Raw genomic sequence first — 72,089 nt, forward strand, 5'->3', positions numbered from 1 at the left:
CTCAAATAATCTCCTTTCAACACTGCCAATCATTGCAACAATATGAGAGATGATGACTGCAGACGGCTGTAGCCCTTTGCCTGCCACCTTCTCGACGAACTGGCGTAGATCCTCCAACCAGCAATTGGCTCTTGCCGCCCCAACAGAACTGAAGACTGGCTTTTGTTGCCTGTCTGCCAAGCTGGTTCTGGGCAAGTTGACTTTGCACACCACATGAAAAAATGGACGAGGATCCATGCACCGGCTAAAGCCACGTGGCCTAATGGAAACCTGATAGGAGACAGACTACAAGTCATTACTAATGTACATCCATTGTATCCACTTCATGTTAAGAGACACAAAACGCTTCTGCAAGCCTCTGTTTATCACCTTCTTATCCTTTTTACTACCTATGTGGGATGTCGCTGTTCTACACTAAAGGAGGTTGCATTGTTATTTGGTGAGTAGCGTCGTGGACCCGGCTGGCTAAGCATTGCTTTCCTCCAGAGTTCGATAGACCCCAAGTTAAGAGCTGTTGCCCTCTGTGTTCATGAGTGACCTGGCCTCAGAAAAGGGGAGGTCTGAGCAGATTTCTGGTATTGACACTTATAAGAGTCCCTGTGGGACAGCAGATTTAGCAAGGGTACTGACCTGACCCAATGAAACTGAACTCTGATGCAACCTGACATTAATATATACCCTTCTCCTAATAATGCTTGTTATAACATATATATGTGTATTATCTCTAATTGCCCATTATTATAGAGAGGTGTATACTCCATTCCAGAGTGACTATGCAGCAGTTCAACCACAGCCAGGGAGAGTTCCACAACTACATTCATTTTTAAAGTCTTAAACAATCATGATCCATTGGATATTCCAAAAATCATCTGTCATGGGTCTTACCCCCTTCTTTTGAGGGTGCTATGGTACACGGCTGTGGTTTAGGTAGTGCTGAAAGTTGTGTTGCGTCTCTGCTTTAGAACAATTAATAGAATTTGAGTTGCTACCCGAAGTCAGTGCAGGCTCCCCCGAGCTGTGGGAATGTTTACGGCTTTGGGCAAGAGTGTTCGCGCCACAGAATTCTGCAGCATTTGAAACCTGGTGATGTTCCTTAAAAGGCCCCCATCAGCAGGGCATTGCATACCCCATTCTAGTAAGTATAACAGCTTAGGCAACAATAATTGATTATCTGGCATTAGTGAATGTCGACCTTCCTTAAGGGATTGAGTTGAGAGTTAGAGGACCAAATGCACAGAGTGACATACTGTCTATAATAAAGCACTAATCTAAGAATCTCAGAGATTTTTACCCAGTGTCATGGAAAAGAATTTGGCTTTGGATGAACTCAGGCTATGTTGATTCTCCCTCTGATAACTCCCAAATTCTGGTTAAATGCATTTGCCTCTTTTTGACAGGCAACATTGGGTGCAGAGGTCAACAGGATGAACACTTGTGTGTCGTCTGCTTAGTTTTGAAAACGTACCCCCTTTTCGTCCAGAGTTGGTGTAAGGGCCAAATGTAATTATTACTCCTCACCAGATAGCACTAATCAATTAAAATGGCTTAGAGACTTCTCATCATCTGTAGTTGTCAGCACCTACCAATGTTTTTCCAAACTAGAATATGCTCAGTGAGTTACAATGATTAGTCCTAAAAAATACATATAAGCATGTGATGATTGGTAAGTAAAAGAACATTCTGATGTTAACATGAAATTGCACACCTGATCTTATACTAATTTATGGCATTAGGCATTTGGTGACTGCAGTGCCTCTATGAGAACATGGGTGCAGTCTAGAGTTTCGTCACTTGAATCCACTGATCACACCACAGTTTGGCACTGGATAAGGTGGGATGAGATAGAGCCCACATTCCCTAGCTTAATTTCTCTAAGTATCCAACTTCTTGCCAGGTGTGAAGTCCATAGAACTTTGCACTTTGTGAGCCATTTCTCTGAGAGTTGGTTCAGTTGAAGGAGCTGCTATTTAAGACCTGTAGTGACACAAGGAATGTGCCAAGTAATTTGTTTAACTCTAAGCTCAGTTATAAACTATCTGCTATGTCCAGGGCCCCTAGAATTATGTGGTAGGGGAGCACCAAATTATGCTGCGGTGCTGATTAAACTATGCAGCCTGAAAAAGCACATTACGCTGCATAATGTTCCACAACATGGGATACTATTACTTCATTATTTTGTACTTTTACAACTGGAAATACTGGGCAAAGATTTCCCCTCATTAGTACCTGTTTAACAACTAAATAAATACTGGGAAAGGGAACAAAAAGATGACCAGTAAACCTTTGCAAAGGGCTTTCCACTGCATGTGAATTCATGACATGGCATATTTAGTAACTTGATCTGTTTGAGCTAGAAACATCTATTTCTTTATTTACTTAAATCTGCTAATTATGCTGGAGATGATGGATTATGTGGCAAATCCATGGTTATGCAACAATAGGCACGGCATTGCATAGTTCCAGTGACCTGGCTATGACAAAACATCTCACAAATGTTTTTGACTCATGCAGTGCAAGTTGCGACCAACTCTCAATTAAAAAATCAACTGACAACACATAAAGCTAAGACCCTTTATGTGTACATATGCAATGCTGATTGCTTGACAGTAGAGCAGGATTCTTGTAGTGGTAAGAAATGACATTGAATATTTTCTGAGCTGTCACATGGTGTTAACTATAAAGGTCTCTAAATGTTATTGACTATAACGTTTTGTAGTTGTTTAATAACCACTAGGCCTCAATAGACTCTACATTTTCAGATATGAAAAAATTTGCCTTTCTGTTCTAAAAATTTCCTGACAACTACAAGTGGCGTGCCAAACCGAGGTTTTCAATTTTCTGGAGAAATTCGTGGTTGGACAACCTGCCTGCAGAGGCGGTTTCGCGGGAATGAAACCCTATTTCTACTTAATTTCCTAAAAACAAGTAGTTCTAAAATATGCTTTTCTACAAAATTAAAGCACAGTCTAGGGAATTCGACATTTCAAAACACCTCAAAAAGAGAATTCTTTGTTCTGAAAATTCCACAGGCTTGCAATTTAAGTTTCAGTAGAAATTATAGAAACATTTTAGGAATTTCTGTATTCTGTAAAATTATCCTTGAGAGAGGAAGTTGTTTTCCTGAATAAGAGACAGTTTAGTTTGAAATGTTCGTAAAAATGCTGAACTAAAATGGGCATTGCGATAAGGCGAAAAAACAACCACAGACACTCAAACCAACAATGACGTTGCCGGCTCCACTAATCTCAACTGGCAGCCAGTGCCACCGGACTGGTTTCAAAATTACTGACTATGCTACTTGTGCATGAGTAGAGGGCAGCCGCGGCCCGTGGAGGGAGTTCCGTGGGGTGGTAAGGCGGGGCGGGGGAGGGGCAGGGTGGGGGGTTCTAAAAACCGGAATATGGATAATTGCAGATAAGTAAACAATTAAATAAATAAAACAAATTTCGTAGCGCGCGCTGCATTGCCTTTTGCGATGAAGCGCGCGCTACGAAATTTGTTTTATTTATTTAATTGTTTACTGACCTGCAATTATCCATATTCCGGTTTTTAGAACCCCCCACCCTGCCCCTCCCCCGCCCGCCTTACCGCCCCACAGAACTCCCTCCACGGGCCGCGGCTGCACAGCACTGAGGTCAACGGGGGGCAGCCAGGCGTGGAAAAAAACAGGTAACTGTGTGGGGATGCACTCTCCCTTTTATCCTCATCTGGCCGCCCCTGCAACCGCCAAGGCTCCCCCCTTCACCCCTGCCAGCCTACCGGCCAATCACCTATCATGGGTGTCCCGCCCACGAAAATTCAAAACTGCGGCGGTGCCTGGCACCGGTCCGAAACGGCCTGCACCTGTCTTGGGGGTTCGCCATTGGTTAGCATAGTCCCCTGGGCCATTCAATGCACATCTTCTCTGCCATGCCCTTTAGCACTTGACTGTGCAGCCCTTGCCTGAATTTGCTGTGAGCTACTGCGAATAATGATTTTCTGTTTTCTCGATGCATTTTTGGAGACTTTCTTCTTGCTGATCATAGCTACTGCTATGATTATTTACTTTTACCAGTGTTAACCATTGCAACTGGAGCTGTAAGAGAACTCGGTTGAGTTTCCAGAGCTACTCTTTATGAGGAGTTTGACCTCTCATAGTTTCTAGCTTATTTGCTCCAAAGTTCTCTTACTCTTTTCCAAAATAACTTTTTATGGATTCTCACTAGGGTAGATTAGCTGTTTTGGATTAGAATAAGGGGCTAATTCCTTTACAGAACACAATGTGATTTTGTGTGCTGTCTGTAACCAATATTTTATTGATATTTCGGCAAGCAGACTTAGCTGACTAACTTGAATAAATAGACAAAAATACAGACTAATCTCTTAATGAGAAAATAAAGTTTTTTGAAACTAGATCAAACCTCTCATTATTGATATATAAATTGCTGTAAGTTAATGATTTATTTGAAAATGTATTTGGGTTGTGCTTCATTCTAAAATGGTATGAGAGATTCATCAACTTTGTGAGAAAATTGGTGTGTAAATAAAATAATCTTTTTAGTAAGTTTCAAAGTGGAACTGTCTATAAACTTTTTATAAATTGGACATGCTCGCAGTAGGTTTCAGGGATTATCAAATATCTGCCCTGTGTCATACATTATAGGTATATTTGATTTGAAGTGCAATTAAGGAGTCTTGCAAGAATCCTTTTAACATAAAGCAGAAGATATTGGATTCTTTGGAATAAATGGTCACACTTTTACTTTTCCTCTGATCCTTTTTCTCTTCCCCCTTAATATGAATGAGTATAATTGAAAATCTGTACAATATATGGAAACTAAACACTCTAATATACAGCTAGTAATTTGTTTTGCAATAACATATCAAAGATGTTTCAGGAAAGCATTTCAGAAGAAATAAGCTGGCAACAATTCCTTGTTTGAGCAGCTGTTGCAATGCTGCTAAATGACCTTCCCTTTAGAAAGTCTAGTATCATAGCCTGCAAGTGTTAGGACATCACAGTACAACTGTGATAAATTATCCCAATTGGAGATTTGGGGATTGTTTTAAGGAAGGGAATATGTTCACCATGACTGAAACGATGGAAGATTTGGAGCTTCCCCCAGCACACATCTTAACATTTGGTAGGCTCAAAAGTATAGTACACGAACATTGGAGTAGCAGAGGCACAGAACTTCTGAACCATGGTACTCCTCTTCAGAATGGGGGGGTCAATAGATCAATTATCTAGTTTTACAAATCACTCACAGCCATGATTACAACTGATATCGTAACCATAAATCCAGGTGGGAGACATATACTGGGAGGGCACTCAAGGACAAAGAACGGGAGGCAATAAAAAATTATACAAAGAGTCTCCAGAAATGCTTCCCTCCAATATATCTAGTTCAATTACTTACATGCCACATACCATACAACTAAACAGCTAAATTACATACTTGGAAACAACACACAATAGTGCTTGAGATGTGGAAGTATAGATGCAGACTTCTCACACTCAGTTTGCAAATGTGGGGCTTTAAAACGTTATTGGCAACTGTCAGAAATACATTTTAAAATGAATTAGAATGACAAATCTGCCTTGGGCTTTAAACATGACACACAGACAATGGGTGCTGAAAACAAAAACATGAGGCTTTGATGGTCGACCAGACGCTTTCCCTGTAATGAATTATGTTCTTTAAAAATGTTAAAACATGTGCAAATATAATTTATAGTTAATGTGACTGGTTTAGATTTTTTCTCAACTATAGAGTGTGTTTTTTTTAACTTGCAATAATAAACATGTGTGCAGCAATAATGTCAAGCTTGTATTAAATTAACACAACATTTAAAAGTGCAGAAAACTGTAACAGCTATTGGTTTAGCTTGCTCGAAGAGCTTCAACTTGACCTTGCAGATAACAGAAGATTGTGCCTTTTGTGTGAAATAAAGAGGCCTGCACGGAACCTTCCTAATATTGTGCTTGTTGCTGGTAGAATGTTGTCTTTTGAAACAGAGCCTTATTCATAACTGACTAAAAGTTTCATTTATTTGCCATAGAGAACAGAAAGCTCACGTATTTAAAACAAATATATTCTTTTATTTTTTTTCTAATGATTCAATGCTCAAATAGTACGTTTTCTTTACAGCTTACAGCCCATATATTTAGCTAAAATAACAGTTGCTTTATCAGATGGTTAGGAAATGAAGATATTTTAAACAGTTTCGAACTGTGAAAGAATGTGCCACGGCAAGGATTTATTCTCGCATGATTGATGACGTGGAGAGTTGCTGGATTTACATTGGAAGAAGATAAGAACAGACCACATGTTAAGTTATAGCTTATAAACATGTTGCTAGTTTAGGAGCTTCAGGCAGAGATCTGCAGAGAGAGGCGAGAGAGATTCCTTAGAGGAGAATGCTGGGAGACTTAAACGAAAATTTCAGATTCCTTTTGCACAGCAAAGATTCAGCTGGAGAGATTTAGTATGAAAAAGAGGGGAGGGGGAGCAGAAATGTCCCTCTGTGCCTTTGTTTTGACATTTATTAAAACTCAAGCTTTATGCTCTGACTAATTGGCTTTGCCAAGGCTTATTTGCTCTATGCTTTATTTTCTTTTTATCGGAAATTCTGCAATTATTAATTTATTGATTTTTAGCTTCATGCTAATCTCACTCTTGCCTTTATTTTTGAGCTGTTAACGGGTTTTGACTGACACCATTTAAAGCACATTACTTAGATAGGGATTCTTTCCTTCATGGAACGCGCAGTAGGCGTATTTTAATATATTCTGCACTAACTTTATTTTTCTGTTATCAATTCTGTAACTTGATTGATATTTTACTAATGCATAAAGAATAAGAATAATCTAACAACTCTAATTAGAAAATAAAACCCTTTAAAACTACTCACAATCTTTCATTTTTGACTAAAATATTTATTTGTATTTGATTACTTGCTTGTGTTTATGAAAGAGCTCTTTTGGTCAAAATATAGTGGCCAAGATTCAACACCCCAATAACAGATATTGCCATGGAAAAAGGGTGATGGTAATTTATGTTAATTTCACAGTATTTACTAAAGTGTCCAAAGAGAGATTTCTGCAAGATTTCTACCCTCAAAGAACACATAGTACAAAAACTGAATATGGTGGTCCGTAGAGACCTAAGCTAATTGCCAAATGTCTGCCTTTTGGGGTTATTTCTTAGAATCATAGCCAGCAGAGCCAGCAATAGATTTATAGACCTGGCCTTTATATTGGTCAAACAGTGCATAGACATGCATTGGAAATCAGTCGAACCGCCACTGTTAGACCTGGCACCATTGGCGTGAGTCTCCCTTCCTTTTTTTGCTGTGTCTCCTCTGTTTTTGCTGGTTATAGATGCTCTGGGCGCTGTGCCGCTGCCATTCAGTACCACAGCGCGAATGCTCCCTTTGTAAAGATGACATATGAATTGGTACATCCATGATTGGCTTATTTGGTTTACCTGTTAGTCCCTAGTAGCGTGGCCTGTGTGTGCCCAGGGCTGGTAAACCGAATGCTGCTGGTGGGCCTGCAGCACTGGTTTGTGCCACCCACAGAAGCAGCTTGTAAAGTGTGTCTCAGACCTGCCACTGCAGTGTCTGCGTGCAGTCCAGAACTGCCATCTTGGCTGTGAAGTGCACCCACTTCCCAGCCCCTAAACCTTCCCTTGGCATCCTGTAAGCCCCCCTTTTGATAGGGCGCATTGTATGTGTAAGGTAGGACATGCCCTGATGTATGTAACATGTCCTAGTAGTGAATTACACCCCATTTCGTTTTTCACTACTGTAAGGCTACCTGTTCTCCATAGGCCAGAATTGGAGGTCTGGGCTATTACATTCTATAGTCCTAACTGACCCACGGAACATGGTAGAAAAACAAATCTAGTATGCCTGAGCTCAGAATATTAAAATACATCTTTTAGTGAAGGTTATTTTTATATGCTGTGTTTGAAACTACCACTTTTAGAGTATAGGTACTTTCTTGCCTAAGCCTTCCAGTTTGCTCTGCTATGATGTGTATTGGCTGTCTGGTTTTGGAGGGACAGGGCAGGCTGAGTCAGACCTGGGTTGAATAGAGCGACCTGCCTAGGTGTGAGGGGAGGGGTAGCTCCTGCACTTGAATAGGGCTGTGCCTGGCAAGGTGAAAGCTGGCTCCACCTCCCACTGTGCGTCTGAGGCAGACCCCCTCTTTCTGAAAGGAAGGATGCAGCCTGATCAACAAAGTGCTCCAGGGCTGGGCAAAACTGGTTCTGGCTGGGTTCAGAGGCTTGGGACCCCTAAGAACAAAGACTTTGGGGGTATAAATATTTGTGCACAAACCCCTACAATTGGTATTGCTCCTGGATAACAAGAAGAACTTCTGTCCGTGTGGCTACAAGAATCTGCAGGAGAAGGACTGTCCTTGTGCTTGTGTGCTGTTCCTGGGACTGGCCTGCATCTGTTACTACTGGACTTCAAGAAGAGGAAAGGAACTTTGATTGGACTTTTTATTTCTTTTGCTACAGCAATCACCCAAGGGCTAGAAGAGAGCTAGCCTCCTGCTGGAGTCTCAGGCACATCAGACTCCACCATCAGCCTCCTGTTTCCTCCCAGTGAGGATTACTATCTGCAGGTGAGGCTCCTGTGTGTTCCAGGACCTCTATTTCTACTGTTGAGAAGAGAGCGCTGAAAATCGTCGCTAACCTCCGTTAGCGAGCCGCTGCAGCTGGTGAGCATGAGAAAAATCGCCGCTCCACTGTCGCCGAGCGCTCGCTAACCCCGAAGATCGTCGCAGCACCTGTCTGCGGGCCTGAATACGCCCGCTATCTGAAATCATCGCAACAGGATCATCGCAGCGCGGACGCCGAGCGTTCGCCATCTTCCCCGCATCGAATCCGGATCGTCGCTCCCTCGCGGAGCGCCATCTTTGTCAACGCAGCCAGATCGCACACGCAACAGGCTCGGTGCATCATCCTCCCTTCGCGGCAAGGATTTCATCGCATCACCGGCTGAGCGTGAGGAAGTTTGTCACTTTGTCCTGCCCGCAACCCAGCGCATCATCCTCCCTCGCGGTAAGGATTCAAACGCATCGCTGGTTAGCGTGAGGAAATTTCTCGCTACAACTCCTTAGCGACGTTTTTGTTGCTTTGCTCCAGGAACCAGATACTTTGTGAGTAAAAGGGTCGCAGAGACCACTGCATTGAACTAAACATCCTTTTGTGCACCTTGAACTATTTTTGCAGCATTTCTAAAGTAATTATATTTTTATCGTATTGTGGATTTTTACTGTTATTGGTCTTGTCGATATAAAAATACCTATTTTTCATAACTACTTGAGTGGTGTCCATTTGTAGTGTTCCTCATTATATTACTGTGTATGGTCATAAATGCTTAACACACTGCCTCTGAGATAAGCCTAGCTGCTCGTGCTACGTTACCACAGGGTTGAGCAGGGGTTGTCAAAGGGTGTAGGCTGCTTACTCTGACTTAGGAAGAAGGGTCCCTACTTGGACAGTGGCCAGCCATTGCCAACTAGAGACCCCCATTTCTAACATTGGTGGTCAGCGGTGAGGATCTGGACTTGCATTTATGATTGCATACAGTAATTATAGTGTACACTACTAGTGAGTGCAGACCATAACATAACCACGTACGTTTTTGAGATTTTTGATTCTATTTTTGATCGATATTGCCATTTATTATTACAATGGCCAAGCCCAGATCCAATGCCTCTGAGGATCTCTCCTGGGAAGAAGAGAAATTAGACACCTACAATGCCAAGCAGCTCAAATATTTTTGCAAACGCTTCACAGTCCCTATCACAGGTCTCACTAGAAGGGAATAGTATTACAAGGCGCTGAAGGCCTGGTTAGAAGCCAGGGATGCCCCAAAGAATGTAGAAGAGCCTGTGGAGGGGGGAGAGGATGCAGGAGAGCGGCAGGACGAAATTGTAGATTTGGTAGGGGATAAAGCAGTTTCCAGCCCGGGCACTAGTGTGTCCTCAAGGGGCCAGACTCCAGAAGAGATGGAGGACAGGGAAAGAGATAGGCGGCATAATATGGAGATGGCTAAGCTTAAATTGGATGGTCAGAGAGACCTAGAGAATAAGAAGTTGGAAGTTGAGATAATGAAGATGAAATTTGAACATGAGAGAATTTTTAGGGAGTTGGAGATTAAGGCCAAGAGTATTGAGATCTCCCCCTCTGGTGGCAGCATACCGGTAGTGCATAATGAGAGTAGAGTGTATATACCTAACGAGGTTATTAAGGATTTTCGTAAAAGTGAGGATATTGGGCAATGGTTTGCCGCTTATTAATTAGCTATGGTGTCCCACCGGGTCCCGGAGAAGGATTGGGGAGCGGTGTTGTGGGGACGCTTTGTGAGTGAGGGGAGGGATACCTTGTTGGACCTACCCCCAGAAAGTAGAATGATTTATGCCCACATGAAGGAAGCTTTGATTACCCGCTATGGTTTGACCCCTGAAATGTACAGGCAGAGATTTAGAACCTGCAAGAAGTTAGAGGGTACCACGTGGGTTGAGTATGTGTCTTTTTTTGGCAGAGCAATGGAGCGCTGGGTAAAAGGCAGCAAAGTAGAAACTTTTGAGCAACTGTATGACTTGATTGCATGGGAGCATTTTTCTAGTAACTGTTTTCCTGAGCTACGCCAGCATCTGATAGATAGCAAGCTAACTAACCCTAGGAAGCTTGCTGAGGAGGCGGACCGCTGGGTGAGCACCCGGGTCCGCAAGGGTCCAGTGGGAGACTTCGCCAAAGGTGGGCAGGGTCCCCAGCAGAGAGGTGGGGGACCGGGGTAAACCAAGGGAGTTCCACCGAGGGCCCCAAGATAATTCCCAAGGGAACCAGGCAGTGGTATCCCAGCCTCCCCCAGATAAGAAGCCAGTGCCTCCAACAGGTAATCCTGTTCCAAGGAGGCCCCCTACTTGTTTTAAGTGTGGCCGGGTGGGCCACAGATACTTTGACCCCCAGTGTCCCCAAAAGGATACTCCTGCACCACCCCGTGCACTGCCCCGCCAGCTTGCTAGTGTAGCCCTGGGGGAGGAGGAGATGGGTGCCCCCGGTGGGTGGGACCCCGTAGAGTTGACCCTTGTCTCACTAGGAGACTTTGAAATGGTTCCTAAGCCTGCACTGCCTGATAACACTAAAAAATACAGGCAGTGGGTAACCATCAATGGCCATAGAGTGGAGGCTCTGAGGGACACCGGAGCCAGTGTAACTGCTGTCAGCTCCCGGTTGGTGTCCAAAGAGCAGGTTGTGCCCCACGCATTCTACCCAGTAGTGTCTGCAGACAACACAGAGAGCCAATGTGAGGTGGCTCAGGTTCCCTTTGAGTGGGGGGGGGGTCTCAGGAACTCTTCAGGTGGCTGTGAGGCCCGCCATGCCTGTGGACTGTCTGTTGGGCAATGATTTAGAGAACTCACCGTGGGCTACAGTGGAGAGGAGAGCTCACTTGCAAATGTTGGGACTGCCTGAGTGGGCATGTGCTACCACTCGGTCCATGGCAGCCAAAGAGAGTATTGAGAAAGACCTGGAGCCTGAGAATATGGCCCAGGTCCCTGCCTTAGAGTGAGGGGGCAGGGGGAGCGGGAAACCGGCCCCCTTGGGTCCCACGGCCCAGGAGGGAGCAGATCCTGAGGGGGATGCCCTGGAGCCTACCGGGGAGCAGAGTACCGACCTGGGGGACCTGCCTGAGCTGACCCAGTGGCAGCAGGAAGGGGGGCCCACCAGGGAGGAGTTTTGTGAACAGCAGAGAACTTGCCCCTCTCTTGAGGGTATGCGGCAACAGGCTGCAGCCCAGGCAGCAGGTGATGTGTCCGGTTCACATCTGATTTATTGGGAGAACAGTCTCCCGTATAGCGAGCCTAAGGTTGCTGAACCGGGGTCAGCCCGTGTGCTGGTGGTACCCGAGTGCTTCAGAACCTTCCTACTGGGGTTGGCTCATGACATCCCATTGGCAGAACATCTGGGGCAGACTAAGACCTTTGAAAGGCTGGTCACCCACTTTTATTGGCCCCATATGCGCAAGAGTTCAGATACGTATTGTAGGACCTGTGAGACTTGCCAGGCAAGTGGGAAGAGTGGGGGGAAGATCAAAGCCCCACTCCAACCCTTCCCAGTTGTTAGCACCCCATTCGAGCGAGTGGGCATCGACATTGTGGGGCCTCTGGACCCCAAGACAGCCATGGGCAACAGGTACATCCTGGTCTTGGTGGACCATGCCACCCGGTACCCTGAAGCCATCCCGCTCAGGACAGTGACGGCCCCCGTGGTGGGACGTGCACTGATGGGGATCTTCTCCCGTGTGGGGTTCCCCAGAGAGGTGGTGAGCGACAGGGGGACCAACTTCATCTCCCAGTATATGAAGTCCCTGTGGAAGGAGTGTGGGGTGACTTACAAGTTCACCACTCCTTACCACCCCCAGGGTAACGGTCTGGTTGAGAGATTCAACCGGACCTTGAAGGGCATGATCATGGGCCTAGAAGAGCCCCTGAGGCGTAAGTGTGACGTCCTCTTGCCATGCCTGTTGTTTGCATACCGTGAAGTGCCACAGAAGTCCTTAGGGTTCAGTCCCTTTGAACTGCTCTATGGTCATCCGGTAAGAGGACCTCTGAGTTTGTTCAAGGAAGGCTGGGAGCAATCTCCCAGGAAACCTCCCCAGGATGTATTTAGCTACATCCTGGCCTTCAGGAACCAAACTCGGCGTTTCAGAAAAATTGCTGAGGCAAATCTGGAAGCCAGCCAGGAGGAGAGGAAACGTTGGCACGACCAGAATGCCACTCTGGTCGAATTTCAACCTGGTCAGAAGGTTTGGGTACTGGCCCCAGTGGAGCCTTGTGCGCTCCAAGATAAGTGGACCGGTCCCTTTGAGGTGGTGGAGCGCAAATGTCAAGTTACCTATTTGGTGGACTTTAAATCTCCCAGGAACCCCCTGCGGGTCCTGCATGTGAATCGCCTGAAGCCCCACTTTGAGAGGTCTGAAGTGGGCATGCTCCTTGCCACAGATGCAGGGATGGAGGAGGAAAGTGAGCCTCTTCCTGACCTCCTGTGTGCAGGAGAAAAGGATGGGTCAGTGGAGGGTGTGGTCCACTCCACCACACTGACCCCTGAGCAACAGTTAGATTGCCGCCAGCTGGTGGGGCAATTCCCTGATTTATTTTCCCTGGTGCCTGGTGTCACTGACTGGTGCGTCCATGAGGTGGACACCGGGGACAGTCCTCCTGTCAAGCACAAGGCTTACCGAGTGACTGACCGGGTAAGGGCCTACATCAAGGAGGAGGTCTCCAAAATGTTTGCTCTAGGGGTGATTGAGTCCTCTAGCAGCCCCTGGTCCAGCCCCGTGGTCTTGGTACCAAAAGCGGCAGCGCCTGGTGACACTCCAGAACTTAGGTTCTGTGTGGACTATCGAGGTCTCAATTCGGTCACGAGGAACGACGCGCACCCCATCCCCAGAGCTGATGAGCTCATAGATCGGTTAGGGGCTGCCCGGTACCTCAGCACGTTTGATCTAACGTCTGGGTACTGGCAGATCGCCTTAACTGATGGGGCAAAGGAGAGGTCAGCATTCTCCACCCCAGATGGGCACTACCAGTTCCGTGTGATGCCCTTTGGAATGAAGAATGCCCCTGCCACCTTCCAGAGGTTGGTCAATCAGGTGTTGGCTGGGCTGGAGGATTTCAGTGCCGCCTACCTGGATGACATTGCAGTATTCAGTTCCTCGTGGGAGGACCACTTACACCACCTCTGGGAAGTGTTGATGGTGCTGCGCAGAGCAGGCCTCACAATCAAGGCCAGTAAGTGCCAGATTGGGCAGGGTTCGGTGGTGTACTTAGGACACCAGGTAGGGAGTGGCCAGGTGGCACCTCTACAGCCCAAGATTGAAACCATCCTGGCGTGGGAGCCCCCAAGGACCCAGACCCAGGTGAGGGCCTTCTTAGGACTCACGGGTTATTACAGGAGGTTTGTCAAGGGGTATGGCAGCATCGTTGCCCCCTTGACTGAGCTGACTTCCAAGAAGCAGCCCAAGATTGTGAACTGGACTGACACCTGTCAGAAAGCTTTTGATGCCCTCAAAACTGCCATGTGTACAGCGCCCGTGCTCCTGGCGCCCAACTTTGCTAAGGAATTTATTGTCCAGACAGACGCTTCAGAGCATGGGGTGGGGGCTGTTCTGTCACAGATGAATGAGGAGGGACTAGACCAACCCGTAGCCTTCATCAGTAGGAGGTTACTTCCACGGGAACAGAAGTGGAGTGCAATTGAGCGTGAGGCATTTGCTGTGGTCTGGGCACTGAAGAAGCTGAGACCATACCTTTTTGGGACTCACTTCCGGGTTCAGACAGACCACAGGCCCCTCAGATGGTTGATGCAGATGAGGGGTGAGAATCCCAAGTTGTTAAGGTGGTCCATTTCCCTACAGGGTATGGACTTTACGGTGGAACATCGCCCTGGTACAGAACACGCCAATGCTGATGGTCTGTCCAGATTTTTCCGCCTTAGTGAAGAGAACTTCCAAGGGGATGGGTAGTTCTCCCCACATTTCAGCTGGAGGGGACGCGTGTTAGACCTGGCACCATTGGCGTGAGTCTCCCTTCCTTTTTTCGCTGTATCTCCTCTGTTTTTGCTGGTTATAGATGCTATGGGCGCAGTGCCGCTGCCATTCAGTGCCACAGCGCGAATGCTCCCTTTGTAAAGATGACATATGAATTGGTACATCCATGATTGGCTTATTTGGTTTACCTGTTAGTCCCTAGTAGCGTGGCCTGTGTGTGCCCAGGGCTGGTAAACCGAATGCTGCTGGTGGGCCTGCAGCACTGGTTTGTGCCACCCACAGAAGCAGCTTGTAAAGTGTGTCTCAGACCTGCCACTGCAGTGTCTGCGTGCAGTCCAGAACTGCCATCTTGGCTGTGAAGTGCACCCACTTCCCAGCCCCTAAACCTTCCCTTGGCATCCTGTAAGTCCCCCTTATGATAGGGCGCATTGTATGTGTAAGGTAGGACATGCCCTGATGTATGTAGCATGTCCCAGTAGTGAATTACACCCCATTTCGTTTTTCACTACTGTAAGGCTACCTGCTCTCCATAGGCCAGAATGGGAGGTCTGGGCTATTACATTCTATAGTCCTAACTGACCCACGGAACATGGTAGAAAAACGAATCTAGTATGCCTGAGCTCAGAATATTAAAATACATCTTTTAGTGAAGGTTATTTTTATATGCTGTGTTTGAAACTACCACTTTTAGAGTATAGGTACTTTCTTGCCTAAGTCTTCCAGTTTGCTCTGCTGTGATGTGTATTGGCTGTCTGGTTTTGGAGGGACAGGGAAGGCTGAGTCAGACCTGGGTTGAATAGAGCGACCTGCCTAGGTGTGAGGGGAGGGGTAGCTCCTGCACTTGAATAGGGCTGTGCCTGGCAAGGTGAAAGCTGGCTCCACCTCCCACTGTGCGTCTGAGGCAGACCCCCTCTTTCTGAAAGGAAGGATGCAGCCTGATCAACAAAGTGCTCCAGGGCTGGGCAAAACTGGTTCTGGCTGGGTTCAGAGGCTTGGGGCCCCTAAGAACAAAGACTTTGGGGGTATAAATATTTGTGCACAAACCCCTACAATTGGTATTGCTCCTGGATAACAAGAAGAACCTCTGTCCGTGTGGCTACAAGAATCTGCAGGAGAAGGACTGTCCTTGTGCTTGTGTGCTGTTCCTGGGACTGGCCTGCAGCTGTTACTACTGGACTTCAAGAAGAGGAAAGGAACTTTGATTGGACTTTTTATTTCTTTTGCTACAGCAATCACCCAAGGGCTAGAAGAGAGCTAGCCTCCTGCTGGAGTCTCAGGCACATCAGACTCCACCATCAGCCTCCTGTTTCCTCCCAGCGAGGATTACTATCTGCAGGTGAGGCTCCTGTGTGTTCCAGGACCTCTATTTCTACTGTTGAGAAGAGAGCGCTGAAAATCGTCGCTAACCTCCGTTAGCGAGCCGCTGCAGCTGGTGAGCGTGAGAAAAATCGCCGCTCCGCTGTCGCAGAGCGCTCGCTAACCCCGAAGATCGTCGCAGCACCTGTCTGCGGGCCTGAAAACGCCCGCTATCTGAAATCATCGCAACAGGATCATCGCAGCGCGGACGCCGAGCGTTCGCCATCTTCCCCGCATCGAATCCGGATCGTCGCTCCCTCGCGGAGCGCCATCTTTGTCAACGCAGCCAGATCGCACACGCAACAGGCTCGGTGCATCATCCTCCATTCGCGGCAAGGATTTAATCGCATCACCGGCTGAGCGTGAGGAAGTTTGTCGCTTTGTCCTGCCCGCAACCCAGCGCATCATCCTCCCTCGCGGTAAGGATTCAACGCATCGCTGGTTAGCGTGAGGAAATTTCTCGCTACAACTCCTTAGCGACGTTTTTGTTGCTTTGCTCCAGGAACCAGATACTTTGTGAGTAAAAGGGTCGCAGAGAACACTGCATTGAACTAAACATCCTTTTGTGCACCTTGAACTATTTTTGCAGCATTTCTAAAGTAATTATATTTTTATCGTATTGTGGATTTTTACTGTTATTGGTCTTGTGATTAAGTCGATATAAAAATGCCTATTTTTCATAACTACTTGAGTGGTGTCCATTTGTAGTGTTCCTCATTATATTACTGTGTATGGTCATAAATGCTTAACACACTGCCTCTGAGATAAGCCTAGCTGCTCGTGCTACGTTACCACAGGGTTGAGCAGGGGTTGGCAAAGGGTGTAGGCTGCTTACTCTGACTTAGGAAGAAGGGTCCCTACTTGGACAGTGGCCAGCCATTGCCAACTAGAGACCCCCATTTCTAACAGCCACCATTATCGAAAGTGGACAAATGACGTTAGTAAAAGGGCAATGAGTAAATATGTGCTATTAGAGCAAGAAGACTGAAAAGATATTAGGAAGTACCCCTGACCTGAGAATTAGAATGCAATATTGACCACCTTTTTGCATTCCCTTCCAGGACCCACATGACACAACAACATTGCAGAGAATACCTATGCACAAAAAGTAGCACCAATTGGAATGCATATGACAATTGGAAACAGAATATGAAACACAATGGAGGGAAGATGGATGAAATGGAACATGAGTATGTAGTAGTAGTTAAATCTTATTTTCTTGTTTAGTTACACTAATTGTTTGAAGCATTTTATTTGTAAGTATCAGTATCTGTTGACACTCACTCAAGACCCCCAACGCATGCAGTCAGTAAGTTTGAGGAAGATTCAACTGGACTTACAGGGGCCTTCATTATGATATACATTAATGTGAATCGTTTTGCAAACCATAGCAAGTACTGTGTTGTAACCAATAAAAACACAATAAACAGATTTTTTTAAACTGTGATAAATTATTACTGTTGAGTAGATAGTCTTTTTGTTCTCCCTGTAAGAAAATAAAATGTATTTTTATCTTGTAGTATAAATTATAGTAATCAAGTTAGACGGTAAGATGTGGTGGAGGGGTTGTAGTTGCAAGAGTGCATCTGAGGATTGGTTACAGAAACAGAACCATTTACAATGCAAATATGTAGGCCCTTCAGTAGACTAAAGTGGTGTAGGATGGAAGATGCACTGTGTTCACATACTTTGATGTTCCAGAATTTTTTATATTTACATAGATACCTAAAAAGTGGATACCAATGCATATTGCTTTAACAGAATATTTTTAGTGATTGTGGGGTTTTGCCTCTGTGTCCTTCTTCATTATAATGGCCTTTTCCGGCTTTAATGTAAGCAACAGTGCAACACTGTTATTTTTGAGTACTGCAATACAGCCTTACCACGTTTGCCAGTGCACCTTTATCCACCACTGGTTTAAGTGTCAATTTGCATAACATTTAAAGCATTTTGGATATGTGGACCAATTTGGATTGTTACAACATGGAAGTAGCTAAAGCAAAACTGATCAATTCCAGGAATACACATGTTCTAATGTTATGTGGAAGTTTAACAGAGACATAGGAGAGAGGCAGGAGATGTCCTGTGAGGAGCTTTAACAGCTTGTGGCCTGATTATGAGTATAGGTGTTGTTTAGCGCATCCGATAAATAACAATACCATGGGGAACTTAATTTATCGGGTGCAATGAATAATACATATTATGAGTATGTGGGAAAAAATCTGCATTTTACGGTAAATACCCGTATGATTTCACTCGTTAAATTTTGGCATGTTTCACCTGCCGGGTTTATTGTCAGTTAAGGCATTTAACGTTAATTACAGCTAAACTCGTAATTCTTACCCATTGGTAAAAACAGGTTTACTCATCGGTGGGAATTAACCAACCCAATTGTTATCAAGCCCTTGTCGCACTAAGGTTAAGGGAGTGAACATTAGCACCCAGCTTTTCTTATTTTTAGAAATGCACAGACTATATTTACATTGCTCATTCTTATATTTTGTTTCTACATAGAAACTGTTGGAATGTAGTTTAGTAGTAGGGCTAAGTATGTACCTACCACTAGTAATAATTCCAGATTCACAATATAATGCCCAGTCAAGGTCTCAATAAAGTATTCCCTTGCTCAACCCTTGGTAGCCGGCTGTGAACAGGCAGGCTTAACTTAGGAGACAGGTGTGTAAAGCATTTAAAAACACCAATACATTAAATGAGTAAAACATAACTCACAAAAAAAATCCAACACCAATTTATAGAAATAGGACATATTTCTATGATTACAATGACACCAAAATGACAAAACTCTAATGTAGGGAACCGGAGATATGAATTAAAGAATAAACATTTTCTAGTGCCTAAAAGCCAAACACACCACTTTGAGACATCTGGTCATGCTTGACCAACACAAAGTCAAAGTTTGTGGCCAACCATAATGGACTGTGGGTCAGATACAGTGAGTGGTAGGGCCCGGTCAAGTTTTACCTTCTGAATTAGTAACTTTTTTTGAGTTGTTTCCTCAGACTGTCGAGCAAGGCACCTCATCAGGCCAGTTTTCAAGTCAACAATGGCATCTTGGTTCAGCGTGCGGCCTCAGTTAAATCCTAGAAGTCTTGAGGTCCAGAGCTTTGAGCGGTATGAACCTGAAATCCAGGCCAGGATACGGTTTCACATCTGTGGCTTGACTCTCAAAGACAGGTCAGTCCACTTATGAAGCTTTTTTATCAAAAAATCTCCAAAGGTCTCTAAACTTCTGGAACTTCTTCTAGAAGGTACTTTTGGGGTTCCAAAGTGTCCACACCACCATCTAAGGTTCCAGAAACTCGGAGTTGCTCCTTGGAATGTTGGGACAATGTCTCACACAATACACATGGCGAAAGTCCAGCTAAATGTGGTCAGCTGCTTTCTTCCTGCTGGAGATGTTGCAGGTTTAGCTGTTTTAACCTGTTGCTTTCAGGGAGTCCCCTATTCCACTTTCCAAAGCAAGGCAAACTCCTTATGGGCTGCAGACCAAAGTGTGCAGCAGGTGCAGTCCTTAAGAGTGCAGTCCTCTTGGTGCAGGCGAGGGGTTTAGCAGGGCAGTCCTTCTTCTTCTAGTTTCAGGCAGGGATCTGAGTTGCTGTGCAGCTCTCCCATATTTATCCAGCATTCTTGAGTGACAAGCAGGGGGGCACCCCTGACCAATGGGGTACAGGGTGCCACCCAGATGTATGACAGCTTGTATGGCTCTATGCGGCATAGTCTTTCCCAGAAAGCACTGTTTGGCAAAATGGAGAAACTCTCTCCTGGAGGATAAAGTGTGGCTAAGTCAACCCACTGGCGTGGCTAACTTTAACTAACACTCCCTTTCCAGCCCCTCTGTTAATTCAAGTGTTGGGGCTCCTGTCTGGCTGGGGGTGCAGGAAGTAGGGGTGTGTCCTGTCCTAACTGTCTTTCCCTTTTTGAAGACCAGTTTGGCTACTTTACACCATCCCGCCTTTTGCTCTGCAGCTGCAGATCTCCTCCCACCAGATTTCCTTTGTCTATATACAGGCTACTTTGCACCTCATCAGAGCAATGTGACACAGCCTGTTAAAGGATGGCCAATCAGGAGAGGCTGTTAGAAGGCTGGATTTTGGCACATAAGAAAAGCAAGTTCTATAACTTCTTTTCTGTAATAGTTATAATAAATCTAACCCTGTTGTAGGATTTATCATAACTATTCTTTTAAGTCTGTGAATTATCATTTTAGCGCACTCCTGTCAATAGTTATACTTTATTCAAGTATTCCCATGTTAGCCTATAAAGCTAAAGTACCACCATGGGGAAAACAGAATTGGTAGTTTTTTCCCTCACCAGGGCATATAAAATATATTTTATAATGTCCCTGTTTTAATATTTTACCCTACCCTTCGGGCACCTGGGGCAGACCTATGGGGTGACTTATATGCAACAATAAGGTAGTTTAAGAATTTGGAAGTACCTCTAATTTCAAAGTCAATCTTGGACATAGTTTCATTTTAAATGCAGCTTGCAAAGCAGAACTGGCTTTATAATGACAGATGGCAACACAGCAGTGCACCATTAAGTGCATTAAATCTACTGAGCCTCTAAACCTTCATGCCCTACCACATACCAGGCGCTTACAGGTGGGTTGTCATACCAATTTTAATTACACCTAATTATCATATGCCTTTTACACAGAACACTGGCCCTGGGCCTATTTAGCAGAGGTCAGGGCACAATCAGAGTCAGTTACCACCAGTATCAGTTTTGAAAATGTATGTCATCAGAATGACTTTCTCACAGAAACCATTTATTAAGCCTTACCTGCAGATAGCTTTAACTGTCTTTTGTTTAATACCTATTGCCTAAAATACAATATGGTCAGTTCCTGGCTCATGATTGGATGCCTCTTTTGTATGGCTCAGTCCTCTGCTCCGTATTCAATTCTTTTCCTCCTTATGTTGCCTTTGTCCCACCTAAGGTGCATTTCAGTCTCACTGTATTGTGATTAGATCAGTTGGATTCTACTAATGACTTCAGGATTTTGCATTTCACATGGAAGTCCTTGCCACACACTCCTTCCCCTGCTCTCTTTATTTGAATATTAGCCCTCAATCTGGTGTCAGTTTGCCCTTGAAGCCCTCTTATTCGTTTTGCCACCAGATGTGTATCAGTAGGCATTCATTTGTGAATGAATGCATGCTCTGTTGGCATAATGAATACTTTTTCTTTTGTTTTAAAAAAACCATTCCAAAATCGCTGCCTGCCTGTGCTTGCATGGCAGATATCTTCAAACTTTTCTTACATTTAAATAGAGAGAGCATTCCAAAATTGCCACTATGTTTGCACCTTCTTAAAAGAAAACATTTTTCAAGCTGGCCACTGTTCATGCACACACACCATGGCCACCAGATTCATTATAGCGAACACAAGGCAAACAAGATGAAGGTGATTTTTCCCAGCTATAGCTTCCCTGGGTTGGGGAGTGTTAGACCTGGCATCTTTGGCGTGGTTACCCCTGACTTTTTGCCTCTACCTCCTGTGTTTTTGATGCTATGCTGGATTTCGTTTTTGCTGGTTTAGATGCTTTGGGCACTTTGCCACTGCTGATCAGTGTCAAAGTGCAAGTGCTCCCTTGGTAAATTGTTGTATTGATTGGTTATCCATGATTGGTATATTTGTTTCACCTGTTAGCCCCTAGTAAAGTGCACTGCGTGTGCCAGGGCTGGTGATTCAAATGCTACTAGTGGGCTGCAGCACTGATTGTGCCACCCACAGGAGTAGCGCTAAAAATGATGTCTTAGGCCTGCTTGCAGTGCCTATGTGCAGTCCAGGACTGCCATGTCGACCTGGCCAGTGCACCCACTGACCAGCCCTTATCCTTCCCTTTCTGTACATGTCAGGCATCCCTATGGTGGCCCTAGGTACCCCCCTGGGCTGGGTGCAGTGTATCTGAAAGGTAGGGCATGTACTGAGGTGTGTAACATGCCCTGGTAGTGAATTACAGCCATTTTTCGTTTTTCACTGCTGAGAGGCTATCTTGCCCATAGGATAGAATGGGGAAGGCTGTTTACATGCCTATCTTCCCATAAGGGCAAGATAGAAAATCCAAGTTTGGTATCTCTGTGTTCAGAATTTAATTATACATCTTTTTAGCAAGATGGTTTTTAAATTCACTGTGTGAGAATAGCACTTTTTAGAAAGTAGCTATTCTCCTGTTTAACCTTCCTGTGTGCCTGTGTGCTGGTTGGCTGACTGGTGTCATGTGATGGGCTAGGTGGCTCCAGGAGCCTGGATGAGTCAGCAGCAGGGTGAATAGGGAGATCTGCTTTAGATGGGTGGGAGGAGTAGTCCCTGGGTTTGAATAGGGCTGCCCCTGACAAACACAAAGCTGGCTCCACCCCCTGCTGGCCAGGCTGAGGACTCTGCCTCTGCTGGCACAAAGAAGGCTCCACCTCCTGCTGAGAGTCTAACGACCCTGCCCCTCACTCTGAAAGGAACCAGGTGCTCCAGAGCAGAGCACACCCAGGAACCGGTTTGAGCAGGGGAATCCCCCCACTGGAACAAAGAGAGACAAAGACTTGGAGGGGTATAAGAAGAGGACCCCAGACACCTAAAACTTTAGATCACTTTGGAACTAAGAAGAAACCTCTGCCAAGGAGAAAGCTGAAAAGGACTGAAGAGGAGAAGACTGCCTGCTTGCTGTTTTGCTTTGCTGCCAAGGAGAGGGGAAGGACTTTGCTGTGTCCCCTTCTTTTGATTCTGATCTCCAAGGGCCTGAGAAGAGCTGGCTCCCTGTTAAGAAGTCCCAGGAACAAAAGAACTTCACCACCAGCTCCCCTGGAACTCTGCTGAGAGAGTTCTGACCTGCCTTGGAGTGCTTGCCCAGTCTTGGGGCCTCAGGAGGTCGATTTGCTGTGTTTGGGAGCTGGGAAGCAGAAGCGTGAACAAGAGTGACTGGTACCCAACGCATCATCCGATTGCGTGTCGCAAGATGAGAGTGCGAGGAAAATTTCATCGCGGCACCAACGCAACACGCAGGGTCCCCGCATCGCCGAGTGCGTCGAGCATCGTCCCGAAGCGTGAAGATTCCGGCCATTGCGAGGGTTGTCACAGAACCAGTTTGCGAGCCGCACCACTGCCAGTGCGTGAAAAGTCTCCAGTCATCGGGTGCGTCGACGCAGAGTCCCGTTCCGTGGCGCATCGAGAGTTGCGGCGCCGGAAGGCAACGCTGCGCCACGCATCGCACCACATCGAAGAGTGTCGCATCGAACCTGTGCGTGAAGCTTCCCCCTAAGAAACCTACGCAACGAAGGCCAAAGTCATCACATCCTCCCCTTACAGATCGGAGCCGGCGCATCCACCTCTGCTGCGTGAAGCAGGGCTGCTGCAAAGCCTCCCCAGGATCTCAGGAGTATCGCATCGCCTTTGCAAGCTTCCTTGTTATAGCTTTTGGGAACCTTATCGCAACTACAGGTACTGTTGGGCACGAAAGTGTCACATTTTGTGCATTGAGAGTCGCATTGTGCAGGACACTGACCTTTACCTCCTGGAGTACTTTCTGCAAACTCTTGAACTATCTTTAAAGTAACCTTTTTGAATTATATGTTGGTTTGTCTGTAGTATTTGGTCTTGTGAAGTTTTTAGTAAAGATACCTTATTTTTCTAAAACTGGTGTGGAGTAAATCTGTGGTGTTTTCACTGTGTTACTGTGAGTGTTGGTACAAATACTTTACACATTGTCTTTGATAACCTAGACTGCTCAGGCCAAGCTACCTAGAGGGTGAGCAGGGGTTATCTTAACAGTGTATCCCCCTTTCCCTGACTAGAAGCAAGGGTCCCTACTTGGACAGTGGTACCTACCCTGCCAACTAGAGACCCCCAGATCTAACATTGGTGGTCAGCGGTGAGGATTGAACTTGTATTTGTACTTGACCCACAGTAATTGGTGTACAACACTAGGAGTGCAGACCAATAGACAACCACATACCGTATTATTTTTTATCTCTATTTTTGAGTAACTCTTCAAGAGCATCATGTCTCAGGTGGCAACAAGTGAGAAGGCAGAAGTGGTGTTTTCCATTGCGGATTTGTATTCGTACGGAGTGGTAGCACTCAAGCAATTCTGCAAAGACCGTGGTTGCCCCTTTAAAAGCGAAGCTAGAAAGGATGAGCTCCAAAAAGTCTTGAAGGCCTGGTGGGAGGCCCAAGAGGAGGATGATGCAGATGAAGAGGATGGTTTTGTTCCCCAAGATCTGCCCGTGGGCAGAGCAGTCTCAAGGGCTGGCAGCTCCCATTCCAGTAGGGGGCTCACTCCAGAGGAGTTGGAGGAGAATCAAAGGGTGAGAGACCATGAATTGGAAATAATGAAAATGAAAATGAAGCAATCAGACAAGGCGGCGGAGGAGAGCAAGAATGCCCGTGCCTTGGAGGCGAAGAAATTGCTTCTGGCTCATGAAGTGAGCATGAGAGAACTGGACATCAAGGCCAAGCAGGTGGAGTCCGGTTCAAATGGTGGCAGCGCACAGCCAGTGCAGGGGGGTAAAGTATATATCCCCAAAGATTTAGTGCAGAATTATAACAGGAGTGAGGATATCTATGCCTGGTTCACATCGTATGAAATTGCATTGAGGATGAATGGTGTGCCTGAACAGCATTGGGGGGCAGGCCTGTGGAAACATTTTGAGGCTTCTGGGAGGAGTGCTCTAGAGCCCTTAGAATTAGCAGGTACCATGACCTATCCCAATATGAAGGAGGCCCTATGTCTCAGGTATGGACTTACTCCAGAGCAGTATAGACTGCAGTTTAGGAATTCCAAGAAGAAAGAGTCTGAGACTTGGATGGAGTGTGTGAATCTGTACTCGCGGGCACTGGAAGGTTGGATGAAGGGCAGCAAGGTAACTGATTATAAGGGGTTGTTACATTTAATTAGTTGGGAGCACTTGAGTAGTCTATGTGTTCCAGAGCTGCGCCAGCATCTTTTAGATAGCAAGTTGACGGACCCCATTGAGCTTGCTAAGGAGGTGGACCGCTGGACCAGTACCAGGGTCCACAGAGGAATTGTGGGTACCATTGCCAAAGGTGGGCAGGGTCCCCAGCAGAAGAGTGGGGGGGACAAGGGTAACCAAAAGGAGTTCTCACAAGGGCCCCAAAATAGTTCCCAGGGTAACCAGTCCCAGCCCCCCAAGTCAAAACCCAAACCAACCTGGCCCCCTAAGGGCAGGTCGGATAACAAGGGTCCCATTAGGTGTTATCACTGTCAGAAATTGGGTCACAAGTCTCCTGTGTGTCCCAAGAAATCCCAGGCACCCTCTGGTGTTCCAACCCCGGGTATAGCTAGTGTAGCTTTTGGTGGGGATTTAATTTCTAGCGATTTGGAGGGATTAGCAGTTATGTCCCTTGTCTCTTTAGGAGACACAGAGATGGTCCAGGAAACCCCTGTCCCTGATAACACTAAGAAGTACAGGCAGTGGGTGACCATCAATGGGAGGAGGGTGGAGGCTCTCAGGGACACTGGAGCCAGTTTGACTACGGTCAGGTGTCAGTGGGTCCCTGAGGAGCTGATCATTCCAGACGTACTTCACCCAGTAGTGTCAGCTGACAACTCTGTGCGCCTTTGCAAGGTGGCACATGTTCCCTTTGAGTGGGGGGGGTCTCAGGTCCTCTCAGAGTTGTTGTGAGTCCATCCATGCCAGTAGACTGTCTGCTAGGTAATGACCTGGAGAGTTCCCCATGGATGGAGGTGGAACGCCAGGCTCATTTGGAGATGTTGGGTTTGCCTGAGTGGGTCTGTGTGACCACCCGGTCCATGGCAGCCAGACAGGGTTGTGAAGCAGACCTGGAGCCTGAAACAGTGGCCCAGGTCCCTGCCAGAAAGAGGAAGGGCAAGGGGCGTGGTGCGTCCACCCCCACTGTTCCCACGGTCCAGGAAGGAGCAGAACCTACCGGGGATGCCCTGGAGCCTACAGGGGAACAGGTAGCTGAGCTGGGAGACATACCTGAGCTGACCCATTGGCAGCAAGAGGGTGGTCCCTCCAGAGAGGAGTTCTGCCGTGCGCAGAAGACTTGCCCTACTCTTGAAGGTCTGCGGCACCAGGCTGCAGACCAGGCAGCAGGTGCTGATCCGAAGAACTTTTTTCTCTACTGGGAGAATGACTTGTTGTACAGTGAGCCTAGGTTTGCTGAGCCCAGTGGATCACGTACCCTGGTGGTACCCGCAGGGTTCAGAGACTTCTTACTGGGTCTGGCTCACGACGTGCCGCTTGCAGGACATCTCGGGCAGGACAAGACCCGACAAAGGCTTGCCACCCACTTTTACTGGCCCGGGATGAAGACGGACGTCGCTTCCTTTTGTAAATCATGCCAGACTTGCCAGGCAAGTAGCAAGGCTGGAGGAAAATGCAAAGGCCCTCTCCAGCCTTTTCCTGTAGTGAGCACCCCTTTCGAGCGGGTGGGGATAGATATTGTGGGGCCACTGGACCCCAGGACAGCCTTAGGCAACAGGTTCATCCTGGTCCTGGTGGATCATGCCACCCGGTACCCGGAGGCTATCCCTCTCAGGACAACCACAGCCGCGGTGGTGGGCCGTGCGTTGATGGGGATCTTTTCCCGTGTGGGTTTCCCCAAAGAGGTGGTATCTGACCGGGGTACCAACTTCATCTCCAGGTATTTGAAGTCTCTGTGGGAGGAGTGTGGGGTAACTTATAAGTTCACCACTCCTTACCACCCTCAAGGAAATGGGTTGGTTGAAAGGTTCAACCGGACCCTGAAGGGCATGATCATGGGGCTGACGGAGCCCATGAGACGGAAGTGGGACGTCTTTATACAATGCCTATTATTTGCCTACAGGGAGGTACCACAAAAGTCTCTGGGGTTCAGTCCCTTTGAGCTTTTGTACGGGCACCCTGTTAGAGGACCTCTCAGTCTGGTGAAGGAGGGTTGGGAGAAATCCCCTGGGAAAACCCCTCAGGATGTGTTCAGCTATGTGCTGGCCATCCGCAACCAGACACAGCGCTTCCGGGCCCTCGCTCAGGCGAACCTGGAAGCCAGCCAGGATGAGATGAAGAGGTGGTATGACCAGCATACCACTCTGATGGAATTTCAACCTGGGCAGATGGTGTGGGTGATGGCGCCAGTGGAGCCTTGCGCGCTCCAAGACAAGTGGACTGGGCCATATGAGGTGGTGGAGCGCAAGAGTGAGGTGACCTACCTGGTCAACTTGCGATCTCCCAGGAACCCCATGAGGGTCCTACACGTGAACCGCCTCAAACCCCATTTTGAGAGGTCTGAAATAACAATGCTACTTGCTACAGATGCAGGGATGGAGGAGGATAGCGATCCTCTTCCTGACCTCCTGGAAGCTAAGGAGCAAGATGGGTCAGCGGATGGAGTGGTCCTCTCGCCCACCCTGACCCCAGAACAGCAGAGGGACTGTCGCCATGTGCTGGGTCAGTTTGCATCTCTGTTCTCCCTGACCCCCGGTATCACCAACTGGTGTGTCCATGACGTGGACACGGGAGATAGCATGCCTGTGAAACAGAAGTTTTACCGGGTGGCTGACAAGGTCAGGGCCAGCATCAAGAAGGAGGTTTCTAAGATGTTGGAGCTAGGGGTGATTGAGCCCTCCAGCAGCCCCTGGGCTAGCCCAGTGGTACTTGTACCGAAAGCTGCTGCGCCAGGTGCCACTCCAGAACTTAGGTTTTGTGTGGACTACCGTGGGCTCAATGCGGTCACGAAGACTGACGCACACCCCATCCCCAGAGCTGATGAGCTTGTGGATCGGTTGGGAGCTGCCAACTACCTCAGTACGTTTGATTTAACTTCTGGGTACTGGCAGATTGCCTTAACCGATGGGGCCAAGGAGAGGTCTGCGTTTTCAACGCCAGAGGGGCACTTCCAGTTCCGTGTCATGCCCTTTGGGTTGAAGAACGCCCCTGCCACATTCCAGAGACTGGTCAACCAGGTACTGTCCGGGCTGGAGCAATTCAGCGCCGCATATCTGGATGACATTTCTGTGTTCAGCTCCACTTGGGAAGAACACTTGCAACACCTCTGCGCAGTGTTGAAGGCTCTGCATAGTGCAGGCCTCACTATCAAGGCCAGTAAGTGCCAGATAGGGCAGGGTTCGGTGGTGTATTTGGGACACCAAGTAGGAAGTGGCCAGGTGGCGCCCCTACAAGCCAAGATAGATACCATCCGGGCCTGGGAACCCCCCAAGACCCAGACAGCGGTGAGAGACTTCTTAGGACTCACCGGGTACTATCGCCGTTTTGTCAAGGGGTATGGCACCATTGTTGCTCCCTTGACAGAACTAACTTCCAAGAAGTTACCGAAGAAAGTGATTTGGACCAGTGCCTGCCAAGAAGCTTTTGATGCCCTGAAGGAGGCCATGTGTACAGCACCTGTACTCAAGGCGCCTGACTTCTCCAAGGAGTTCATAGTGCAGACAGACGCTTCTGAGCATGGAGTGGGAGCGGTGCTCTCACAACTAAATGATGAGGACTTGGACCAACCTGTAGCTTTTATTAGTAGGAGGCTACTTCCCAGGGAACAGAGGTGGAGTGCGATTGAAAGGGAAGCTTTTGCTGTGGTCTGGGCGCTGAAGAAGCTGAGGCCCTACTTGTTTGGGACTCACTTCCGGGTTCAGATGGACCACAGGCCCCTCAGATGGTTGATGCAGATGAGGGGTGAGAATCCTAAGCTGTTGAGGTGGTCCATTTCCCTACAGGGGATGGACTTTACGGTGGAACACCGCCCCGGTACAGAACACGCCAACGCTGATGGTCTGTCCAGGTTTTTCCGCCTTAGCGATGAGAACTCCCAAGAGGGTGAGTAGTTCTCCCCACTTTCAGCTGGAGGGGACACGTGTTAGACCTGGCATCTTTGGCGTGGTTACCCCTGACTTTTTGCCTCTACCTCCTGTGTTTTTTGATGCTATGCTGGATTTCGTTTTTGCTGGTTTAGATGCTTTGGGCACTTTGCCACTGCTGATCAGTGTCAAAGTGCAAGTGCTCCCTTGGTAAATTGTTGTATTGATTGGTTATCCATGATTGGTATATTTGTTTCACCTGTTAGCCCCTAGTAAAGTGCACTGCGTGTGCCAGGGCTGGTGATTCAAATGCTACTAGTGGGCTGCAGCACTGATTGTGCCACCCACAGGAGTAGCGCTAAAAATGATGTCTTAGGCCTGCTTGCAGTGCCTATGTGCAGTCCAGGACTGCCATGTCGACCTGGCCAGTGCACCCACTGACCAGCCCTTATCCTTCCCTTTCTGTACATGTCAGGCATCCCTATGGTGGCCCTAGGTACCCCCCTGGGCTGGGTGCAGTGTATCTGAAAGGTAGGGCATGTACTGAGGTGTGTAACATGCCCTGGTAGTGAATTACAGCCATTTTTCGTTTTTCACTGCTGAGAGGCTATCTTGCCCATAGGATAGAATGGGGAAGGCTGTTTACATGCCTATCTTCCCATAAGGGCAAGATAGAAAATCCAAGTTTGGTATCTCTGTGTTCAGAATTTAATTATACATCTTTTTAGCAAGATGGTTTTTAAATTCACTGTGTGAGAATAGCACTTTTTAGAAAGTAGCTATTCTCCTGTTTAACCTTCCTGTGTGCCTGTGTGCTGGTTGGCTGACTGGTGTCATGTGATGGGCTAGGTGGCTCCAGGAGCCTGGATGAGTCAGCAGCAGGGTGAATAGGGAGATCTGCTTTAGATGGGTGGGAGGAGTAGTCCCTGGGTTTGAATAGGGCTGCCCCTGACAAACACAAAGCTGGCTCCACCTCCTGCTGGCCAGGCTGAGGACTCTGCCTCTGCTGGCACAAAGAAGGCTCCACCTCCTGCTGAGAGTCTAACGACCCTGCCCCTCACTCTGAAAGGAACCAGGTGCTCCAGAGCAGAGCACACCCAGGAACCGGTTTGAGCAGGGGAATCCCCCCACTGGAACAAAGAGAGACAAAGACTTGGAGGGGTATAAGAAGAGGACCCCAGACACCTAAAACTTTAGATCACTTTGGAACTAAGAAGAAACCTCTGCCAAGGAGAAAGCTGAAAAGGACTGAAGAGGAGAAGACTGCCTGCTTGCTGTTTTGCTTTGCTGCCAAGGAGAGGGGAAGGACTTTGCTGTGTCCCCTTCTTTTGATTCTGATCTCCAAGGGCCTGAGAAGAGCTGGCTCCCTGTTAAGAAGTCCCAGGAACAAAAGAACTTCACCACCAGCTCCCCTGGAACTCTGCTGAGAGAGTTCTGACCTGCCTTGGAGTGCTTGCCCAGTCTTGGGGCCTCAGGAGGTCGTTTTGCTGTGTTTGGGAGCTGGGAAGCAGAAGCGTGAACAAGAGTGACTGGTACCCAACGCATCATCCGATTGCGTGTCGCAAGATGAGAGTGCGAGGAAAATTTCATCGCGGCACCAACGCAACACGCAGGGTCCCCGCATCGCCGAGTGCGTCGAGCATCGTCCCGAAGCGTGAAGATTCCGGCCATTGCGAGGGTTGTCACAGAACCAGTTTGCGAGCCGCACCACTGCCAGTGCGTGAAAAGTCTCCAGTCATCGGGTGCGTCGACGCAGAGTCCCGTTCCGTGGCGCATCGAGAGTTGCGGCGCCGGAAGGAAACGCTGCGCCACGCATCGCACCACATCGAAGAGTGTCGCATCGAACCTGTGCGTGAAGCTTCCCCCTAAGAAACCTACGCAACGAAGGCCAAAGTCATCGCATCCTCCCCTTACAGATCGGAGCCGGCGCATCCACCTCTGCTGCGTGAAGCAGGGCTGCTGCAAAGCCTCCCCAGGATCTCAGGAGTATCGCATCGCCTTTGCAAGCTTCCTTGTTATAGCTTTTGGGAACCTTATCGCAACTACAGGTACTGTTGGGCACGAAAGTGTCGCATTTTGTGCATTGAGAGTCGCATTGTGCAGGACACTGACCTTTACCTCCTGGAGTACTTTCTGCAAACTCTTGAACTATCTTTAAAGTAACCTTTTTGAATTATATGTTGGTTTGTCTGTAGTATTTGGTCTTGTGAAGTTTTTAGTAAAGATACCTTATTTTTCTAAAACTGGTGTGGAGTAAATCTGTGGTGTTTTCACTGTGTTACTGTGAGTGTTGGTACAAATACTTTACACATTGTCTTTGATAACCTAGACTGCTCAGGCCAAGCTACCTAGAGGGTGAGCAGGGGTTATCTTAACAGTGTATCCCCCTTTCCCTGACTAGAAGCAAGGGTCCCTACTTGGACAGTGGTACCTACCCTGCCAACTAGAGACCCCCAGATCTAACATTGGTGGTCAGCGGTGAGGATTGAACTTGTATTTGTACTTGACCCACAGTAATTGGTGTACATCACTAGGAGTGCAGACCAATAGACAACCACATACCGTATTATTTTTTATCTCTATTTTTGAGTAACTCTTCAAGAGCATCATGTCTCAGGTGGCAACAAGTGAGAAGGCAGAAGTGGTGTTTTCCATTGCGGATTTGTATTCGTACGGAGTGGTAGCACTCAAGCAATTCTGCAAAGACCGTGGTTGCCCCTTTAAAAGCGAAGCTAGAAAGGATGAGCTCCAAAAAGTCTTGAAGGCCTGGTGGGAGGCCCAAGAGGAGGATGATGCAGATGAAGAGGATGGTTTTGTTCCCCAAGATCTGCCCGTGGGCAGAGCAGTCTCAAGGGCTGGCAGCTCCCATTCCAGTAGGGGGCTCACTCCAGAGGAGTTGGAGGAGAATCAAAGGGTGAGAGACCATGAATTGGAAATAATGAAAATGAAAATGAAGCAATCAGACAAGGCGGCGGAGGAGAGCAAGAATGCCCGTGCCTTGGAGGCGAAGAAATTGCTTCTGGCTCATGAAGTGAGTATGAGAGAACTGGACATCAAGGCCAAGCAGGTGGAGTCCGGTTCAAATGGTGGCAGCGCACAGCCAGTGCAGGGGGGTAAAGTATATATCCCCAAAGATTTAGTGCAGAATTATAACAGGAGTGAGGATATCTATGCCTGGTTCACATCGTATGAAATTGCATTGAGGATGAATGGTGTGCCTGAACAGCATTGGGGGGCAGGCCTGTGGAAACATTTTGAGGCTTCTGGGAGGAGTGCTCTAGAGCCCTTAGAATTATCAGGTACCATGACCTATCCCAATATGAAGGAGGCCCTATGTCTCAGGTATGGACTTACTCCAGAGCAGTATAGACTGCAGTTTAGGAATTCCAAGAAGAAAGAGTCTGAGACTTGGATGGAGTGTGTGAATCTGTACTCGCGGGCACTGGAAGGTTGGATGAAGGGCAGCAAGGTAACTGATTATAAGGGGTTGTTACATTTAATTAGTTGGGAGCACTTGAGTAGTCTATGTGTTCCAGAGCTGCGCCAGCATCTTTTAGATAGCAAGTTGACGGACCCCATTGAGCTTGCTAAGGAGGCGGACCGCTGGACCAGTACCAGGGTCCACAGAGGAATTGTGGGTACCATTGCCAAAGGTGGGCAGGGTCCCCAGCAGAAGAGTGGGGGGGACAAGGGTAACCAAAAGGAGTTCTCACAAGGGCCCCAAAATAGTTCCCAGGGTAACCAGTCCCAGCCCCCCAAGTCAAAACCCAAACCAACCTGGCCCCCTAAGGGCAGGTCGGATAACAAGGGTCCCATTAGGTGTTATCACTGTCAGAAATTGGGTCACAAGTCTCCTGTGTGTCCCAAGAAATCCCAGGCACCCTCTGGTGTTCCAACCCCGGGTATAGCTAGTGTAGCTTTTGGTGGGGATTTAATTTCTAGCGATTTGGAGGGATTAGCAGTTATGTCCCTTGTCTCTTTAGGAGACACAGAGATGGTCCAGGAAACCCCTGTCCCTGATAACACTAAGAAGTACAGGCAGTGGGTGACCATCAATGGGAGGAGGGTGGAGGCTCTCAGGGACACTGGAGCCAGTTTGACTACGGTCAGGTGTCAGTGGGTCCCTGAGGAGCTGATCATTCCAGACGTACTTCACCCAGTAGTGTCAGCTGACAACTCTGTGCGCCTTTGCAAGGTGGCACATGTTCCCTTTGAGTGGGGGGGGTCTCAGGTCCTCTCAGAGTTGTTGTGAGTCCATCCATGCCAGTAGACTGTCTGCTAGGTAATGACCTGGAGAGTTCCCCATGGATGGAGGTGGAACGCCAGGCTCATTTGGAGATGTTGGGTTTGCCTGAGTGGGTCTGTGTGACCACCCGGTCCATGGCAGCCAGACAGGGTTGTGAAGCAGACCTGGAGCCTGAAACAGTGGCCCAGGTCCCTGCCAGAAAGAGGAAGGGCAAGGGGCGTGGTGCGTCCACCCCCACTGTTCCCACGGTCCAGGAAGGAGCAGAACCTACCGGGGATGCCCTGGAGCCTACAGGGGAACAGGTAGCTGAGCTGGGAGACATACCTGAGCTGACCCATTGGCAGCAAGAGGGTGGTCCCTCCAGAGAGGAGTTCTGCCGTGCGCAGAAGACTTGCCCTACTCTTGAAGGTCTGCGGCACCAGGCTGCAGACCAGGCAGCAGGTGCTGATCCGAAGAACTTTTTTCTCTACTGGGAGAATGACTTGTTGTACAGTGAGCCTAGGTTTGCTGAGCCCAGTGGATCACGTACCCTGGTGGTACCCGCAGGGTTCAGAGACTTCCTACTGGGTCTGGCTCACGACGTGCCGCTTGCAGGACATCTCGGGCAGGACAAGACCCGACAAAGGCTTGCCACCCACTTTTACTGGCCCGGGATGAAGACGGACGTCGCTTCCTTTTGTAAATCATGCCAGACTTGCCAGGCAAGTAGCAAGGCTGGAGGAAAATGCAAAGGCCCTCTCCAGCCTTTTCCTGTAGTGAGCACCCCTTTCGAGCGGGTGGGGATAGATATTGTGGGGCCACTGGACCCCAGGACAGCCTTAGGCAACAGGTTCATCCTGGTCCTGGTGGATCATGCCACCCGGTACCCGGAGGCTATCCCTCTCAGGACAACCACAGCCGCGGTGGTGGGCCGTGCGTTGATGGGGATCTTTTCCCGTGTGGGTTTCCCCAAAGAGGTGGTATCTGACCGGGGTACCAACTTCATCTCCAGGTATTTGAAGTCTCTGTGGGAGGAGTGTGGGGTAACTTATAAGTTCACCACTCCTTACCACCCTCAAGGAAATGGGTTGGTTGAAAGGTTCAACCGGACCCTGAAGGGCATGATCATGGGGCTGACGGAGCCCATGAGACGGAAGTGGGACGTCTTTTTGCCATGCCTATTATTTGCCTACAGGGAGGTACCACAAAAGTCTCTGGGGTTCAGTCCCTTTGAGCTTTTGTACGGGCACCCTGTTAGAGGACCTCTCAGTCTGGTGAAGGAGGGTTGGGAGAAATCCCCTGGGAAAACCCCTCAGGATGTGTTCAGCTATGTGCTGGCCATCCGCAACCAGACACAGCGCTTCCGGGCCCTCGCTCAGGCGAACCTGGAAGCCAGCCAGGATGAGATGAAGAGGTGGTATGACCAGCATACCACTCTGATGGAATTTCAACCTGGGCAGATGGTGTGGGTGATGGCGCCAGTGGAGCCTTGCGCGCTCCAAGACAAGTGGACTGGGCCATATGAGGTGGTGGAGCGCAAGAGTGAGGTGACCTACCTGGTCAACTTGCGATCTCCCAGGAACCCCATGAGGGTCCTACACGTGAACCGCCTCAAACCCCATTTTGAGAGGTCTGAAATAACAATGCTACTTGCTACAGATGCAGGGATGGAGGAGGATAGCGATCCTCTTCCTGACCTCCTGGAAGCTAAGGAGCAAGATGGGTCAGCGGATAGAGTGGTCCTCTCGCCCACCCTGACCCCAGAACAGCAGAGGGACTGTCGCCATGTGCTGGGTCAGTTTGCATCTCTGTTCTCCCTGACCCCCGGTATCACCAACTGGTGTGTCCATGACGTGGACACGGGAGATAGCATGCCTGTGAAACAGAAGTTTTACCGGGTGGCTGACAAGGTCAGGGCCAGCATCAAGAAGGAGGTTTCTAAGATGTTGGAGCTAGGGGTGATTGAGCCCTCCAGCAGCCCCTGGGCTAGCCCAGTGGTACTTGTACCGAAAGCTGCTGCGCCAGGTGCCACTCCAGAACTTAGGTTTTGTGTGGACTACCGTGGGCTCAATGCGGTCACGAAGACTGACGCACACCCCATCCCCAGAGCTGATGAGCTTGTGGATCGGTTGGGAGCTGCCAACTACCTCAGTACGTTTGATTTAACTTCTGGGTACTGGCAGATTGCCTTAACCGATGGGGCCAAGGAGAGGTCTGCGTTTTCAACGCCAGAGGGGCACTTCCAGTTCCGTGTCATGCCCTTTGGGTTGAAGAACGCCCCTGCCACATTCCAGAGACTGGTCAACCAGGTACTGTCCGGGCTGGAGCAATTCAGCGCCGCATATCTGGATGACATTTCTGTGTTCAGCTCCACTTGGGAAGAACACTTGCAACACCTCTGCGCAGTGTTGAAGGCTCTGCATAGTGCAGGCCTCACTATCAAGGCCAGTAAGTGCCAGATAGGGCAGGGTTCGGTGGTGTATTTGGGACACCAAGTAGGAAGTGGCCAGGTGGCGCCCCTACAAGCCAAGATAGATACCATCCGGGCCTGGGAACCCCCCAAGACCCAGACAGCGGTGAGAGACTTCTTAGGACTCACCGGGTACTATCGCCGTTTTGTCAAGGGGTATGGCACCATTGTTGCTCCCTTGACAGAACTAACTTCCAAGAAGTTACCGAAGAAAGTGATTTGGACCAGTGCCTGCCAAGAAGCTTTTGATGCCCTGAAGGAGGCCATGTGTACAGCACCTGTACTCAAGGCGCCTGACTTCTCCAAGGAGTTCATAGTGCAGACAGACGCTTCTGAGCATGGAGTGGGAGCGGTGCTCTCACAACTAAATGATGAGGACTTGGACCAACCTGTAGCTTTTATTAGTAGGAGGCTACTTCCCAGGGAACAGAGGTGGAGTGCGATTGAAAGGGAAGCTTTTGCTGTGGTCTGGGCGCTGAAGAAGCTGAGGCCCTACTTGTTTGGGACTCACTTCCGGGTTCAGATGGACCACAGGCCCCTCAGATGGTTGATGCAGATGAGGGGTGAGAATCCTAAGCTGTTGAGGTGGTCCATTTCCCTACAGGGGATGGACTTTACGGTGGAACACCGCCCCGGTACAGAACACGCCAACGCTGATGGTCTGTCCAGGTTTTTCCGCCTTAGCGATGAGAACTCCCAAGAGGGTGAGTAGTTCTCCCCACTTTCAGCTGGAGGGGACACGTGTTAGACCTGGCATCTTTGGCGTGGTTACCCCTGACTTTTTGCCTCTACCTCCTGTGTTTTTTGATGCTATGCTGGATTTCGTTTTTGCTGGTTTAGATGCTTTGGGCACTTTGCCACTGCTGATCAGTGTCAAAGTGCAAGTGCTCCCTTGGTAAATTGTTGTATTGATTGGTTATCCATGATTGGTATATTTGTTTCACCTGTTAGCCCCTAGTAAAGTGCACTGCGTGTGCCAGGGCTGGTGATTCAAATGCTACTAGTGGGCTGCAGCACTGATTGTGCCACCCACAGGAGTAGCGCTAAAAATGATGTCTTAGGCCTGCTTGCAGTGCCTATGTGCAGTCCAGGACTGCCATGTCGACCTGGCCAGTGCACCCACTGACCAGCCCTTATCCTTCCCTTTCTGTACATGTCAGGCATCCCTATGGTGGCCCTAGGTACCCCCCTGGGCTGGGTGCAGTGTATCTGAAAGGTAGGGCATGTACTGAGGTGTGTAACATGCCCTGGTAGTGAATTACAGCCATTTTTCGTTTTTCACTGCTGAGAGGCTATCTTGCCCATAGGATAGAATGGGGAAGGCTGTTTACATGCCTATCTTCCCATAAGGGCAAGATAGAAAATCCAAGTTTGGTATCTCTGTGTTCAGAATTTAATTATACATCTTTTTAGCAAGATGGTTTTTAAATTCACTGTGTGAGAATAGCACTTTTTAGAAAGTAGCTATTCTCCTGTTTAACCTTCCTGTGTGCCTGTGTGCTGGTTGGCTGACTGGTGTCATGTGATGGGCTAGGTGGCTCCAGGAGCCTGGATGAGTCAGCAGCAGGGTGAATAGGGAGATCTGCTTTAGATGGGTGGGAGGAGTAGTCCCTGGGTTTGAATAGGGCTGCCCCTGACAAACACAAAGCTGGCTCCACCCCCTGCTGGCCAGGCTGAGGACTCTGCCTCTGCTGGCACAAAGAAGGCTCTACCTCCTGCTGAGCGTCTAACGACCCTGCCCCTCACTCTGAAAGGAACCAGGTGCTCCAGAGCAGAGCACACCCAGGAACCGGTTTGAGCAGGGGAATCCCCCCACTGGAACAAAGAGAGACAAAGACTTGGAGGGGTATAAGAAGAGGACCCCAGACACCTAAAACTTTAGATCACTTTGGAACTAAGAAGAAACCTCTGCCAAGGAGAAAGCTGAAAAGGACTGAAGAGGAAAAGACTGCCTGCTTGCTGTTTTGCTTTGCTGCCAAGGAGAGGGGAAGGACTTTGCTGTGTCCCCTTCTTTTGATTCTGATCTCCAAGGGCCTGAGAAGAGCTGGCTCCCTGTTAAGAAGTCCCAGGAACAAAAGGACTTCACCACCAGCTCCCCTGGAACTCTGCTGAGAGAGTTCTGACCTGCCTTGGAGTGCTTGCCCAGTCTTGGGGCCTCAGGAGGTCGTTTTGCTGTGTTTGGGAGCTGGGAAGCAGAAGCGTGAACAAGAGTGACTGGTACCCAACGCATCATCCGATTGCGTGTCGCAAGACGAGAGTGCGAGGAAAATTTCATCGCGGCACCATCGCAACACGCAGGGTCCCCGCATCGCCGAGTGCGTCGAGCATCGTCCCGAAGCGTGAAGATTCCGGCCATTGCGAGGGCTGTCGCAGAACCAGTTTGCGAGCCGCACCTCTGCCAGTGCGTGAAAAGTCTCCAGTCATCGGGTGCGTCGACGCAGAGTCCCGTTCCGTGGAGCATCGAGAGTTGCGGCGCCGGAAGGCAATGCTGCGCCACGCATCGCACCAAATCGAAGAGTGTGGCATCGAACCTGTGCGTGAAGCTTCCCCCTAAGAAACCTACGCAACGAAGGCCAAAGTCATCGCATCCTCCCCTTACAGATCGGAGCCGGCGCATCCACCTCTGCTGCGTGAAGCAGGGCTGCTGCAAAGCCTCCCCAGGATCTCAGGAGTATCGCATCACCTTTGCAAGCTTCCTTGTTATAGCTTTTGGGAACCTTATCGCAACTACAGGTACTGTTGGGCACGAAAGTGTCGCATTTTGTGCATTGAGAGTCGCATTGTGCAGGACACTGACCTTTACCTCCTGGAGTACTTTCTGCAAACTCTTGAACTATCTTTAAAGTAACCTTTTTGAATTATATGTTGGTTTGTCTGTAGTATTGGGTCTTGTGAAGTTTTTAGTAAAGATACCTTATTTTTCTAAAACTGGTGTGGAGTAAGTCTGTGGTGTTTTCACTGTGTTACTGTGAGTGTTGGCACAAATACTTTACACATTGCCTTTGATAGCCTAGACTGCTCAGGCCAAGCTACCTAGAGGGTGAGCAGGGGTTATCTTAACAGTATATCTCCCTTTCCCTGACTAGAAGCAAGGGTCCCTACTTGGACAGTGGTACCTACCCTGCCAACTAGAGACCCCCAGATCTAACAGGGAGTAATAACAGGAACTGTTCATGAGTGCCTCATAGCTGAAAGCTTTTAAATGGCAAAGGCAGGAGAGCCTTGGACTCTCAAAACATTTCTCCAAACTGATATTTATATTTGTAGCATTTTAAGTCTCTCCTACAGTGGCATTAACAAATTCTGGCTAGTGCTAGATACCTCCTAAAAGGGACAATTGCATTTTACTAAAAGGACATCTCTGATGCTCATTTTCTTTTCACTGAGCCCAGAGACATGCATTTGTTAGTGGTTGGTGCTCCCTTATGACGTGGGCAAGGGCGGGAGGCAGCACTGTCAAGTGCCGCACACCACAGTTCGGACTACAGGAGTGCAGCTTCCATTGGTGCAGCAATTGCACTAGCACTGGGCCCAAGTGAACCCAGATTATTGTTGTATTTCATAGTACACACAGTAGCTAGGGGGCCCATTTCTTTCCCTGTACTCAAGCCCATGAACGACTAGTTACGCCACTGTCAGACTAACACAAATCGTTCATCATTCTGGCCCTGCAATAGTTTGTCACACCATTTTGAGAACAACTCTCAATTGGTGTCTGCAGCCCAGATAGGTAATACGGGGAAAGATTGACTGTTGTCATGGTTACACCACTAAGAAGTGTGCACTATTTATGAAGCTGATAGTGGTGAGGCAGCATTTCTTGGGCAGGTAAGTTTAAATTCAATGACAGTCAGCTGCCAGTGTGCAGCACTGCCTCAGTGCAAGCCAACCAGTTTGAAGAAACAGAAATTGGAACTTAGTACTAGGGCCCCATGTTGCTCCAATGGGGATACTTTCTCACATGTATCTTATTACAGGGGGGGTTCTATTTGGTGTTAACCACAAATAAGTTTCACTCTATGTGTCACATAAAAGGTTTGGAATGCCATTCATAAGCACTCTTAAACAATGGAAATGTCACAAATATACAATCTTGAAACTTGGAAGCTATAACAGGAGGAGGCTGGCAGGGTTACACTCAAAGCCCTACTCAGCAGAAACCAAAGGATGAAGGACGGAAATACATGTGCTTCTTTATCAGTCAGCAGAGTTAGAGACAACAAATGAAGCCTTTTTAATTGTCTCTGTATGTTGTGCCTCCAAATGAGTATTAAATATGTGTCCACCATTGGATGACCACTGAATGGGTGCAAAATATTTAGGGGCTAATTACTTACGATTACGGTGGTCCACTGGACCACCCTAGTTGCGGTGGCGGTACATGGACCGCCAAACTGGCGGTGCAACCGCTGTATTACTAGTTTGGTGGTTGGACCGCCACTGGACCACTGTACCTGCCGGGGATCCCTTATCCAGTGCCGGTGACACAACAGTATGAGGCAGCAGTATGCTGGTGGTGCTGCTGTGGCACCCCTGAGCATATTACGAGTCCCTTCGCCTCGACCTTACTTATCCACAGCAGTGAGCCTGCCATGGAAAGGGTGGCAGTGAGGCAACTCAGGGGGTCCTGTAGCCTCTGTGCAAGGGGGTTTCTAAACTTGTGGGGTGTCCTTTTGTAGTGTTTTCACTGTGTTACTGTGTGTGTGTGTGTGTGTGTGTGTGTGTGTGTGTGTGTGTGTGTGTGTGTGTGTGTGTGTGTGTGTGTGTGTGTGTGTGTGTGTGTGTGTGTGTGTGTGTGTGTGTGTGTGTGTGTGTGTGTGTGTGTGTGCGTGTGTGTGTGTGTGTGTGCGTGCGTGTGTGTGTGTGTGTGTATGTGGACAAATACTTTACACATTACCTCTGGGATAAGCCTGACAGCTCTGAGCCAAGGTACCAAGGGGGTGAGTAGGGGTTATCGTAGGTGTGCAACCTGCATATCCTAGCTGACCAGAACAATCATTTCTAACAGTAGTGGACCTAGTTATCTCTGCAGCAGGTTCCTTAACCTTCAAAGCGGCCATATTCATATTAGTGTTCCAGCATGGAAGGTTCATACAGATCTCTTTTGACAATACTGAACCCCTGGGTTATCTTACCTGCATTTAATCTGAAACCTGCAGGTGGACAATTCTTCTAAACGCGATCAGGTCATTTTGAAATTACACATTTAGCATGTGTTCTCAATACTGAGTTATCAGTGCTTGGTGCTTATCAGTAGAGGAATGTACAGTGAGAATCCTCTAAGCCTTTTATTACTGGATATTAGAGTGAAGTTCAGGTGAAGACTTGCAAAAGGAAGTGAAACATCACTGCAGCACCTCTTCCTCAGACTTGCTTTTAACTTCAAACTACCAGTGTATATTGCCCCTCTACTCCCACCTGGCTCTTACCACTAACTTTTTCAGGCTGGCTTTCAATGTTCAAGTTCTGTTTCTTCCTCACCTTTGACATCATTTTGTCTCTCCATTGCCTATCCTTTCACTCCATTCGTCCTTCTAGTATTAATCTTATTTTACCAATTTAGGTACCCTTACTCTGTATAGCTACATACCTGTTCCTCTTCTTCCATCTGCTCTTCTTGTTTTCTTATCTTGTATTCTTTCTCCAATTTCTCTACCTTTTTCTCCCGCTCTTTCTCAATTATTATTGCCTCCCTCTTTCCATATCCTCTGCTGAATTTACTTCCTTTTTTATATTAATTTCCCTGTTACCTTCCGTATTCTTATTCTCTTTACTTTACATCTTGAATGTCATTTTTCTCTCTTTTTCATGTTATTCTTTCTTTCAGTGTTTATCTATCTTATATTTGGTTATTCACAATCATTGATTCCTCCGTCTTTCCTTTTACGATGCTATAATCTGCTTTCTTTCTGTTTCTTACTCCTTCTTGCTCCTCCTGTCCCTTCCATTATCTCACTTGAACTTTTCTTTCAGGCTTTCTCTTATGTCCCACGTTTCTCCCTTGCTTTCATTCTTTCCTTATCACATTGTCTTTGTTTTATAGGCCTTTGTCTTCTTTTGTCCCCCCCTTTTGCTCCCAGTCTGTCCCTTGTCCACCAACTCTGTCTTTTTTGTTTCAGTCCTAGGCTAATTAAAACCTTCCCATGAAAGCAGAAATTACTGTTGAAGAGGGCCTTTAGAAAGCAGTTTAATCTGTGCAAGAGACTGCAAAGCAAGGAACAAAACAGCACAGTAATGAAGCAAAAGGGCAGGTATCCGTCATACAGAAAGGGAGCAAAACAGTAAGAAGCAGGGTGGTTTTACCACACAAACCAGATGCAGCACTGTAAGCAATCAACAGTTCAAGCATCACCTAAACAAACAACTAAAACTCAGGCAGCAGTTCCATGCTAGGTTTGTACAAGTGCCATGTCAGGTGGGACACTATTAGCCAGCTCAAGCTTTTTATCCAACACTACTCTCCATGTTATTTTAAAACATACTCACAATGGTAAACATATAACTATGAGTCACAAAATACCATGTCATGTTAGCAAAAAAGCTGACTGATGATGTCTTATATGAGTTGGAGCCACTTGTAAGCTATGTTTGTGCATGCTGCAACTCAGTGAAAAGTTCAAGGCATTTATGTGAAACTGACAAATAAACTGGAACTCGGAATACCTATTCTCAGTGACATCAAGTGCAGGTTTAAAATGAGCTTTCAAATGTGTGTTTTGAGACCAAAGAAGGAGCTGTCTGAGCTTTAACACAGAAGTTTCTTGAGCATCTGAAAGACTGATTATGTGCCTTTGAAAGACCATCTTTAGGGTTGAAACTGCAAGCGCTCACACTTGCGAGACACTATTGTTGACTAAAAGGGTTGGAGCCTGCCCATTGCTTACCATTCTTTGGCTTCAGTGTCACTTCTTCTTTGCGGCCTTTCAATTGGACGGAGCAAGGTCAGGGGTTGCTTCCTCTGGTACATGGGCCAAGCACAGATTGATTCTGCTTAATTAGGAAGCTGCTCATTCTGAAATAGAGGTACCATTTTAACCCCTGTTGCTTCTTTCCCCTCCCACCTACCACCTCTCTGTGTTGCTGACCAACATCTCCCCAACATCCTTGCTTGTATACACCATCCCCACCGTCTGTCTTTTAAGGTAGCTTCCTCCATTGTTGCCGACCCCCCCCCCCGCCCACATTGTAGCTTTAAAAAAGATAACGCTATGACGCTGTCTTGCTGGCCGCATTATAGTCTTTTTTGATTTTTTACTTTAAGCATTCATTTAATTATTTGTGGTGTTTATTTTGTTGTGCTTAGAAAAGCTCTGGTAGCTGTTTCTAGTCCAGACATCAGAACAATTGGAGAACTAAATAGCTGCAGAAGTGTTTGAGATCTCTGTATTCTGAATTCAGTGGGCCACTGTGTTTGTTCGGCATATTACTGCTCTCCCCTCTCCTTAAATTGCTCAGATATCAGCACATTTTACAAAGAATAATGATGTGGAATTTTACCACGGACCTGTCAGTGGGAACTATCCATTTTAGACACACACACAGATGGAAGAGACACAGGAGGGCACATCTCCTCAAACTGCTCCTTTGGGGTTGTAGAAGTGGTGATTTTACAGAAGAATCTGTTGCCTTATAACCAGTGTAAATGTGATCTGTCCTGGAGGAAGTTGGTAATGCTACTGAAAATGCACTTAAGACTTCTATATTACCTCCTCTGAAATAAAGTGTATCATGTAATACAGCATATATATTTATTTTGCCTAACAGTTCTTTTACACACTCTTCAGGCTGAACTCCAGTCCTGCTACCCCAATCGACGCAATTGTGTATTGTTGCATTCAGCATATCTTATATTTGAAACCTTCTTCACCAATTCAATTGCCCTCAACCTGCTCTGTTATGCCGATACTCGTACTGCTTTAGCAAGCCTAAAATATTTTTAGGGCTTTTACACTGTACTGCTTGTTTAGTTTTGTTTTTGCATTTCCCTCCTGGCCAAATTGTCTCCACCAATGCAGTTTAGCATGAAAACGTACTAGTTGCATTTTTCGTGGGAAACTGCTTCACATTTTGAGGTGTAAATCACTGTGTGAAGTTAGGGGGAGCAAGGCTGTAGCCAGTCTCCCCGTGGGTAGCTTCAAACTATTAGAGGAGGCCAATAGACAGGATAGGTGGATAGGTTAGAGGGCGGAGCTTAGGGAAGATTTATAAATGTAGGTTTTTGGGTGGGAAGGCACTTGATAAGGCAGTACCAAGAGAGTATAGGGGAGTGAGTGACAGGAATTAAGTAGTAAAAAAAAAATAACGGGACCGGTGTAAAGCTATATAGATGAACAGTAAATAAGGACAATGGAAGTTAACAAAGAAATTAGAAAGGTGGTGAGGATTTTACGTACAGCAGGCAGGGACGACTTTTTGAAAGCAGGGGTGCCAGGTCAAGTGTGGATGAGTTTAGAGCAACCTAAAAGAAAGGCGGCAGGTGGTGTAGCAGTAGTGATGGCAGCACTTTTAACTCATATGAATAAATGAAAAATTCAAATTTGAAGTGACAATAAAAAAAAAAAAATTACCTAACAAAGTTGAGGTCCCGGGAGTTCCTTTAAGAAACCAGTTTGCTCTTCTTAATGAGCCAGCTGAAGGAAATGAACAGTACGTTGAAGAGTGCAAGCCACAGCAGTAAATCGCTGAGTCACTACCAAAAAAGAGGCAGCACACGAGAGGAGTTTTGAAGAGGAGTCAGAAGGGACGAGTTGGAGCCGCAGTGAAAACATAAATGTGGCTATGCATCAAGGAGAGTGGCATTGAGCAATGGCAACATGCTACTCATGAAGGAGGTGGGTATTAGGTCACATAACTCTGAATTTGGTAATGCCTCAGGTGCCTGTGGAGTGCTTCTAGGAACTGAAGTTTCTTATGAGAGTGTTAGCGGCAAGCTGGAACAAAAAAGAATGCGGGATGCGGGCAGTACAGATAGACAGTGTAGAGGAGGAGCGGAGGAGGAGCTCATTTCAAATGCTCAAGACATGTTTGGGCACAGATCCTTATCTGCTGCACTTCACAGTGAAAAGGAGGTGGTTTATGGCAGGATGGGAGATACATATATAAGACATGAACAGTACCAAAGAATTGTGGAAGATTAAGTACAACAGCTCCCAAATGACTTTGAAAATATCAATAATAAAGAATATGACAAGGCATTAATTAACAAGTTGTCTGAACAACAAAAATCTTTACCCCACAATGTTTTTAATTTGGGAAACCATTTTAAAAATTCAAATTTTTAAAAGAAAACAGAGGAGATCCAGGAAGCGAGTGGCTTCAGTCACAAAATTTATAAAGAGGTAAACATGGAGCATCAGCTATATCAACAAGACCTACAGAAAGTCAGGACAGTGGGGATGGGTGGCGGACACAGAATTAGATATAGCAAAACACAATGAAATATATAAATATAGAGTACCTGGCTCTGTGTCACATTCAGGTCAAAGCAGCCTGAAAAAACCAGTTCACAGTCAGAAGAACAGAAGAAAGGAAGAGAGCAGAACAGAAACCAACAAATCATAAAGCAGCTCTAACACGTTGGTTAGAAGAAGAAGGAAGATCTTTAGCGGTTTTTCCTTCATAGAGGGAGCAGTTCAATTAGATGTCTTCAACGCAATGGAGGTTGTATGAAGGAGGAATAGGGGATGGTAAAAGGCCTGGTGTGAGTGGTGGGATATGAAAACGAGTATGAAGAGAATCTAGATTATGAGGATTCAAATATAGGACTGGAGGAAGGGGATTTGAGATACTTGGAGCGTAAACAGCGCGAGAAGGGAAGAAATCAAAAATGATGCGGCAGAGCAGGAAATAACGGGGCAAAAAAGTGTTTCAGTCTATTGCAGACGTCTGGAGTGGACCTAGCAGTTATACAAGATGGAAGAAAAAAAATCAACATATATGCCAAGAAGAAGAAGTTAAACAACAGTCATCACAATTGCAAAAATGTAGGCCTTCATGGTGGACAGTGTGGGGGGATAACTGTACTACAAGTACAAAAAGATCTGTGGGAGAAGGTAATCTTGTAAAAGACTATGGTACAGACACACAAGCGCATGAAGATTTTATTGGTCAACAAGAGAAAGAAAATTAAGATAACACTGAATTTAATGTGTGATAAAGAAAGTCAAAGTGAAAAAGTAGAAAATAAAGATAAACATGGTAACAAAATAGATAGGGAAGAAGGGGATAAGGCAATATTTAAAAGATTACCTTATATGGGTATTGCAGTGCCGTTTGGATACCATGTATATGAAAAAACAAAGAATAACATTTGGACCCATGAGTTTATGAATGTACTTAATCTACTACACAGGGTATGCAAGAAAAATAAGGGTCAAAAGAAGAAGAATGGGAATTAGATAGAAGGCCAAGGGTCCCTAAAACAATAGAAAATTGGACCTCTGCCTTTTTAATTTATTCAAGTATATATTCTGAGAGGCATCAGGATAGGGGAGTTGCAAGTTTTAAGTATACTGTCATCAAACAAAAAGCACAAATGCATTTTGTAGGATATGCTTGGTTGAGCTATCATAAGGTGTTTCGGGCAATGGTTACTTTAAACAATGATAAGCCATTGGGAGACATAGAGTCTGAACTATGACTCCAATGGATGTCATTCAAGCAGCCTCCAGCCACAACTCATACAGCAAGTGGCTTACCAGCAACTTACCGGTCTCTTCACTATCACCCCGCCCAACCCGGGGCGGGGTAGTATGGAAAGGAGCAAATATCGTATGCAGCTGCATGTTGGAATTTTAATAAAGGATTCTGTTACAGACAATTTTGATGTTACAAGCACGAATGCTCACAATGTGGGAGAAAACATCCACTCACTCAATGCTTTGTAGAATCAAAATTTGAAGAGCAGGAGAGAATGCAAAGGAGCAGAGGTCAGCAATTTCAAGTTACACAAAAAATGCTCATTCCCTTATTAGAATTGAGGTATTGAATAATTGTTTAAAGGATTACAGAGAGGCAGCAACTAAATTATTTTGGTGTTTCAAGCTGGGCTTTAGAATTGGGTACCAAGGGCTGAGGCAGAGAAGATGGGTAGACAATCTCAAATCTGCAAGGGAATTGCCAAATATAGTCTAACAGAAGTTAGATAAAGAACTAAAGGCAGGCAGGATTGCAGGTCCATTTCTACAACGGGCAATAACAAATGTAATAGTATCCCCTTTAGGTGTTGTTCCAAAGAAAACATCAGGTGATTATAGACTAAGTCTCACCATTCATCATGGCCAGAAGGGCAATTTGTCAATGATTTTATTTCACAAACTGATTCTAGTGCATCTTATGCATCAATGAATGATGCATTAAAATTAGTTAGAACTGCAGGAGCAATCACAGATTTAGCCAAGTGTGACAGACAATCAGCTTTTAGGCTGCTACCGATACATCCTGCTGATTTTGAATTACTGGGATTGCAGTTTGGGGGTGCGTTATATGTAAATAAAGTACTGCCAATGGGATGTTCTATCTTGTGTGCTTTAGTTGAACATTTAGCACCTTCTTAGAATTTGTTTTACACAAAGCAGTGGTCACAAACGTGCATACCATTATCTGGATGATTTCATGATTGTTGGACAAACAATTGTTTGAAAGCATTACAGGTTTTTCAAAACATGGCCAAAGAACTAGGTGTTCCATTGGCCCTAGAAGAAAACAGAGGGTCCAAGAACAAGGATGACATTTCTAGGCATAGAGATATATTCAAAAAATCAATAAAGAATGGACCACTTGTCCTGTGTAGCCAGGCTCTTTTTGGTCTTGGTTCCGTCGTAAAAAACCCTCATAACTGTACACAGGTGGGAATGGCGGTATGTGCTGAGTCACCGCTAGAGTGTACTAGTACAGCATCATCATAGGGTCTTTTGTTTGTATGTATGCTGACCTCCATCAGGAGGAAGACCAACTGGTTTTACAGTAGCGTCCAGGCATAAAAATAGAAGTAAAAAGAGGGTGTGATAGTGCTCAGGTAAAGTGAGGTTAAAATTCTCTAAATCGTTTTTTCTGAAGAATCTTTATTTAAAGAATGTTGATAAGAGAAGTTAAAAATTGGAGTGCGGATAAAGACCGAGTTACTGGTCTACCGTACTTTTAAGGGTCAAGGGTCAACATGTTTCAGCCTTCTGTTGTAGTCTAAAGGCTTTCGTCAGGACCGAATTTAATAAAGGAGACGCGTTGTGGCTCCTGATATAGTGGATGTTCTCCACTAGTTGTTTAAGAAGTCAGATCCGTAGTATCTGTACCTAATGGAGAAGGAAAAAACAAGTGCGTTTGGATAATCCTATTTTTATAAACTTCCTGTATGAATCATACTTTATGTCTTAAGCGACTCACTTATGTGGCTACTGTTATGATCAACGTGTAGTGAGGTTGATAACTACGTGAACTATTAGGTCACTCATGTATTCCAATTCTGGGCAAATGGCGCAAAATGAAGGGATCCGGCTAAATGAAGGCAGAGGAACTGGATGTGAATTAAAAGATACCCATTAGAAAGGTTTGTCTTATTCACTATAGCGCCTTGATGTCGTAGGTTCTAAAGGTGCAGGGCGTATTCGTGTAGGCCTAAAAAGTGCAATGGTAAAGATAAGGGATATAACGAGTTAGCCGTATCTGTTCAAGAACTAAGAACGTTTTTGCTTTCAGTAACTGGGGGAAAAAAATTGGAGCTCAGAAAAATGCAGAAATTATTAGGTTATTTAAATTTTGCATGCAAAGTTGTCAGGGCAGGAAGAACATTGTGCAGACGTCTGGGTATGTCTATGTCATGAGCCTCACTACCCCATAACAGAATAAGGATTTCAATGGCAGTAAGGCCTGATCTTGCTATGTGGTTAAAGTTTCTTGATGATTTCAATGGATTCTCGTATTTTATAGATGAAGACATGGTATGTCAGAAACAGATTTACTCTGATGCAGCAGGATCAAAAGGTTTTGGTATATTTTGGGAAGGACGTTGGTGCACAGAGAGTTGGCCACAACACTTGACAAAGCAAGGGGGTAGTATAGCTTTCTTAGAATTGTTCCCTTTGGATGTCCATTATACTTATGGGGTAAAGAATTCAGAAACAGATCAGTTATGCTTAATGTGGATAATATGGTAGTAGTAGAATTGGTCAAGAATGAAAAAGCAAGAGATTTGAGAGTATTGCATTTATTAAGAACATTTATGTCAAAATGTTTACAACGTATTGTCTTTAAGGCACAACATGTTCCAGGAGCAAGAAATAATATAGCATATGCTCTATCTTGATTTCATTGGCAAGACACATATTGTGCAGAAACTTTGGGCCTCGTGGAAATAAGGATAGTCGAGCTTGTAGAAAAGTCTAGAGCCACATCCACAAAAAAAGTTATCAGCAAGCATGGAGTGAATTTATAAGTTATGGTAACACTAAGTTTTAGAAGAGGGATCTTGAGTCAAAAAATGAGCAGGTTATTCTAGGATTTATTTTCCATATGATAGAAAAAGTTTTGCCACACACAACTATTTAAGACAAATTAGAAGGCATTTCTTTTTATGGATAACTATAGTGGGGACTTGACCGGTTAGAAGGTTGTTTGGTGAGAAAAGTCTTTAATGGGTTGAGTAAAGAACAACATAACAAAAAATTGTTAGGAGACCCAGTGACTTTTGATTTGTTCCAGCAATTGTTAATTCAATTATGGGTTTGCTGTTACGATTAATTTGAGATGTTAGTATTTAGGTTATGCACGTTATGGTTATTTTGTAGGAGCCTTTAGTATGTCAGAGTTACTAGGTCTGAGAGAGCAAGCAGGCATACAAAGTGATGAAATAGTTTTGGAACCTAACAGAATAAGCATTTGGTTAAGAGTATCTAAGACATATCAAATAAAAAGGTATGTGGATATGCTTAGGCAATAGAGGGGTAGCTGGTTCCTGCTCAGTGGCAAATTGAGATTTTTTCTAAACAGATTTGGGCGGAAGGAAAGCGAAATATTCTGTAATGCGTAATGTAAAAGAATTACTATATCACATTTATTAGCTGTTTTAAGACGAGCATTGAAACAAATAGACAAGGATTCTAAATGTTATGGGACACATCCCATTCGTATTGGGGTGGCTACTGAGGCAGCAAGATTGGGTTGGTCATGGGCAGTGATAAAAAGGATTGGGAGGTGAAAATCAAAATGCTGTGAGAGATACGTAAGAAAATTGTTTTCTAACATCTAGTACTTTGCTAATTACTGTTTCTTTTCATTTAAGTTGCGTGCATGGTCCACTTTCAGTTAAAATGGATACCTGAATAGTTGGACATTGATTTGTAAAATGTGCACCATTGTATGTAGAGCAACACATTTATGGCCATCCTCTTGACTTCTGAATAACAGACAGGACTTCTGAGTAACAGACATGAGGCGGTATGCTAAGTGGTGGGGTACATGCATAGTTTGGACTGTATTTATACCAAGAAGATATTGGATAGGGGCAAAAAGTCATGCGGCAATAGATAAAACAAGAAGAAAGTTAAATAGGGCAAGAAGAATTTTTTGTTCCAACATGGGTATCACAATATTGTCTCATACGAACTTCTCAGAAAGAGATGCACAAATGTTTCGGACTGATGGTGTTCATTTAGTACAAATTGATCAAGCTTACTCTTTACTAGAAATGAGGGAAATGCTTGAAAAATTATGGAAAGACAAACTTTGGTGTTCTAGAAAGTCAATATAAAGTAGAGAGTATACATTGACAATTTCATGGGGCAGGAAAACTCTTTCAGTTTTCCTGGGTGGAGAGTCTGTAGCGGACATATCCATCCCTGAGGGGGAAGATTAAACACATGAAGGATAAAGAGTAAAGGATATGGCTTTGAACAACACTATAGCAGATAGCTTGGGGATGTTTGATGGGGGAGATTGTGAGATTGGGAAATGCAAGGAAAAGGCAGTGAATTAAGGAAGAAAGGAAAAAGGTGGAAGAACAGGGAGATTTTTGTTGAGACAATGTTAAACAAGTTGGGGAGTTTAATAGTGGGGGAAAAGATAGAGATTTTATGTATTAGTGAGGTTGGGATAGTTACAATGCTTGTATTGATGAATGTTTATGCTACAAACCTGTCCTAATAAAGTGGTCTTTTTTTGCTAAATAAAGGAAATAGTGTTATGTGAATTATTATGCGATGGGTGCTTGCAACATCCCCAAACTCAAGGTTTGTGCCCTCAAAGTCACTGCTGGTACCCGTGACCGCGCTCTGAAGGCTGGAAGCCAAATTCTGGAATTTGATTAGGTGGCCGTGGAATCATCCATGGGAGAGAACCTTGTGTGGCTCTCAGGTGAGATATGGTTCTTTATTCTGCTATCTGACAATTCTGACACATAACCCCACGCACCACTGTCAAATCATATGTACAGTAAAGTAATGGATGACTCCAATGGGTTTGGATTTTACCCTTCTATTAATTCCTAATCACTGCGAAATCAGACAGTTGCTACTCGCATCACCAACTCCCTAAATCCTACTACTTTAACTCCTTGCCTTCCGGTTCCCTGACTATGTTCCCTTCCCCAGAACCTCAGTTACCACCAGGGTCCGAGTGCCCTGAAATTAGTATATAGTTAAAATATGACAACAACCTTGCACCATTGAGAGTTTGTCTAGAGTAGATGAAAAGAAAGGAGAAGCATTTGAGATAGCTGATGACTGCCAAAATTCTCTAACCTCTCAACAGAAATTGATATCGCAGCACTTCCTAGAAATGTCAATTGTGCAGCAGTACATTTTTATGGAACATCTCCCTCTTGCATGTTCCTGTTGTTAGATTTTTTGTTCACGGTTATTGTTTTAAGATGTTTTCTGTAGTGTGAAACATGGCTTCATATTTGGAAGTTCTGTTCAATTCAGCTTGATTTTTTGGGGTAAATAATATTTTTAGCTTTCGATTAATTCAACAATCCTTCAATATCCATCAAGAATCCATTAAAAAACTCCAATGACCCCATCCTCCTCAGCCACCCTTCCAGACCCCACCCTTCATTCATTTATTTTCCCCTTTTCTGTGACCAAGTGAGCTGAATCTCTAGTTATGCTGCCTTTGGGTGAAAAGCTGGAGTTGTTACAGTTTGTTCTAAGTCCCAAAACTGGATACCATTTCTTATTGGATTTGCATGGATGTTTGCCACCAGTGACTCCATAAATTGGGTAAAAAGAATCTGCAGCAGGAGAAACTTCTAGTTTATTCCTAGCTGGAGCTGCAATATGTCAGTTATTTCTAATAATCCTAATCCTCGCCTTATGTGTCCAATAGTTTGACGAGATCTAGTCCCACTTTTTCAGGCTCATCCACACTGAGCAATACCACTTCCAGAATTTCCCAGATCACTTTCTCAAATTCTTTCTCTTCATCTAAGGACATAATGAGAGCTGGGATTCCTTTTCACTGTGCCTTTTCTTTTAAGTAGTGGGCTACCTTTCAAGTGTTTTTTGTGCCTTGTATGCTGTTCACAAAGCCCACCTTTTTCGGTGTCTAGTGGACCCTGTGCAGCCTATTAGTAAACACTTTGACAAAAACATTTGATTGATATTTAATACTACTAGGTCGATATGACTTTCTTTGCTTGGCACCTTTCCCTGGCTTGAGAATTAAGGTTACAGTGGCTTTCTGCATGAATTTGGGGTGTGACCCCTTTGTGTTTTGTGGAGTTAAACAAGTAGTCTATGGACTGGTGAACTTGCCAGTATGTTCTTTGTAAAAGGCTACTGTAAGCTCGTCTGGGCCCTATGCCTTATTTGTTCCTATTGATCTTATGGCTGCTAATACTTGAGCCTTATGTAGCTCTTCTGTCCTCACAAAAGAGTGCAGTGAAATCCTATCTAAGGATTGTCTTATTTCCATGCTTTTGGATGATTCAGTGATGTACAGCTTCTTACATTTTTTTTGAAGAATTCTACACTTTGTAACGAGTACACCCAGAGGGCTCTTTCATTTTGTAACAATAACATGGGCTCTTTGTGACTGAAGCCTGAGTGGCAAAAACAAATCATTTTTTTTGCTCTGTAGTGTTCTCCATTTCTGTTAATGTTCTCCTGTGTTTAACTACTCTGGTCTTTCCTGCACCACTCCATTCCCTTGTGTGTGTGTCGTGTGTGTGTGTGTGTGTGTGTGTGTGTGTGTGTGTGTGTGTGTGTGTGTGTGAGATTGTGTGTGCGTTTGTGTGTGTATGTGTGTGGCTCACTCGATTGGCTCAGATGGCTTTCATCCAGCCACACTATGAATTCATTACCCACAAACATAAGATACATAGATAACCATCTTATCTATTGAAGATTACTCAAGAGCTTGCTCTTCCCTACATGACCACCACATTCAAAATACAAATGTACAACAATAGTATGCACAATACACCAATTGTGCATGTTTGTAAACATACATACTTTGATTATAGGTATGTTTTCTCAGATATGTGCATTTCTTTGTATAAATGCACATATTACTTATGAACAAAATGTATACTTATATTTATGGTTAACAAATGTATATATTACTTATGGTTAAAATATATACACTTCTTATATTTATGCTTAAAATGTATATCAGTCATTACATAAATAAGTATTTGACTACATGCTTATGGGTCTCTATTTCTTATGGTCACTTATATCACAACATATAAATATGATTAAACAAAACGTGTAAATATGAACTATTCAATACACTTATTACTTAAAAAAATCATATACATATAAAATAAAAAGAATGAAATAATAAAAACAAAAAATTAACGGGGGGAAAACCCAAAAATAATATCTGTATAGATCTTTCTCTCTATCTCTCTGTCTCTCTATATATATATATATATTTATTCTGCTCCAAGGTTGTCCACCTGTAAGTAGCACTCGACCAGCAGCTTGATTTATGTGTAGGTAGGGACGGGGATCCGCATGTAGGAGCCGCTCCGTAGTGGATTTGCCTGACGCGTTTCGAAGCTCCATATGCTTCTCTTCAGAGGCTTTAACGGAAACGGTGTGCATAACCGCTAACCCACTTCACCATTTTACATATGACACACCCACCAATGGGAGGCTCAAATGAGGCTGTGCATTATGGGAAGTGTAGTGCGGAAAGCACATCATCAAGTCCTGTATGGACCCTGCAAGTGGGCCCGTCCTCGATCCTATGTACGGCTGCTGGTCCACTTTCGTGGCCCCCAAGGCTTCCGGGGTGGTGCATACTCCGCGGCTGGACGGCCGCGTGTTATATTCTGCTCCAAGGTTGTCCACCTGTAAGTAGCACTCGACCAGCAGCTTGATTTATGTGTAGGTAGGGACAGGGATCCGCTTGTAGGAGCCGCTCCGCAGTTGATTTGCCTGACGCGTTTCGAAGCGCCATATGCTTCTCTTCAGAGGCTTTAAAGGAAACGGTGTGCACAACCGCTAACCCACTTCACCATTTTACATATGACACACCCACCAATGGGAGGCTCAAATGAGGCTGTGCATTATGGGAAGTGTAGTGCGGAAAGCACATAATCAAGTCCTGTATGGACCCTGCAAGTGGGCCCGTCCTCGATCCTATGTACGGCTGCTGGTCCACTTTCGTGACCCCCAAGGCTTCCGGGGTGGTGCATACTCCGCGGCTGGACGGCCGCGTGTTATATTCTGCTCCAAGGTTGTCCACCTGTAAGTAGCACTCGACCAGCAGCTTGATTTATGTGTAGGTAGGGACGGGGATCCGCTTGTAGGAACCGCTCCGTAGTGGATTTGCCTGACGCGTTTCGCAGCTCCATATGCTTCTCTTCAGAGGCTTTAACGGAAACGGTGTGCACAACCGCTAACCCACTTCACCATTTTACATATGACACACCCACCAATGGGAGGCTCAAATGAGGCTGTGCATTATGGGAAGTGTAGTGCGGAAAGCACATAATCAAGTCCTGTATGGACCCTGCAAGTGGGCCCGTCCTTGATCCTATGTACGGCTGCTGGTCCACTTTCGTGGCCCCCAAGGCTTCCGGGATGGTGCATACTCCGCAGCTGGACGGCCGCGTGTTATATTCTGCTCAAAGGTTGTCCACCTGTAAGTAGCACTCGACCTTTAGAGGGGCCCAAACTGAATCTCTGTTTATCCAAACAGGCGATCAAATACTGCGTTACACAAAACAACATCAACAAAATCAAGTGGTAAAAACATATATATAAAAAACAAAGGTTGGAGGGAAATTATAAAATTATAGTTAGGAAATAGAACTTAAAAAACCTTAGAAATTCACTGAAAGAGGCACGCTATAGTTAGGAAATAGAGTTTTTAAAAAAAACTTCCAAATTCACTGAAAAAACCAAAGGTTACAGAAACATTTAAACTCTCTAACTCACCCATACAGCCACTAACACACCCACTCACTCTCCAGTGTGGCCACTCACACAACTCACTCACCCATACAGCTACTCACATTCCCACTAACACATCCATAAAGCCACTCACATACCCATACAGCCACTGAGATATCCACTCACACTAATACAGTCACACAGCCACTGAGATGAGATATGTTAGAAATAGTATGACTAATTGCTAGTATAGAAAGAATAGTAATTTAATTTATGCTGTAGCTTAGTATATATCTTTAAGTCTCAACAACGTTTACGAAAAACTTACACTCACAGGATGATATCGTCAATGATGTAATCTGAGATGTCATCAGTGATGTCATCAGTCATGCCATTGACCTTGGTATGAGTGGTGTAATATGTGAGGTCATAAGCAATGGATTGCAGAGGCGTACGTTATAGTTAGCACGGGTTTAGTATGAGTGAAATGCAAACATAACTATAACGTCTCTGTAACCTTTCATTTTTACAGTGAATTTGAAAGGTTTTATTATATTCTATTTCCTAACTATAATGTCCCTGTAACCTTTGTTTTTTTAAGTGAATTTCTAAGGATTTTTTATTTGATTTCCTAAGTGTAACATTTAACCTTTGAAAGTGAGTGTGTGAGTGAATGCATGAGTGTCTCAGTGGTTGTATGAATGAGTGTCTCAATGGGCCTGTCAGTAGGTGTGTAAATGTCTTAGTGGGTCTGGGAGTGGCTGCATAAGTGTCTCACTGGGTGTGTGAGTGAGTGGGTGCAGGAATGTCTGTGAGTGGGTAAGAGGGTCTGTGAGTGGGTGTGAGACTGGCCAGGCCACATTTGAAAGGGGTGGGGGAGCCACGCGACTCCTCTCCCCAGGCCTATTTTGGCCCTGGGAACCTCATACCCCAGGCCTGGCCATATATAAATGGGGGAGGAGGGTCACAAGGCTCCCCTCCCTGGGAATACTTTCATCCTCAGAGACCGCATTTCCTGGAGCCAGGCCATTATACTATTTGGAGGGGTGCCGTGCAGCCACTCCTACCTGGGCTGATTTCAGCCCCAGGGACCATTTCCCCAGGGCCCTGCCATCTCTCCTGCGTACCCCAATAGAACCCAGTATACACTGGGACCCCGGGGGAGCCTCAAGCCCCCATGGTCCAAGCCGGCCTCCACCTTCTGTGGGGAGCAGGCTTTGCTGCTGCAAGCAGGAAGCTGCTTTAAATAGTAACCGCCTGCTTGCGGGAGCAATATTTGTATCTGTTTCCTTGCACGCATAATTGCAAGCAGGGAAACAGATGAAAACTCTGCTTTCTGCAAGTCAAAGCTGTTTGACAGCTCCAGCTTACAGAAAGTGGAGTTATGTTTGCCTTTGCTTGGCAGGAGCTGTCATCTTGCACCAAGCAAAAGCAAACAGCTACCTGTTGAGGAAAGGCACCTTGGGAGATAGCAAGAGCTGGCCCTAGGGGGTGGTGGTCCGCAGGCCCATCCATGGCTCCATGATGTGGGCTGTGCTGCCACCCTCATTGCAGTAGTTAGTCCCGGGGAGGTAGTGGTACCCAGATATGCGGGCCTGCAGCCCCCCTTAATTTGAAAGAATTGCCCCAGGGAGGTGGCTGTTCCTGGGGCTGCGGTGCAGCTGCATGGGACCCCCTGCATTATTGTTATCTTCAGTCCCAAGGAGATGGTGACTGTATGGGACCCCATGCATTCATTTTATCTTTAGCCCAGGAGAGTTGGCGGTCTACGGGGCTGCGAGAGAAGCTGTATGGGCACCTGCATTCATTTTATCTTTAGCCACAGGAAGATGGCAGTTTCCAGCGCTGTATGGGAGGCCATTCATGGCCCCCCACATTCATTTTATGTTTAGTCCCAGGGAGGTGGCAGTCCCCATTGCAGCAGGGGAGCTGTGTGGCCCCCCCTACATTTATTTAACATTTGCCCTGGGGAGGTAGTGGTCCCCAGGGTTTTCATAAGCCTGAGGAGAGGGCCCAGTGCACCTCCCTACCAAATAGGAGGGTGGCCTTGTGCACCTCCCACCTGCATATATTTGCTCATGCCCCCAGGACATGGCCCACCCGGAGCTAAACATTAATGAAGCGCAGAAGCCCACGCTTCTTTTTTTTTCAGGGGAGACGTGGACCCAGCGCAGCTCTAGCTGAACATTTGTAAATATTACTTTTTTGCCATGGTGGTGTTCCACCACATCTAGGGGGTGAGGGTATTCCTGCCCTCTTTTCTTATTTTTTAAATGTTTTTTGTGGGACTTGGCTGAAGCCAAGTCCCAAGATGGCTGTCAACAATTCCTGGTTGAAGTGTTGGCAGTCATAAGATTTCAGCACTGGGACTGTCGGATCCTCAGAGGATCCACGTCCCTATATGCACATAGTTAGATTTTGGGTAATATCTCTAAAGCTACTGAGCAGATTTACATCAAATTAGAAAAAGACACTTCTCTGGACCAACAGCGATCTTTCGGCCAAATTTGGCGCAATGCCGTTCAGCGATTCGGGCTTTAGCTAAGTCTAAAGTCCCTATGGGAAACTGTATGGGGATAGCACATTTTGAGACCTCCCCTTTTTTCGCCCCCCGACAGATCAACCTGAAACTTTCAAGACAGCAGCTAAAGTGAGTGCCATACTAATTTGTAAAAGTTTCCGAGGTTCATCAAATGGCGCCACAGTATTCTATGGAAACTAGGACCTAACTATAACTACCCACTGCTAAATAGATATATATAATAACAATAAACTGTATGTGCATAGATATGGATAACACATGTTTCTGTTTCTAGCTGGATCAATGCAGACACTTGCACTGAATTCTGGAAATAAAATTACTTGCTGAGCATTGGAAGTTTATGAAAAAAAACTGGATCGTCTGCGTCTGTCATTTGTTCCAAGTGTCCAGTCCTAATCAAGGCGCTACACGACTGATCCACAAATGTACAAAGACACATAATTGACAACGATCAAGGTTTCGTAAACTCCAAACTGCGTCGCTGCTGCTCCCTAACAGATCCCCCTTATTAAATGTTGCTCCAGTCGACGAGAGTGTGATCATTCTTCCTCAGCAGCAGCCCGGGGCATGGCATATTCTGGGCCTTTTGCTGCTTACCTTGAGTCAGTGCCTGCTCTGGGTGAGTCCTCCCTTCTCAGACCATGGCGCATGACCTGTGGTAGGCAGCCCGGCACCTCAACCGCCACTGCCAATCCTAGACAGGCCTCTTATTCTCCAGCGCATTGCCCCCACCGGTTTTGTAAGCCCAGGGACGCACCTGGTGCCTCTGCCGATTTTCCCACTCCCCGAGGTTGATTTTAGCAGGCACTTGGAGGCTTCTCGAGAGAGAGAGAGAGGAGGCAGCTAGAAAGTAGGGCTCACAGAAGAAGAAGAGAGAGAGGAGAGCGAGAGACTGGATGGAGAGGGAGAGGCAATGCACGGAGACAAAGAGAGCAGGGCTGGTTTGAGCATTTTTGCCAGTTATGCTTTTGACCTCTAGTCCAGCCCTGGCCTCTGTCTTTCTTGGTTGTTACAAGTTTGCAACAAGTTCACCTACACCATATGATGATGTAGAAGTAACCCCGGCAGGGAACTGGGAAAACTGGAATACAGAGCTCTGGTAATGATATAGTGGGTTTGGAATTGCTGGTTTCCTCTTTTAGGCTTAACATACAACTCTATTAAAGCCTCTGCTTGAACTTCTGTTGCTTTATTTTCTCATCTGCTGGGCCTCAGAACTTTTCATATTTCAACTTTTGATACATATTTTTTAACATGACTAGAGATAAGCTCCTAGGGATGTGAGAAAGGTTTGTTTCAGATGCATGTTTCCACGCATTTCCCAACAGATGGCCCTCTCCTTCGGCCTCCCCAACCCCTTCAGAGCCAAAGGAGACACAGTTGGCCATTTGTACACGGCCAGAGAATGTTGCACAGGTGGGTGGGGGAATATTCTCTTCAAAAGTAGGAGTCCCAGAAGCAGAGACCAGTTATTTACTTTCTGTTGCTGAACATTTACCGATCAGTGAGAGGCGCACAACTGCAGCCCCTGGAGACCCCCAAAAGACGTCCATTGATGCACAACTTACAGTAAATGGCTTGTCTGTGTTCTCACCAAAGTTATGGGATGCAATCATGTGCTATATGAAAAATGGTTGTATCCCTTTTCTTTTGAAAAATCGTTTGCTGTAAAGCCAAATGTTATGCTTAAAATGTATCCACAAGAAGAATACTTGAAAAAAACCAACAGAATTATGAAAGCCTTAGGGTGCAATGCTAAAGTACCTTGTCTGCCAGTCTGACAGTCCGCCCTCTCTATTTAGCGTTACGTGGACTGTCATCTTTCTGACGCTGGCTTTGGTGGTGCAAACCTCATCCTGAGGGCTCGAAGCAGCTGGGGCTGTCAGCGTAGGTGCATTAGACTGTCTATTCAATTTAGAGTAGAAGGCCTAAAGTACTTATTTTTTCCATTTTGGATCTTCGGGGAAAAACAAAGTCTCACTCAGGAGTTTGTTTTTCAAAAACAAAAGTTTGTTGCCATGGCGGCAACTCCGCTGACAGCACAGAGAGCTTTGCAGGGCCAGCAGGCAGCCCACTGCACTGCAAACGAGGCCCTAGCTTTAAGGCACACGAGCATCAAGGGGATCTACTTCAACTGAGCAAAAAGACTAGAAAATACTGAAAAGTACATCAGCCGAAACACCAAACAAAAAAGATGACAAACACAATTTATATTTGTTAGAAAATATGTTACGTTCCAAAAAAAGTCCAGAGGTAGCCATAAAGTAAGTTGTACGTAAGATGTTTATTAAGCTTAGTTACAGGATGGTAAGTAGGATAATAGGTTTGTACGAATCAAGGGGTGCCCCTGAAATTAATTCCTAAATCAGGGTGCTATTAACATTCAGTTGCAAAATAATTTAGGAATAATATTTAAAAATGCAACAACCTACAAAACTGACAATTCGTGACAATATGTTATTGAGAACTACTGGGAGTTTATCAAATACATTTTATTTATGTCATATTATTAATACATTACATATAGATTTCAAATCATATTCATATGTTTCCGTTATTTCTCAACTCAAAACAAAAGATCGGACATTTCTTTCTTGTTCCTTGTAAGGTGAGTTGGGGATTTCAACATAACATAAGTATTCAAATCTTTTTTGGTACATAGATTACATACAGAAAAACAAATTATACTGGTGAGTAATCATGGCAGAATCTTTGGTGTATCCTACGCGCGTTTCGGCCGTGAAGCCTTCATCAGGATGCCATGTGTATATGCTTTTGTTATCCTCGAAATAATGGAACTGTTCCCCAATGAAAAAGGAAATGCTGATGGTATGTCGCCCGGTGGGGATGCAGCGATGATGGAATCAGATGCCCTTATGGGTGTTGATTAGAATTTAGGTTCAGCTATGCGTGTAACCATCAGAAGGCTGGTAGGTAATTCTAAATTGGAAGGACTGCGGCTTCTCGAAATAATGGAACTGTTCCCCAATGAAAAAGGAAATGCTGATGGTATGTCGCCCGGTGGGGATGCAGCGATGATGGAATCAGATGCCCTTATGGGTGTTGATTAGAATTTAGGTTCAGCTATGCGTGTAACCATCAGAAGGCTGGTAGGTAATTCTAAATTGGAAGGACTGCGGCTTCTAGACAGAGGTCTTAAATGCAGGGCGATTCCTATTATTTACGATACAGTGTTGGCGTGCTACAGATGTGTTAATGATGCTATAATGTTGTATGGGCAGCAAGAACGGGTGGGTCCTCAACGTACCGGTTGGGTCTGTTTTGGTGAGGCCCAAGGGTTTTTCTCTATGTGCTGGCACGTCTCGTATGTATCGACCGCAGAGCTGGCTTGGTGAAGTAACCACCAAGCCAGCTCTGCGGTCGGTACATACGAGACGTGCCAGCACATAGAGAAAAACCCTTGGGCCTCACCAAAACAGACCCAACCGGTACGTTGAGGACCCACCCGTTCTTGCTGCCCATACAACATTATAGCATCATTAACACATCTGTAGCACGCCAACACTGTATCGTAAATAATAGGAATCGCCCTGCATTTAAGACCTCTGTCTAGAAGCCGCAGTCCTTCCAATTTAGAATTACCTACCAGCCTTCTGATGGTTACACGCATAGCTGAACCTAAATTCTAATCAACACCCATAAGGGCCTCTGATTCCATCATCGCTGCATCCCTACCGGGCGACATACCATCAGCATTTCCTTTTTCATTGGGGAACAGTTCCATTATTTCGAGAAGCCGCAGTCCTTCCAATTTAGAATTACCTACCAGCCTTCTGATGGTTACAGGCATAGCTGAACCTAAATTCTAATCAACACCCATAAGGGCATCTGATTCCATCATCGCTGCATCCCCACCGGGCGACATACCATCAGCATTTCCTTTTTCATTGGGGAACAGTTCCATTATTTCGAGGATAACAAAAGCATATACACATGGCATCCTGATGAAGGCTTCACGGCCGAAACGCGCGTAGGATACACCAAAGATTCTGCCATGATTACTCACCAGTATAATTTGTTTTTCTGTATGTAATCTATGTACCAAAAAAGATTTGAATACTTGTGTTATGTTGAAATCCCCAACTCACCTTACAAGGAACAAGAAAGAAATGTCCGATCTTTTGTTTTGAGTTGAGAAATAACGGAAACATATGAATATGATTTGAAATCTATATGTAATGTATTAATAATATGACATAAATAAAATGTATTTGATAAACTCCCAGTAGTTCTCAATAACATATTGTCACGAATTGTCCGTTTTGTAGGTTGTTGCATTTTTAAATATTATTCCTAAATTATTTTGCAACTGAAAGTAGGATAATAGGTTCAGCAGTCCAGCCCCACCAGGAACAGCATCCTTGCTGTGTAGCCCACACACTCCAACTGTCTCTCTCTCCACCACACCAGGCACTCCAGCATTCCACTACCTCATCAGGCATTCTAACATTCCACACACATCACATTCATCCTGGCTGAGCAGCAGGGAACAGGTAGCTAAGGGAAAGGATTGTGGAAATTTAGTTCGTATCTGAACATTATCTGCGCCATCTTGTCTCTCCCCAAGCGCCACACGCAGAAAACGCGCGACGGCCATTTTAGGCACCATGGTCTCATTGCCGATCGCCAGCGCGTCCCTCAGGTGCTGCAAACATCCCCCGCGCGCCGGCCACCCCCCCGCTCTCTCATACATGGGCCATAAACCCTCTCCTTCTGCGCGACCCTGCCATGGAACCACATCCCGCGCCTGACCAACACCTCCTTTCATCCCATACATGGTCATACATCATTTTGATAACCCCCTTCCTCTGCGCCCGATTGTCCGAACCGATCACAGGCCATCACCTAGCCCTGCGGATGCAGTTTATTGCCCCTACTGTAAGGGAAACACCTCACATCAAAGGGATTACAGTAGATCAAGGCCCCCACCCCCTGAGACCCGACCAGTCGCACACACCCCCGGGAATTGGCAGAATGTCCAGCTGTGTGATAGCCATCTCCTATTGTGGGTGGGGTGGGGACTTCCACTGTAGTTATGTGTGGGAGCGGATCCGAGCCGGGGATTCCGAGGATGTTCTTTCATGTATCAAAGCAATCTCAAGAATGTGCCATGTACAATAAACCGGTAATAAAGTCAAAAATGTGTGTATAAGAGACCAGGTCTCAGAGATGCAGGGAGAGCACCTCGAGACGATACCTTGCTGTCCGATCTGATGTGTTCTGCTCCGACGGAATAAAACTTTGTTTCCCGCCTTCGAGTCTCCGGCGCCTGCCTCTTTTGTTGGTTAATCATCGAATGGTATAAGAGGCGATTACCGCCGGGCAATACTTGAAAGGTTATCGACTGAAACTGCCGCTACCATTTAACAATTGGCGTCCCAAACGTGGGGCCCATCAGCGACACGTGGATCCAACGGGAGAGGTCCCGACGACAGAGTGAACGACTGCAACGATCGGGAAGAGCTCCTGCCAGATAGACCCTCGTCTGGCAGCCGATCATCCGAACTTCACTGGTTCCGAGCAGACCTCTCTCGAGTGATCTACGGTCCTGACTGGGAACCATCAGGAGTGCCGCGGCAAATACGGAGAGTAGAGGATGATCGGGCGCTGGAGGCGGAAGACGAGAAACTGTCCATGCGGTCCGGGTAAGGTCGTGTAACACGACAAATTGCGAAACGATTGATTGATTGATTGAAAATACTAGTATTGCTTATTTGATTGTTCTTTTTGAGATATTCGCTGCCTACAAACGGGGAAGAGTAGAAATACTCTCTCTCCCTTTGCAGATAGTGAAGGGTAGGTAACGCGGACTTTTGTCCCCCTTTGTAACCTGTCGTGCCTATTTTTCTCCCCACTGATTGATTGTCAGAACATTGATTGTTTTTGACGGGGAACAACCTTTACAACGCAACTTTTACAACGCACTACACTCACAACGCAATTTTTACAACGCAACATCCACTACAACGCATTCCATTACATCGCATGACACTACAACGCATTTTTAAAAACTACCTTTACAACGCATTCCATTACATCGCATACTACCTTTACAACGCATACCATTACAACGCTTAATATTACACTACACTAGCCAACACTTACCCTACTGTTGCACCCCCTGGAGTTAGAATAGTAATTTTTACCCCTATACTATCCAACACTTACCCTACTGTTGCACCCCCTGGAGTTAGAATAGTAATTTTTACCCCTATACTATCCAACACTTACCCTACTGTTACACCCCCTGGAGTTAGAATAGTAATTTTTACCCCTATACTATCCAACACTTACCCTACTGTTGCACCCCCTGGAGTTAGAATAGTAATTTTTACCCCTATACTATCCAACACTTACCCTACTGTTGCACCCCCTGGAGTTAGAATAGTAATTTTTACCCCTATACTATCCAACACTTACCCTACTGTTGCACCCCATGGAGTTAGAATAGTAATTGTTACCCCTATACTATCCAACACTTACCCTACTGTTGCACCCCCTGGAGTTAGAATAGTAATTTTTACCCCTATACTATCCAACACTTACCCTACTGTTGCACCCCCTGGAGTAAGAATAGTAATTTTTACCCCTATACTATCCAACACTTACCCTACTGTTGCACCCCCTGGAGTTAGAATAGTAATTTTTACCCCTATACTATCCAACACTTACCCTACTGTTGCACCCCATGGAGTTAGAATAGTAATTGTTACCCCTATACTATCCAACACTTACCCTACTGTTGCACCCCCTGGAGTTAGAATAGTAATTTTTACCCCTATACTATCCAACACTTACCCTACTGTTGCACCCCCTGGAGTAAGAATAGTAATTTTTACCCCTATACTATCCAACACTTACCCTACTGTTGCACCCCCTGGAGTTAGAATAGTAATTTTTACCCCTATACTATCCAACACTTACTCTACTGTTGCACCCCCTGGAGTTAGAATAGTAATTTTTACCCCTATACTATCCAATACTTACCTTAAATGCAATGTAATATTATGCGTTGTAATTGTATGCGTTGTAAAGGTAGTATGCGATGTAATGGAATGCGTTGTAAAAGTAGTTTTTAACAATGCGTTGTAGTGTCATGCGATGTAATGGAATGCGTTGTAGTGGATGTTGCGTTGTAAAAATTGCGTTGTAAGTGCATGCGTTGTAAAAGTATGCGTTGTAACGTCATACATCCGTTTTTGACGAATAGTGCTTTTTGAGATATTCTCTGTTTGCAAATAACGTAGAATAGAAATATTCTGTCTAGTCTTTGCAGATAGTGATGGATAGGTAGTGCGGACTTTTGTCCCCCTTTGTAACCTGTCATGCCTATCTTCTCCCCACTGATTGGTAGTTGGTTCTGCCCGGACCGCTTATTAGAGATGAACCATCCGGCTCCACTGGAAGGCACCCCTAATAAGGACATGTTTACTAAATATGGACTAGTCACTGTAGCTTATAGCAAACTATGGCATAAATATACAAAGAAGGACTCCGAAAGTCAGTGGCCACTGATGGGATTCTTTGATGACCATAAAATAGAAACGCTAGAAATAGCTCTACATAGCAATAAAACGACGCCCACTATGCTCGATAGTATCGGCATGTGGCGCAAAGAAACAACGCAACGGAAAAAGAGAGAAGAAGTAAAGGCAGAAAAAGAACTACGAAAGGCAGCTCACCTTGTCGCTAGAAAGTTAGAGGAAGAAATAAAGGAGAGAAAGGAAGCTAAACAAAAACAAGAATCTGAAACGTCAGGCCAGTGCCCTGTTAGGACCCCCTCTACGCTCTACCCTGAGTTGCCTTCCAAGCAACGGGCGAACGATGAATTGCTATTAGGTCCTCCGATCATCTACATGCCCCCTCCATACGCTCCCTCCCAACCTATAGTGCAGCACCCACAACCCCCGAACGCAAGCGAAAGCAGTACCAGGGCCTCGGTCCTCACGGCCTCCGCGCCGGCCGAGCCTCTTGTACTGAACACAACGTTAGCAATAACGTTAGATGACCCCGAGACGAGAAAGAAAGATTCCGCCAGAATGAATCGGCTAACAAAGGGTGAACGAGCCGGAATCGATAAGGTAGTGAGAACACTAGTAGAACGGAAGGAAAGTGAGGAATATGTGACAGATATGTATAACTCGTATGCCGACAACCACAGACGACACTTTGTCGTACAACTTTGTTATCACACTCTGAATGCCTATGAGGATAGGTACCAGGATAGAGGTCCCGAAGGCTTAGCAACCTTGTATAGAAAGGTTGATATTGGGGAAGAGGGAGAGGGCGATGTGATGGACCTCTTCACACGTACACTCGAAGTCTTCCGACATCTTAAAGAACACAGGCAGACGACCAAGACAGAAACCCCCATAGCGACTGAACCCCAGGCAGGAAAAGCTGATACCATGATGCCCATCAAGGAAGCCGCTCCTTACTGGGTCCCCCCACGAGGTCAGGGAACACACGATGACATCAACCACCAAGATGCGAAGGGAAGGGTTGTATATAACTGGGTCTATCAGCCATGGGACCGACAAGACATCCTGACCTTTAGAAAAACCATACCCGACTTAAGAAAGAACCCGACTGCCTTTTACACAGAACTAGGTACGGCCTTAGGTTCAACTATAATGACCTTGCCGGATATCGATTTGTTCTTCGGGTTATGTCTGCCGGCTGATGTGTGGAAGCAAATCCGGAAAGTCGACCACGCTGAGCCGTTCGGATATACCTGGGTACAACTCGATACCATAGACAAGCAGAGAGAACCTGGACAGAAACCTCTAAAGGCCATATTGGAACTCCCAGACAAGATTGTTCAGAAATTAAAGACCCTAATCCCAGAAAGGAAGGTAGACTGGTCGATAGTGACGGCTTGCCGCCAGAAACCCCAGGAGGATGTATCCGAATACTTCACTCGATTCGAGACAGTGTTTTCCGATTATAGTGGCCAGGACATGACCACTGCAACCGGACATCACCTCTTTGTCAAGAATTATGTGAAGGGTCTGTCACAGGAAGTCTCCCAGAAGTTACAGACCAGCGAGAGTAGTTGGGCAGCCTCCAAACCCACGGCTATCCTCCAGATGGCCCAGTACTACGAACACCAAAAGAATGAGAACGATAGGGCGTCCGAGAGAAAGAAAAAGGAGCTGAAGGAAAGGGTAATGATCGCACAGTTGCAAGGGGTGACCATAGGAAGGGAACCTCCCAAGGGAAACTACCAACCGACTGCTCCTAGAAAACTACCCCCTAGAGACCATGCACCCACACCCTACGCTGGACGCAGGGACTTAGACGAGAATCAGTGTGCGTTCTGTAAAGGGTTCGGACACTGGAAATCCCAGTGCCCGGTCCTTCTGGATATGAACAAGAATAGGGACACAAGAGACATAGCAAACAGCCCCAGAAATAGAGGACAGGGACGAGGGTACACGAACGACACCACCAACGACAGGCCAGACAGACCAAACACCTTTGACTGCCCCCGACAGAACCAGTGCCAGCAGTCCGACTACGAAAACACCCATGACTTTGCATAGGACTGCCAGAGGCAAGGGAGGGATCCAGTCGAACTCCGTGTTGACCAGCAAGGTCCTTACGTCACTGCTAAGGTCCTGGGCACAAAGTCTCCATTTTTGGTAGATACTGGGGTGACACGTAGTGCGCTATCTAAACGGCTGATCCCAAAGGCACCCTTGTCTGGCTCACATGTAACCTCAATAGGCTTTGATGGAACGCCCTCCACTAATCCCTTGTCCGCACCAATCTCCTTTGACTTGGAAAATAACACCACTGACACAACATTTCTGCTCTCCTCCAACACCCCCGACGCCATTATGGGTCTTGATTTACTAAAACATTTCCGGGCTACCATCAGATGTTCCCCAGACGGAGTTCGAGTCATACTGCACGATAACCCAGATCTGTTCAGGCCTTATCTCGCACGACGTATGTTCTCCATAACCGATGCTGACCTGTCCCTACTTGACACGTTACCCACACATCTATGGGCTAAAACCGACTCAGACGTAGGACGCATGGTGATCGACCCTGTACACATAACTGTCCGACCGGACGCAGTGCTCCCAAAGCTTCCACAGTATCGGATATCGCCCAAAGGCGAGAAGGCGTTGGTGGAAATCATCCAGTCCCTAGTCGATGCAGGAGTGGTAGAAGAAGTAGTTAGTAATGTTTGCAACAGCCCTATCCTACCCATTGTTAAGAAGCAAGGCGAGGGAGATGAGAAAGCATACCGCTTCATTGTCGACTTACGAGAGATTAACAAAGTAGTCATACCTCAGTACCCCGTAGTCTCAGATATCACCACCATCCTCACCCTGATTCCGTCCACTGCCACTACCTTTACCGTTATTGATCTCAAGAACGCATTCTTTTCCATCCCCATCCACCCAGACAGCCGCTACCTTTTCGGCTTCACCTTAAAAGCCCGTTCGTACAGATTTTGTAGGGCACCACAGGGCTACACTGAGAGTCCCAGCATATATAGCCAAGCCCTCAAGAGACAACTGGATGCAGTTCAACTACCGGACGGAGTGGTGTTAATACAGTACGTCGATGATATTCTTTTGGCGGCCGACACCACTCCGCTTGCAGTCACAGCCACCATCCACCTCCTCCACTTCCTCGCGGAGAACGGTCACAAGGTCTCCAGGAAGAAGTTGCAATTCTGCCAACCCCAAGTGACATACCTAGGCCACCTCCTATCCAAAGATGGGAGGAAGCTTACACCTGACCGAATTCAGACCATCCTAGAAACCCCTGTTCCCAAAACTCAGAAGCAAGTGCGGTCTCTGGTAGGCCTCACCTCCTTCTGTCGACAGTGGTTGCCAAACTTCAGTCTTATTGTAAAACCTCTGCTTTCCCTGTTGGCTAAAGATGTCCCCTTCCCCCTCCCCTGGACACCCGAATGCCAATCCTCCTTCAAAGAATTACGAGATGCCCTTTGCTCAGCACCAGTCCTAGGAACCCCAGACTACACTAAACCTTTCTCCCTCTTCACCCACGAAAGGGAGGGATGCGCGTGGTCTGTTCTAACCCAGTCCATAGGTCCCAAGCAACGCCCTTGTGCCTACTTCTCTGCCACTCTTGACCCTGTAGCCAGAGCTTTGCCCGCCTGCCTTCGAGCGGTAGCCGCCGCTGCTGTCTCTATCCGACAAAGTGAGGGGATCGTGCTTTCAAACCCCCTCACCGTGCTAGTACCCCATGCAGTTGACACCCTCCTGAACCAGACTAAGACTCAACACCTGACTAGCGCACGACTGACTGGTTATGAACTGACTCTGCTTGCACCCCACATCACGTTGAAACGATGCACCACTCTGAACCCAGCCACTCTGCTACCTCTCCCTGACAATGACCCCAATGCGTCCCCTATACATGACTGTGTGACCCTCACCAACGAACAGACCAAGAGTAGGGTTGACCTCCGAGATACTGCCTTCCCAGATCCTGACGGAGAGCTCTGGGTAGATGGCTCATGCATCAAGCTCCCCGACGGCACCACTTCAGCCGCCTATGCAGTTACCACGGCCCGAACAGTTGTTGAGACAGCCCGCATCACACAGCGATCCGCACAGGCAGCTGAACTGATTGCTCTCACACGAGCATGCATCCTAGCAGCGGGGACAACCGCAAACATTTACACCGACAGCCAGTACGCCTTCGGGGTGGTTCACCACTTTGGGCTCCTATGGAAGGAGAGGGGATTCCTGACTTCCCATGCCACACCCATCCTACATGGAGATCTAGTCTCCGCTCTGACCGAAGCAGTCCTCCTCCCCACACGGCTAGCTGTGATCAAATGCCAGGCACACAAAAAGGTGACGGACATTATAGGACAGGGAAATGCGCTGGCTGACATCACTGCCCGAACCACAGCCGAGAATAGGTCAACAACACGCATGTACGTGACCAGGTCACAAACTGAAAAATGGAAGGATGCTAGGGAAACCATTAGAGACATACAATTGGCCAGCTCACCACACGAATTGACTGAATGGGCACGGGTGGGATTGAAAGACGATGAAGGCTGCTGGCGAACTAGAGACACGAACAAATGGTTGCTACCTGACTCATACCTGATTCCCATGCTGACCATGACACACTCCCCCGCACACATAGGGTCTGCCCCCATGATTGAACTCATCTCCAAAGTCTGGCACAACGACAAAATCCCAGACTCAGCTAAACGCCTAGTCCAACAATGTCTGATATGCCTCCAACACAACCCTGGTAAAGGAACTGCTGTACCCCGGGGAGGGTTTGGGGTTCCTAGTCACCCCTTTGAGGTCCTACAGATGGACTACATTCAGTTAGAAAGGTGCCAAACCCTGAAGTACGTGCTTGTCGTTGTGTGCGCCTTCAGCAAATGGGTGGAAGCCTACCCAACCCGCGACAACACTGCTATGACTACCGCAAAAGTACTACTGAAAGAATTCTTCCCCCGTTACGGCCTTTGTCGAATTTTGTGGAGCGACAACGGCCCCCACTTCGTAGCCGAAGTTATCCAACTCATCTTAAAAAGGGTTGGGTGTAAAACAGAAGTTTCATGCGGTCTTCCACCCCCAATCTGCAGGCTTGGTTGAGCGACATAATGCCACATTGAAACTCAAACTAGCCAAAATAGTTGCCACCACAGGACTGAAATGGCCAGACGCCCTCCCACTAGCATTGCTATCAATGCGTTCCACTCCTACCAAACACCACTTAACCCCCTACGAGGTCGTCTTCGGGCGACCCATGAACCTTTGGACTGCACCAAAACCAGCATCCATTCACGACGTCCCGGACGTCCTCATGTCTGACTATCTGTACAATCTAACTAAAACGTTGTCTGTTATCCATCAGCAGGTTGTGCAAGCCATTCCCGATGCTTCCAGGGGCCCCGGACACGACATCCAACCCGGTGACTTTGTCCTAGTGCGCCCTGCAAGTCCTGATCACCACCCGAACAGCTCTTCGAGTGGAGGGGAAACGTAATTGGCTGCATGCACACCACTGCAAGAAGGTATCATCGACCCTGACGACCACCGACAACATCACCGCCCAAGAGAAACTTCTGGACAAAGACGGACCATCCCTGAGCTGCTACCCGAATACAGAGACACTTGAATTGACTGAATATCCCGATCCCACTGTGCCATCCAAAGAAGGGTATAACCTACGACGAAAGGAGGGAACTTCGGCTAAGCAGACCACGAACTAAGTTGAAATCTCAGAGCGGTAGCCTAGTCACCTCAAAGGCCTCCAGGAGAGAAACTAAACAAAGTCTGTGGTTCTGCCCGCTACCGAGTCCCTTGAAGGTGATGGAAGCGCCCGACATGAAGATGATGGAAGCAATCGGACGTCCGAAGATCCACTACAAAAACCCAAAGACTGACAAAATGCACAGCTCAAAGACTATTGCACTTTTTATTACCCTTCTCCTTTGCCTTCTTCTCATGGTCACTTTCTGGATCATGGAAGAAAACGCACCCGCTCATAAGACATTGCTGACCACTGCTCAACCCACCACCATGAAAGAACACCATCTGATTTCACTTTCACCCCAACTCCGAGAAAGACGTAAGGAGTTCTGGAATAACTCTTTTGTGCAACTGCTCCACCAACACAATCTTGCCGCCAATGCCACTAACTGCTGGATCTGTGGATTGCTACCACATGCCACTGGACATTCTATCCCTTTCATCCCTTCGCCCTTCTCTGTCCATGGCTCCTGCCTCGCTTGGCTAATCCTCCTGCAAGAAAGTTACAAGGACAATGCCACTTCCGGCAAAACTGTGTCGCACTTCTATCATGGGTTCTGGCTGAACCAAACTGGAAAAACCTCTGCCCCCTTTTGTCCTCTGAGATCAAACACCTCTTTCCATATGGACATCCCTGCCAAGGAGCGAGTTGAAATGCAGGTGTTCAACAACCCAGCCAGACCCACCTTCTCTTACCTCCGGAAACGAACGTCCGCCACCCTAACAGTGGCCCTATCCGTCGTCAACATCACAGGTCTGGTGTGCCTCGAAGGCCTAGGAACACAGCCGGTAGGCCACAGTTCCTGTCTCATCACCCGAACATTGGACTCAGTTGACCCACCCTCCTTTGTTACCTCCCCAAATATGTACTTCGTCTGTGGTACTAAGGCCTACACCTGGCTTCCGAAAGGTTGGGGAGGCACCTGCTACATCGCTTTTATCCTTCCTCCAACATATGTGGCTCCAGCAAACCATCACCAGCAGAAACGTGCAAAGGACATTGTACAAGCCGACTCCACTGGAGCACAGTTCATGGATGCAGTAAAGGGACTTGTTCCACTGTGGGGTCCAATGGCAAACAGCCGTGCCATCCGGCACCTAACCCAGGCAGTCGAAACCACAATGAACATTACAGCCGGCATCCTCACCAACAACACCGCTGAGCTTCAGGCCGTCCGCCTGGTAGCTCTTCAGAACTGCCTCGTTCTAGACGTGGTTCTGGCTGATCGTGGAGGAGCATGCCGCATCATTGGGTCCAGCTGTTGTACCTACGTACCGGATAACTCACCCTCAGTCTACAAGGCGATTGAACACCTCCACAGACTTTCCGCAGAGGTTCATCAGGAGCAAGAAGGATGGTCGCTTGGGAGTTGGTTTTGGGACACTATTAAAAGTTGGGGGTGGAGGTTGTTTACATTTATCATGATACCAATTGTGATACTGTGTGGGTGCTGTCTGGGGATTCAGTGCTTGCCACCTTTATGTTCACTTTTCACGAACTACATCTGCCCTAAGACTCTGAAC

The sequence above is a fragment of the Triturus cristatus genome, chromosome 12, assembly GCF_964204655.1.
Source record: "Triturus cristatus chromosome 12, aTriCri1.1, whole genome shotgun sequence".
Taxonomy (NCBI): Eukaryota; Metazoa; Chordata; class Amphibia; order Caudata; family Salamandridae; genus Triturus; species Triturus cristatus.